This window comes from Somniosus microcephalus, chromosome 8 (assembly GCF_052327205.1).
Source record: "Somniosus microcephalus isolate GS21.2 chromosome 8, FLI_Smic_1.0, whole genome shotgun sequence".
NCBI classification, from domain to species: domain Eukaryota; kingdom Metazoa; phylum Chordata; class Chondrichthyes; order Squaliformes; family Somniosidae; genus Somniosus; species Somniosus microcephalus.
The window spans coordinates 68,982,670-69,054,758 of record NC_140994.1 but is presented as its reverse complement, the minus strand read 5'-3'; the positions used below and the strand labels follow the sequence as shown (position 1 = coordinate 69,054,758).

General features: G+C 48.1%; 2 pseudogenes; both read right to left on the bottom strand.

Moving 5' to 3' along the window:
- Positions 1-16,436: 16,436 nt before the first annotated feature.
- Positions 16,437-21,503, bottom strand: LOC147113613 (interferon-induced protein with tetratricopeptide repeats 5 pseudogene; annotated as a pseudogene).
- A 14,420-nt stretch (positions 21,504-35,923) lies between these two features.
- On the bottom strand, positions 35,924-63,312 carry LOC147113612 (interferon-induced protein with tetratricopeptide repeats 5-like; annotated as a pseudogene).
- Positions 63,313-72,089: the final 8,777 nt, after the last annotated feature.

Sequence of the window (72,089 nt, the reverse complement as noted above, 5' to 3'; positions counted from 1 at the left end):
AGCGGGGCGCGGGAAGCCTCGATTAGCGGCCCGCTTCCATTTGGGGCGCAGAAACTGAATATCCGGATGGCGCAAGTGGCTCCGCTCACAGCGGTAATTCCGGCGCCCAGGCGAGCTTGGCGCCCCAAACTGAATTTTTAGCCCTTACTCTTTTATGCACCTTATTCCTCTTTTCTGCTCCTATATGCTGGTGACCATCCCCCTGCCAAGCTCATTTATACCCTCCCCAACAGCACTCTAGAAACCGCCCCCCGCCCCCCCCGCCATGAGTATATTGGTCCCGGCTCTGTTGAGCTGCAACCCGTCCGGCTTGTACAGGTCCCACCTTCCTCAGAAATGGCGCCAGTGCCTCAGGAATCTGAAGCCCTCCCTCCTGCTTCATCTGTCCAGCAATGTATTCATCTGTTCTATCCTCCTATTCCTGTACTCACTAGTGCGTGGCACTGGGAGTAATCCGGAGATTACCACCTTTGAGGTCTTGCTTTTTAATCTCTTTCCTAGCTCCATATAGTCTGCCTGCAGGACTTCATTCCTCTTTCTGCCTATTTCGTTGGTACCGATATGGACAACATCTGACTGATCACCCTCCCACCTCAGAGTGTCCTGCAGCCGCTCAGTGACATCCTTGACCCTGGCACCAGGGAGGCAACATACCATCCTGGAGTCACATCTGCAGCCACAGAAACGCCTATCTTTTCCCCTAACTAATGAATCCCCTATCGCTATTGTTCTTTCAATCTTCTTCTTCCACCCCTCTGCAGCTGAGCCACCTGTGGTGCCATGAGAACCATTGCAGGTGGTTCTCTGACTATGACTGGATGGATAAGAATGGAAACAGGCGAGTGCAGTCCCTCCCAGCTGGATGACGGGAGAGAGGCGTTACACATGGATGTTATGGTCAACCGTGTCAAAGGCTGTAGACAGATCGAGATCAACGAATAGGGATAGTTTACCACAGTCACAGTCACATAGGATGTCATTTGTGACTTTGATAAGGGCCGTTTCAGTACTGTGGCGGAAAACTGATTGCAGGGATTCAAACATGGAATTGCAGGTAAGATCCACATGGATTTGGGAGGCGACAGCACATTCAAGGACTTTGGAGAGGAAAGGAGTTTGGAGATGGGGCTGTGGTTTGCAAGGACAGAGGTGTTAGGGATGTTTTTTTGAGGAGAGGGGTGATGACAGCAGATTTGAAGGGGAGGGGGACAGTACCTGAGGAGAGGGAACCGTTAATAATATCAGCTAATATGGGAGCCAGGAAGGGAAGTTGGGTGGTTATCAATTTGGTGGAAATAGGGTTCGAGTGAGCAGGAGGTGGATCTCATGGACAAGGTGAGCTTGGAGGGGGCATGAGGGGTGATTGGAGAGAAACTAGAGAAAGATGCAAGTTCAGGACTAGGACAGGGGGAAACCATAGGTGAAGTTTGTCCTGGTGGGCTAGGTGAAGGGACAGAAGCAGCAGACGCCGCTGAACGGATGGTCTCAATGTTCGTGACAAAGAAGTTCATGACCTCCTCATACTTGTTATTGGAGATGAGGGTGGAATGGACAGGGAGAGGGATTTAAGCACTGTTTGTAGTGGAGAATAGAAGCCAGAGGATATCATTGCAGGATGATCCTGGGATAGTGAGCAGTTTTGGGCGAGGAGAGCAGGGCCCGATAGTGCTTTATGTGGTCCAGTCAGATCTGGTGATGAATAGCTAAACCATTTGTCCGCCATAAAATTCAAGTCTGCATCCCTTGGGCTTAAAGGAGCACCGATGAGGGCCATACCAGGGAGAACAACAAGGGTAAAAGAGAGTAATGGTTTAAATGGGGACAAGGGCATCAAAGGTGGAGGTGAGGCTGTGATTGTGCAGATTAGTAGTTGCAGAAATGTCGTGGTGAATGGAGGACCAAAGACTAGACAGTTGAGAATTTGAAAATGCAGTTGTAAGCATTGGGCGGGGAGAGTGACAATTGGATATGATTGTTGCATCAGCCCAGTGGTGGCAACTAATCTGTAGCCTCTTCTTCTAGGAGAGAACTGAACCCGAGAGCTGTAAAGGAATTACTATCATCACGGGCAGCAATATGAACAGCTGGTGATGCTTTGGGGTTACCATCTTAACCCTCCTTCTCCTCTCTCGTCTTCCTCTTCCTCCTTCTCAGATTTATCTGCAGATGATATGTGCTGCGCCTTGTTCCTCCTGCACCTCCGCGATCATTCTGGAGATCCTGTTTGGTGAGTACTGAAAGACGCCTCCAGATCTGTCCAGGCACCTAAAGTGCACCTTGAGCATGCCGATCTAGCTCTCATATAGCATTTGTTATAGCGCTCTTGGGATTCTTTGATTGGGTTTCTCACGGGTGTCATCAGCCAAGTTTGATGGGTGTATCCTTTGTTTTCTATCAGCTACCCCCTAAATCTGCTGCAGGTCCAAAGAGGTCAGAGAGCTTAGACGGCTGCAGGATGAAAGCATTATAGCAGCTCCCCGGGAATCTGGCGCAAACGTACATAAACCTTTCCTTGTGGTACAACACCAGCTGCACATTGATGGAATGGAAGCCCTTGCAGTTTACAGTCACTCCTGGTTGCTCTGGGGGTGCGCAGATTGTCATGTGTGTGCAGTTGTTGATGCCTTGCACCTGTGGGAAGCCAGCCAGAGACACAAAGCTGAGCGCCCGCTAATACTGACTAACTTCATCAGAGGTGATGTTGATATAATTGCTGGCCCTGAAAAAAAAAACATTTATGTGCAGCCAACTGGGAGATCCTGGAAATGTCTCCGGCAGCGCTTTGAATGATCCGGAGACAAAAAGTTGAGGGCGGTGGTCACTTTCACAGCCACTGGTGACGCGTGGCCACCAGGTCCAGCAGGGAGCAGGCCTTTTAGGAGGCTGCAGATGTCTGCCACCACCTGAAATATGTGTCATGTTTCACTCCACAAACAAAGAGTTGTAAATTTAATTGCCAGTGTTAGAGGATGGTCTGAATCTTCCTTACAGAGCTGGTGCAGATCACCATCTCAAAGGCTGGAAAATGAAAGGCAATTAAGATGAGCAATTGGGCTCATTAGCACCAATTTGTTGGGCACTATGGGGGAAAAATTGGGGAGTAGCACCACCTATTAGCGCCTAAAGAGGCAGTCAGTGGCTGTAGCGCCACTGGCTGCGCCTCCCGTGATATTCAGCAGGGTCGCTAATGGTGGCGTTAGCCTTTTGCGCTGCGCCGCCACCGATGACGTCATCGGTGTGTGCAGCGCCCCATTCGCGCCCTAATCACGATATTTGGCAGCGAATGCCGCTGTAGCGCCGTTCGCTACCCGCGCCCGGTTCACGGGGCCTTGCTGCGCCGGCAGAGGCGCAAGTTAAGGTGGAGGTGCGGGGCGCCACTTTTTCGGCGGCCGCCTGCCAGCACCTCCGTCCCCAGCCATCCTGGTCCACCCCCCGCGGCAATGCCGGCTGTTTCCCAAGAGCCCGGCACTTCTCCTTGGTGCCGGGCTCTTTTGCCAGCACTCACGATCGGGGCTCACGCTGTTGCAGGCCCCTCCCCCTTAACAGAGGGAGGAAGGCCTGCAGTACCACAGCGTGCCGTGCCGCAGCGTGTGGCGCTGCGGCACATAGCGCTGCGAAATTCACTTTCAGCGCCCTAAGAGGGACGCGGAGTGCCTCGAGCCACGCCCCATCTCCCTCTAGGGGCACTTCAACTGAATTTGCGGCGATCGCTAATGCGGCGATCGCGGCGCAAATTTCAGCGCCCAGGCGAACTTTGCGCCGCTTGGGCACCTGAGGCCAATTTCTAGGCCTATAAGTTCCCTTATAGCTTTAAAATGGTGTCCGCGGCATGAGCGCACACTTGTGAGGCGAATCCCTCCTGTAGGGGGTTTGCACAGGCGTGTTTGGTCAGTCAGCTTTGCCTCTGACTACTTTCTTTGAGCGGTTCAAATCACTCGCCCCCTGGGTTCTGGACACCAGACTTAGATACAGGCAGCGATACAGAAAATCGAGTAGACAAGTGGTTTGGTGTAAAAGATCCAAGATTTTATTGAACTGAAAAATTATAACGATCTTGCACGAGAAAATTACTGGTACAGCACACTACAGACATAAAATGCTTATACTTAAAGGGAATGGAGAACACACGGCACAATCGAGGGAAAACAACTATATTAGCAATCCCCTTAATTCCCACCCCCTATACCTAACTAGATTAGACTATGAGGGGCCAGGACTTCATGCTCACCAATCCAAGAACTTGTTACATTTAAAAAAGCAGTTGAAGGTTCTGGGTTCACTCCTTGTGCACTCTGTGGCCTGCTGACGTCACGTGGTTCCAGCGCGCTGCAAGGGTGCCGTCCAGGTAAATTACCCCAATATTAAAGTCTCTGCCTGGGTATTTTACCTCGCAGGACGGGCTCTTCTTCAGTTGATGTTCTTCCTTGGTTGATCCTGTTGGGTTGAATGAGCTGGACTGAGGGCCCGTTTATTCGAAGCCTCACGCAGTCTTCTTCATACAACCCGTCCTGGTTGTAATCTGGCAGCGAGTTGAGAGGCAGGAGGCAGGAGAGAAGAGGCAAGAGAGAGAGTGGCTTCCTGATGGGCCCATAGTTATAACCCCATCGGGAGCCCTTATCTGTGCTCCAAATCAGTTGAGTCCTTTGTCTGATTTGGGTGAGCTCGTTTAAATGTTTAAAAACATTTATAAAAGTGACCTGTAGAATGATAGTTGTTATGTCTAAAGTAGCCTCGAAACCCTAGCCGTTGTTAAAGACAAGTTGTGAATTGCTCCCATTCAGGCTTAATGTCCCTGGTGAGCGGTTCCCGATTTAAAATGCAGAAAGCCCAATGGCTTGATGGACCTATTCCAACTTAATGACTGGAATGTAGTCTTTTGTTCATTTTATCTGTCCTTACAAAGTCTTTGATTAGTTTAAAACTTGAACTCCTTGACCTGCTTGTTTTGCAGAACCTTTGATTTAAAATCCCATTTGGCCTGGTCCCGAGGTTTACCGCAGCCATTTTGAATACCCTGGTTTTAAAATCAAGTCCATCCAGGGTCCCTTTTAATTAATAACTTTGGGGAATGTTGGAATTTTGAGAACCTTACAGTCCTCCCTGTGATCCTAAAACTTGCATGAAGTATCATACTTACTAGGTGAGCAAAGTTTCTAACCCTCCATAATCAACCTTCCCCTGTATTTACCTAGCTACGATCCCATGACACATGCATTTCCCATTCTAGAAAAAAAGTAGTGTACATTAAGCATCCATAGATAGAATACAGTCAGTTACACACATCCAAGTGTGGAGGGGGTCCAACACCCCTGCACCACTTGGTACACACATATCTTTATTTAAAACACCATACTTCAAACATCTTTATTAAAATTAATAAAAGGAACATGCAAAAACAACCTTTAAGCATTACAACATGGCAAAACAACAATGATGTTTTAATGATACAAAACAGAACTTAAACGGGTGTATCTCCTTACACCCGAATGTAATGGCCCAGAAATTTGGGTCAGGGGCTTCCCATGGGTGCAAACCCCCGACCTGCACTTACCTTGCGCGCCGGCAGTTGAGCTGTAGGGCCCCGTGGAATTCCGATCCGGGGCCTGGCCCAGCTGCCGGTGCGCAGTGCTTGCGTGTCCCAGGGGTGTAGTTAGTGCGATGCGTCCCCTGGGATCAGATGGGCCATGGGCAGCCAATCGGCGCAGGGAAAAGCCCATTCATAAGTAGTGACAGGAAGACCTGTCAAAACTTATAAATACTACGGCCCCAAAATAGTAGTAAACCTTCAAATAAATTTTGAAAAATTAGCACACTTTTTAAATAAACTATAAATTACATTAAATAACAATTTTAAACAATAATTTAAATTTTTGAAAAAAATAATTTTATATAGTTTTAATTTTAATTAATTGACCACTTACCTTTTAAAATGCAGGCCTTACACCTGGTTTTTATATTTCTAAAATCTAAAGACATACCCTCACGGAAAAACCTGTAAAAAAACGTAAGTTCAAAGCGCACGCGCAGACTCCCGCGCGCACGCGTTCGACCTCTGAACCCCTTCGTTCAGAGGATCGGAAGTGCCGGTTTCCCACGCATGCGCAGTGCATGCAAGAAACCGGCACTTCCATCGGGCCCACGCGTGAGTACCCCGTGCGCACTCACCCGTGGAGACCCGAATTTCATTGTTCCTTCCAAGTCTTTTGGTTTCTAAACTCTCGTATGCGACCCTTTCTCTTACACTGGAATCATACTAAGTACAGCACTATCCCTAACTGACAAACCACAAGAATGTGGGAGGCCAGCCTGATCCACGACGGGACCTCTATATTATTGAAAATATCCCACCAAGGTGGGATCACAATATCTAATATGTTAGCCCCTATTTCTACTGTTTTCTGCTCTAGAGTGTAAAAATGCATGGTCGGGTCTTGCGACCTCGACTCAAATGTACACACTCTCTGAGCAGATTACTTAAAACTAACCATCACCTTAATTAGAATTAAATGAAACACCCTAAACTTAACACTATATAAACTTAAAACTTAAACTACCTAAACTATATACATCCACCGCCCATCTCCGGGCGGCCAGCCTAATCCCTGTTTGGGCTGCGGCACAGCGCTTCCTGCGGCGTGGTCGCACTGACCTGCACTTCCGGTCCCTTGCAGCTTGTGGCTGCTGGCTGGGGACCTCTATCCTTTGACCTATCCCTAACTTGGGAGGCTGCCCTTTTAAACTGGGGAGCGGGTGACCATGGTTTCCTAGGCTGGGGTGTCCAAGGGGACCTTCTAGGAGGTGCTACGGGTGGGGTTTTCTTGGCGGGTGGGCCTTTGGCTCGGACCGCAGCCTTTGCTAGCGTGGTCCGTGGGTTTTAAATCAAGTCCATCCAGGGTCCCTTTTAATTAATAACTTCGGGGAATGTTGGAATTTTGAGAACCATACACGCCGGACACCTTACAGGTGCAGGCGTTAGTGCGCATGCAGTGACCGTCCGCCGGAGGTATGCAGAGCAGGCAGATTTGACTGCAAGCCCCTTTGCACACAGTAATCCACAGCCACGATGGCAGCAGTCTCAGTGGACTGACCTTCGGCTGCAGCACTCAGACGTTGGGTGGCTGCTGCTTGTGCTGCAATGTAAGCTGCGACATTGACCATCAGATGCTGCATCATGTTTGGGTCCACAAATGTGTGAACGGAGTTTGTCACCACTTCCATGCTGGAAAGGATGGGCTCCAAGCTCTGCTCAAAGCCCTGTGCCACGTTGATGAAAACTCCTCCATGCTCCTTGACATTGACCACAGGCTTTCTGGCAGGCCTGCGAATACACCAAGCCTTCATTGTGCACACCCATCAGTGTTCCTCTGTAGGCTGCCCATGGAATTCCTCATCTGAGTGCTCTGCAGCGGAAATTGTCTGCGACTCGCCCTCTGGCGAGTTGGCTCCTGCTCTATCCTTGCCACCTGCCCTGGCTGCAGCCAACTCATGCCCGGTGTCTCACCATGTGCAGATCCTGCCTCTAATCTATCATCTAACATACACGCAGTGTCAGTATCTGAGCTGGTGGCTGCGAGTGCGAAATCAAGTGACGGTCACTCTCTTCTTGGTGTTCCTCCACTGCCTGGGCAGGTTGCAACTCTTGGGTATCTGAAAGGAAAAAGGCACAAGGGTAGGTTGTGGAGTGGGGATGGGGGAAGTCAAGAGGTGCATGCTTACACCAGCCGCTGCTTGTAAATCAGAATGTGGGATGAGAGGAAAGTGGGATGTGAGAAGGAGGATTAGGTATGAGCATACTGTCATCTTGGATGGTTTCAGCCCCACCGCTGGCCACTGCCTCAGCATTGGCTGTTCCAATAAAGGCCAGCACCATCTCCTCCATGGGTGTGAGGACATGCAGGCACACCTGTCCACCTCCAGTTGGCTCCTGCTGCCTCTGGTTGTGCACCCCTTGTCCAGCAAGAGAGAGGGGAGTGTATCAGTGAGTCTCATGCAATCTGTTTGGTTGATGTGGCTGTCATGGTTGAATAGCTGGCAGTGCGTGCAAGCTGTGAGTGTGAGGCTTGCGGCAGTTTAAAGTGTGTGAGGGTGAGGTGAAGCTATGAATGTTAGGTATGCGGCCTGATTGATAGAGATTGTTGGTAGATGAGTGATGGGGGTGTGGTGACTTGAGCAACGTGTGAGGCTAGTGTTGCAGTTGCTAATATTTGGCATTTGAAGATGCATTTACTGACCTAGGCCATTCCTCACTCTTTCCCAGGGCAGATTCTCTTTAACCACAGCTTCCAGCATATGCTCCAGCCACAATGCCCCACCCCTTTAAGAGGTGCAGGTTAGCTTCAAGCAGTGCAGGCTAACTTTAAGTGGTGCTCACTGTATCGGCCCCCTGCTGATGCGCCCAGCCAATGAACAGCGCGGTTAGCGCTGGTTGGACGCAGGGATCATTCAAATGAGCAGGTAGCATAAAGTTGGCGTGCTGCTTGCATTGCAATCAACGGGCGCGGATTAATCGCATTTCGCGATCCCTGCGCTCATCTTCGGGGCTATCCAATCTAACCCCCCAGGTGTCTGTGTAGCACCTCCACTACCTTAAAATCAGTTTCCAGCATTGCACATACCCAAGACAATACCTCCACAGAAAGGCTGAACCCTTCCAGGTGCTGCTTTTCCAATTGGTGCAAGTGTGGCATGAGGCCTCTGCAGCCTCTCCCAATGTTAGGTTCTTCCATTGTCTGAATCCTCTGGACCTTCCAAACCATTCCTTCCTAAACTTTCTCTAATATCACTATGGCTACAGCGAGCAGTGCAAGGGCCTTGTTTCACTCCACAATCATCAGTTGTTAAGATTACTGCCTGTGTTAAAGGCTGGACTGAATGGTGGAAAAATTTGGTTGCTTAGCACCTCCCATTAGCACTTCTGGGGTGCGCTAATGGGGCACTAGGAAGGTAGCACCCAAGCGCGGTGATGTTAGCGCTGCTCACGAAATTGACCAGACATTTTGTGGCGGTGCTAAGCACTACCACCACAATCTCCTGTGCCCGCAAATCATGATGTCAGTTGAGCATACAATGCCCCAGTAGCACCCCAGACCGGATATTGAGTCGCGCCCCCTGCCTTTCCACCTGCCGCTAGCAACGACAGGTAGAGGGAACATTTGCAGTTGGGAAGAGGTTGGAGGAGCGCTATTTAATGGCGGGCACTTCCTGCCTCTTCTTGTCGGTGAAATTTTTGCACCACGCATTCTGAGAGGGAGAGAGACTTCTGGAGAGATTCAACACTGTGTGTAGGAGTTTTGGGTGCTGAAGCAGCACTCTGTAGGTTCATTTTGATTTGATCTTCATTCCAGCAATTTAGAGGAGACTATGGGGGCTGCACTGAATCGGGGCGTCATCCTGCACCTGCAGAATCGGAGGCAGCAGAGACACAGAGAGAGAGTGTCAAACATGGCCAGAGGGAGGAGGGCCAATAGGCCTCTCCACAGGAGACCCTACCCTCTGTAAGATTTTGCAATAATTTTGAAATTTTCTACAGTTCCGAAGATTGATTTTTGATTAAAGAATACCTGGGTAGAATGTACCGTTAAAAATCCAGGGATCAAAATGGCCGTCAGACCTCATGGCAGAAGACAAAAGACAGTCTCTGTTCAAAGCACGGGCTGACAAAAAGGACTTGAAAGGCAACCTGTGTGTGCCTGTGAAAAAGGATAATCAAAGATGGCTGTCCGACCTCGTGGCAGAAGACACCACACAGTCTGTGTGCATATGAAAAGGGAAAATCAAAGATGGCTGACAAAGGATTTAGAAAAAACCCCAGCCCTGAAGCAATGGAGTATTTAAACTGTCAATCAAAGGCAGTTCAGGGAGTTTCCCTGCAGGACAATCGATGTTTGTTTACAGAGAGTCTACAATGTTGACACAAAGGATTAACCACTTGAGACTGCCAACCAATTTTGGTTCCAGTGACCACAGGACAATCAGATTGTTTACACTAACACCCAAGGGCTGTTTACTCAGCAATTAAGGAAATAGACAGGTTTTTTTTCAAACCAAGACAGCTCTATCCAAACCCATCAGGATGAATGGGGATACATTCAAAAACCCATCATACATTCAATTACCCATCACAAGGGAAATGGGTAATTCATCCAAAACCCATCACAGTCAATGGGGACATCGGATCCCTTTTGTTCAGCCCAGATGTATCCGGATTTGGGTGGGTAGATTTCGGCCCCAAATGGGGTATAAGATAGCTTCTCAAGAAGCCATCTCTCTCTCTCTCTCTGCAGCCTCGCTTCCGTGCCCCATCTACTACTCAGGAGCCCGCCCAAAGGAGTGGAATACCAGCAGTTACTTTTAAACACTGGGGTATTTCCATTTTCGGGGTGGTGAAGAATCTAAGACTGCAAGGGCACGGAGCAGGCGTTTCACTGGTGAGCATACATTTTCTGGCCCATTACAAGGCAACTTAGAATAGGTATTAAGGGGTGGGAATTAAGGGGAATCTTGTTAAACAGTAATTTTAGTCAATTTTCCCTTGTTGTGTCCGTTTTCTCCTCCCCTATTAAGTAACAGTGTTGTACTAAGCAAAAGAGTGCTGTAGTAGACACTAAAGTGTACTGTGAGAAGTAAAGTGCTGTATTTAAGTAACAGTGTTGCACTAAGCAGAAGAGTGCTGTAGTGGACACTAAGTAGCTGTATTAAAAGTGCAGTATTTAAGTAACAGTGTTGCACTAAGCAGAAGAGTGCTGTAGTGGACACTAAGTAGCTGTATTAAAGGTGCAGTATTTAAGTAACAGTGTTGCACTAAGCAGAAGAGTGCTGTAGTGGACACTAAGTAGCTGTATTAAAGGTACAGTATTTAAGTAACAGTGTTGCACTAAGCAGAAGAGTGCTGTAGTAGACACTAAAGTATACTGTGAGAAGTAAAGTGCTGTATTTAAGTAACAGTGTTGCACTAAACAGAAGAGTGCTGTAGTGGACACTAAGTAGCTGTATTAAAAGTGCAGTATTTAAGTAACAGTGTTTTACTAAGCAAAAGAGTGCTGTAGTAAACGATAAGTGAACTGTGTTAAGCAGAAGTGCTGTACCAGGCATAGGTGTGTTGTATCGATTATTTTTAAGTTGTTTCTTTCTTTTTGTTTCAATAAATACTGGTCTGTTTTGCACCCAACCACGAGTCACGTTTTCTGTCTACATCGCTGCCGAATAAGTCCGGCGGTCAGAACCAGGAATAGGGGAGCGCTTCGAAACCACATGGAGCTCTGGAGCAGCTCAGAGGCTTCTGACTGGGTAGAGACAGTAACCCCATCCCCGCTAATAATTCCTACACCTCCCAGGGTATTCAGGGAGCAGTTCTCATACCTTCATTTGTCTGAGGAGCAGTATTTCCACAGGCTGCGCTTCTGCAAGGAGGTGGTCACTGAACTCTGACACCTGCAACCAGATCTGCAGCCTCAACTCAGGCCCAGGACATCTCTGTCGGTGACAGTGAAGGTGACATTGGCTCTGAATTTTTATGCCAGCAGCTCCTTTCAAGCTTCTACTGGGGACCTCGCCAATATCTCCCAGTTCACTGTCCATTGTTGTATCAGGGAGGTGATAAATGCCCTCTATAAAAGGAGACGCCAGTACATCTCTATCCCCATGACCCAGGCCAAACAGCATGAATGCGCATGTGGCTTTGCTAGGATAGCGGGCTTCCCCATGCACCATTTTCTGCATGCGTGTGGCAGTGCGGGCACCGCATGAAATTACAACGGTATTCCGAAACCTAAAGGGCTACCACTCCTTAAATGTGCAGTTGGTCTGTGACCACACACAGCTGATACTCGCCGTCAATGCCTGCTATCATGGCAGCAACCACGATGCTTTCATCCTGCGCCAGACTGGTGTGCCAGACCTTTTCCAGGCATCACATCACCCAAGTGGATGGCTTCTCGGGGACAAGGGTTATCCACTCTGCACCTGGCTGATGACAGCATTCCGTAACCCCAACACCCTTGCCGAGCTGCGGTATAATGAGAGCCATATTATCACCAGGAACATAATTGAGCAGATGATGGGCATGCTGAAGCAATGGTTCCGCTGTCTGGACCACTCAGGAGGAATCCTGCAGTACTCTCCTGAACGAGTCTCCCTCTTCATAGTTGTGTGCTGCATGCTTCACAACCTGGCAATCCTGAGGACCCAGCCAATGCCACCAGAGATTGGTGCACCACCTGAGGAGGAGGAGGAGGAGGAAGAGGAGGAGGAGGATGAGGAGGATGAGGAGGAGGCGCACAATGTTGCCAGTTCAACGGCTGTCCGTGAGCGGCTGTTTCTAGGCCCTTACTCAGAAGATGGCTTCTGGCAGGGAGAACATCATGGGAACCAACCCGCACCCACTATTGCTGACCAAAGCTGGAATGATTCCAAAGACCAAAAATGTAAATTAATCAATACAAAAGCTTTTTTATTTAACAAACTCTGTGTGTGTCATTTATTCAGGACAAACAATCAGAAACCAACACAACAAATCATGAACTAAAAGAACTCGTTCCCACAACATGGAGATAAACGGCAAAACAGTAAACAAATGTAATCACACAAACCTCGACCTTTACCACAAACATTCCCACCATTTCTTTAGACCTCCTACTGTTTGCCCTTCGAGGGTGATCTCCATCCCCTGTGCACTCCCCCCCTTCCCACCCTACTGATCCTCCATTATGGGGCCCCTACTGATCCTCCATTATGGGGCCCCAGTGGCTGCAGCAAGGCTGGTGGAAGGCTGCTGAGCCTGGGATCCAGAGACTGCAGATGCCCTCGACCAGCTCTGGGCCTGGAAGGCCTGGCTGCAGTCTGCACCAACTCTGCATGGGCGGCAACAGTCTGGGCTGGCTGTGTTGCAGGCCGTGGCAAGTGCAATGGGGAAGTGCCAGTGGTGGCAGCAGGATTGCTGTCATCCTGAGAGAGGACAGCACCTTCCTGCTCAACTGACACACTGGCACTCCCACGGGGCATTACCTCAGCATCCGGAGCAATTTACTCGAGCACAGATTGCTGGCCTGCTGTGGCACCGTGCGAGCCCCAGGGCAATGTGGCTGACCCAGCGAGGATGGCAGCAGTCAGTGCTTGCGTGACATCAATCTGAGACTGCATGAGAGCAGTCTGAGACTGGATGGCACCAGCCAATGACTGAATTGCAGCACGAAGCCATTGTGTTGCGTCGGCCTGTGCTGCAGCGGACTGCTCCACACTCCTAGCCATTCCATCCATGCTTTCGGGCACCCTTGCCATTGCACCCATGAGCTCAGTGTGCATGCTCAAGGCCTGGCTATTAATGGTCACTATGGCGAGGTCCTCATCTGAGTACCGTGCAGCAGGATTCACTTGCCTACTCACCCTCTGGGGAGCGGGCCCCCGAGCTTCCCTTCCCTCATGGTGTTGCTGCAGCTCATTGGGTCCAGGAGCTTCACCCTTATCAGACCCTGCCCCCCTGCTCCTCTCCAGATAAGGTGTCGTCCCAGTGTTGGAATGGGCTCCCTCAGGAGACGCAGATGGTGAGGCTCCGGCTTCCTTTTACTCCTCGCCTGGGGCGTCGCTGCCACTGGTAGTTTGAGGGACAGGCTGGTCAGCTGGTGGTTCACTATCTGAAAGCAGGGAGGTACAAGAGTGGCTTTAGCTCGACCTCTCCTGCGGCCACGGCACCTATGACTTGGCTGGCAATGCGCCTCCAAATCGGTGAGGGTGCGTAGGTCAGCCGGTCCTCCTCCCGTGCATTGCTGCTGCTGCCTGTTATGAGAGAGCTTGGCCTGCAAGAAAAAGGATGGCGTCTGAGTGAACATGCAGCCATGTGCTTCCCTGATGCGCCGCCCATAGTTGAGTAGCCCTTAATGAATGCAAGGTTAGGAATGTACGTGTGTGTTTTACGAGATGGCCATAGGTCTTGGATGTGTGTTGGGAATTTGGGGTTTATAAACCCTCTGGGCACAGAGTGAAGTTGAGATGGAGGGATGTAGAGGTATTGAAAAGCAGCCACTCACCCTCACCACCCGAGTGAGGTCGTTGAACTTCTTACGACTTTGGGTGTGGGTCCTCAGCACCAGGTTCCTCGAGGAGACGTGCTGAGTCAGCTCCCTCCAGACTCTTCTGTATTCATGGGGCAATGGCCTCCTGACACTCTGTGGGTAGAGCAGTGCCCGTCGCCGCTGCACAGCGCCAACAAGAGCCACCAATGCCTGGTCGCTGAAGCACTGAGCTCTTTCCCTGGGCCTATCCATTAGTGGTTCCAGCACAATTGCTTTTGAGGTCTCTCCAGGCCGAGATTCAAGGCTGCAATGAGTAGAGTATGGCTGGCCAGCAACATGGACCCTCCCCTTTAAGAACTGGCCGGCGCCAGTCTGTCTGTGTTCCTTTGCTAACTGACATCACCTGAGCTTCACCAGTGCTCTGAGGTAGCGCCTCGCTCCTCAACGATAGCACCTTAAGAGAGGTGTGTGGCGCCTGATTTAGCTCTCAAATCACCTCCAGGGGCAATAGAGGCCAATTTTGCAGTCGGAGGAAATAAATAGCGCCAAGCGCTAAACTTTGCACCCGGCCGATAATAACGCCCCAAACGGGGCGATACCGAATTTCTCCCCCAATGTTCCTTACAGAGCTGGTACAGTTCATCAACTCTAATTATGGACTATGAGCGACACTGTCAGCATTAGCACAGATCAATGACACAAATAAAATCATAGCTACAGTTTCTTTTATTGGTTATTTTAACACTCAGGGCTAAAAATTGGGTGTAGCCGCTTTTGGGGTGCTAGTCCTGGTGAAGTGCAAAGCTTAGCGCCAGGCGGGATTTAGCGCTACCTGGCGCGATATTGGGTCGTTGCGCCCCTGAGGGTGATTGCGGCGCTAAATCAGGCGCTGCACGAGACTCCTAAGGCGCTAACCCGGCGGCGTAACCCAATTTCACGGCAGCGGGGCACAGCGATGGTGCTGTCAATAATCACTTTCCCTGAGACACACTGGCGCCGGCCAGCTCTTAAAGGGGCAGGTCAATTGACATCACCAGACACACTCACTGCCTTGTAGGCCTTCAAAGCGATGGGAGCCTACCTGTGGGGCACCAGCCTAGCAAGACATGGAAAGGGTGAGGCAGAGGGCGGAATGCCTCACTGATGGGGCATTGGATGCTTGGGTTGGCGCAGTGGAATCAAGGCCAAGGAAGATGGTCAGAATGTGATTTATGTTTTGGACAGTCTCCCGGGTGTGAGAGTCAGTTATGTGTCAGTGTATTAGTTTTGCTTTCTGTTGCCATAGCTTTCTCATGTTTGAAGGAACCACATTTTGTGTAATGAAACACTTTCTTCATTTACAATGGCCATGCCTGCTATTTACATGCATCTTGCCCTTCACAGGCTTGGGGGTATCAGACCGGTTCCATTCCTGTTCTTGGAATGGCAGCAAGCATTCCGTGAGAGGGGCCTAGAAGCTACTTCTGATCAGCCACTGACGCGCAGCCTGAGAAGAGCCGCTCGCGTAGAAGTTCAGGCCAGCAGTCATCTTCTCAGCCACCGACAGAGATGTCCTGCAACTTATCTGAGGCTGCAGATCTGGCTGAAGCAGCTGGCACAGCTCAGTCACCACCTCCTTTCTAAATCGCAGCCTTCTGACACACTGCTCCTCCGGCATGTTCATGTAGGAAAACTGCTGTCAGAAAACCCTGCCAGCGTAAGGTCTGCTGTGGCGATGTCTGTTGGCCCTCCTCCGTTTGGCCATGCCCGCCCCCCTCTCCCAGCGTCTCAGTGCCCTTTCCAGATGATTCAGCAGCAGGACGTTCCCCTCCAATGCAGCCCCCATAATAAGTGCCCACAGGAAGGTTCCCCATTGTCAAGGCTCACCAACAGCAAGGTGATGGTCAGAAGGCTGAAGATCGTCTGCCTGCGCTAGCTCAGTGGTCAAATGGCTCTCAGTGTGCAGCTCAGCAACTCTTTGTAGCTCTCGAGGAAGTTGTGCTCCAAAAATGGCTGCCGCTTTTAAACCACACCAGTCCCCTTTAAATAATGCTCCTCCAGCCCGAGAGTGACTTGGTAAGGTCCAGGTAAGCTGTCACTATTAGCACCAGGCACTACGGAGGGTGGCGCCACTGAATTTCCAGTCCGGGGCGCCCAAAAGGCGTTGCACACTCAAATGACGTCATAATCAGCCTGCGCCCATAAGCGGGCGCTAAGATTTAGCGCCAGCCCTAAATGCATGCTCAATATGGGGCGAGGCGCTAGGCGCCTTGCGCTCGCCTGGAAATTGGCTAGCACCCCACTTCTCGGCCTCTTTAGGCGTTAATCAGTGACGCTAACAACCAAATTAATCCCCCTCAGCCTCTGATAGTACAGCAAATTAACATTTGTGAGACCTTAATGATCTCTCAGAGTTCTTGGACAAGACACCAATAGGCAGCAGTCAGTATGTTTGAGCAATAGATCAAGATTTATTAAGCTTACAGTGTAATATACTTAACAATAGGCGATAGTTTTAATGAATAGCTCGCAGCCCTTGGTCTCTGGAACCTCTCGGACACAGATGACGTCATCTTAAGTCTGTTCCTTTGATCTCGCAGTAAGTCTGTGTGAAGTTTTTTTCGAGTATCAAGGTTTTAACCCATTTCTTATCAAAAGTTGGTTTGGCCAGTGTCCATATATGGTCTTTAACAAAATCACCTTCTTTAATTGGTCAAAATACCACTGTCACTCAGACTAAGGCTAACATCTTGGCCACTCCCTTTTCCAGTACTTTTCCACAACCCTATCCTGCTGTCTTGTTATCTTGTTTGTCGTGTTTCACCCCATTGGAATTCACTTTATCTCTTTCATTTCTGCCTCTCCTGGTACAAGCGGTACAAGGCCTCTCTCTACCTAGGGCCCATATCAGCGCTGTCTCCCTAGGCTTGACGGTATCCAGACTGTCTTACTTTAATCTACCAGATAAATACCTTAACTCCCATGATCTCTCTCATTTTATGTCCTTATACTAATTATCTTTGCAATCAGTTTTGTTAAGCGAACTCTAATTTCTACTTAGTGTTAGGATATGTCATTTAACAATTTAACCTTCACTCGCAGCCTGTGGCTGTTTGTTATCAAAGCTTAGTCAAAACTGCTTTAGACTGTCTTTGCAGCTGCATTCTGAACGAGCTTTAGCATTTTAGTTACCCAGGAATAATTATGGGTAATATTAGTTGGTCAATGGCTACACTTGAATTTATACATTTATGATTTTCGTTTACTAAATATCTCTAAATATCAGCATTACGTACACATTTCTCATTGGAAAAGCTGTATCTGCAGCTACAAAGCTTTATTATTAAGCGGGTGGTTCATTACAGAGAGAAAGAGAAAATAATCTTTATTCAGGCATTATACTGGCCATCACGTATAGTGCGCAAATCGGTGGGGACTGTACTCACAAATATTTATGCGTTTACAAAGAAAAGGCTGCTTGGAATGAAAGTACTAACAGTCTATATTAAACAAGTTAAGTCAGATGTGTATCCTGCCAAACTTGTCCATAGATCAGCGAGCATCAGTGCATCTTTCAAACACTGGGGTAGAGTATTCGCTAATTTGCGTTAGTTTTATCCGTACAATCCGAGTGAAATCAGCCGAACCAGCGCAAAAGATCACGGAAATTCGGGCATGATTTACGTCAAGTGTAAATCGAGTTTTCTGTGATCTTTAACGCTGGTTTAAAAATCATTCCACCCGAAGCCGGCCCCGCCCCCAAAACTGGCCACGCCCCCAGATCAGAATCCCAAGGATGGCGAGTTTCCGCTGATTGCTCCTGTTTGTGGCCGTTCGAGGAAGGTTTTCAAATTGAGCTCGTTTTCTTAGGCACCCAGGCAGTAGTGGGCACGATTTAAAAGTTTTACATATTAAATATTTTAATTTACTTACAAACTGACAACTATGAAACTAATAAATGGTTCAGTATGGCTTTTTAAAGTGATTTTCAGTCATTTTACATCAGGTTTCTCACCGGTGAAATGCTGGACACTTCTATTAAAGAATGTTTATTTTTTTGTGGCAAATCTATTTTCAGCTGTATTAATAAAACGGCACCAGGTTATCACTCTTAAATACAACAATGAATATTTTTTAATTGAAATAAAAATAACTGGTTACATTTTATTACACTGATCGCTTGGACTGGTTCATTGAAGATTTTTTGTTTGTGATTATGCAAATACATTCTAGCGGAAGCTTGAACTGTAACCTATCTAGTGCAATTTCAAGCACAATTTGCGCCTATGTTCCCGATTGCGCCCGAAGCAGAAACTCTACCCCGCTGTGTGTAGTTTCAGCTGGGAAAGTCAGCGTTGACCTAGATAGAAAGGCGTAATTCACAAAGAGCACTTAGATATTCTTCATTGTCATGATCAAACTCCAAGGCCTTTTCAAAGCACTCAATAGCTTCACACTTCTCCCCGTCCAGCTGGTGCAGTAACCCAAGAACACCAAAGGCCTTGCTGTCTCTGGAATTCCTGTCAATTTGTTTTGTTGCAATCTTTCTCAAGTTTGAGTGACACAATTCCCAAGCTTTTGTGCCACGTTGGATTTTAAGTCCTTCCAGAAAATGGGTGATGGCCTTTGATTCAGATCTTTTGTGATACAGTTCAAATAACCCAGCCTGCAAATATACTGCCTGCTTATTATCAGGACGATTATCCTCTAATTGCAGTAGATTGCTGTAGATCTCCTCTGCTTTGAGATATTCTCCATTTACTGAACAGATTCGTGCAAAATCCAATTGTGCAAAAATAAATGATGGCTTCAGTTCAAATGCCTTTTCAAAATAGTACTTGCATAGTTTGATCAACTCCGCTTTCTGTTGAAAAGCAGGATTGCGAGGATTTTTGCTGCCAGGATATTTGATCAGTTGAAATAGTTTGTTTCTGTAACACAGACCTATTTGGTGGTGTAAGTAGGTAGAGTTTGGGCTAATTTCTAATGCTTTCTTCAACAGCTCCAAAGCTTCTTTCACATCTCCTTCTCTTCTCAAAAATTTTGCTGCATAACGAGTTACATATGGAAGATCAGGAGACTTCTGCAATGCTTGTTCAACTAATTTGAGAGCTTCCTCCTTTTGATTGAACTCTTGTAATTTTAGAGCCAACAGCACCATGGCTACAGAGTCATCTGGATCAAGCTCCAGCACACGTCGCCACTGCTTCATTGATTGACTGGGTTCACAGCTCTCTGGGGTACAAGAGTCTCCTTCCAGGCGAAACAGAGCAATCGCATAACCAGCATTCCATTCAGTGTCATCAGTTTCTTCCTCCAGAGCTTTCTCAAAACATTCCTTTGCCTCGTCATAATATTTCCTAGAAGATTTCAACAGTGACCAACCTTTCTCCCCGTATACTTCAGGTATCAGTGCTGTATACCGAGAGCCATTAGTAAATGGTTTACAGAACATCTCCAGCTTGTCGAGGTAGGACTGGGCCTCTGTCAGTTGTCCCATGTGATAATATACCCAGGCATAGTTTCCATAGGTGATGATGCTTCTTCTTTCAAATTCATGTTCATGATTCTCCCTCAGAAACTTTGCAGCTTCCTTTAAGTTTTGAATTGCCTCTTCACAGTTGCCTTGCAGACAGTTTACAAAAGCAAGATGGTTGTAAGACATGGCTTGATATTTCACACCAGCCTGTATTGAATCTTGCATTCTTTGCTTCATATTATCCAAGTCAATGTTTTCTTTCTGTGGGCCCCACGTGAAGTGACATTGAAGCTGATCGAGCTTCTCTTTCAACAAATCCTTCTGTACATTGCTGCAAGAGAACAAAATTCATCAAAATTCATCTCAGCCTAGTTGCGTCACGCCCTCCCCTCCATCTGGTTTCTTTAACTAAGGTCTGCTCCTGTCTCCTGGACCCATTGACCATGAAGACTCTGGTCACACAATGATGACGTCTGCAAACAGCACTGTAAAAGGAAAGGGTATGACTGCAAAATCTCAGCTGTACTTGCACTTATCTACTTCATGCTGGCTGATGTACTAGCTCCTGGCCATTTTGTCTTCTCACCCAATGCACAGCAACACCTCAACCACCCCACTCCCAATGATATGAACAGGAGCATTGGTTGAAGTACTCAGTCTGTCTGTTGGTTGGCCCATTACACCTCCTTCTCATTCTTGTATTCCATTCTGAAATGGGAGCCCCTCAATGCAATGCCTAGTGCTAATTCTAAAACACTCTCTCTCTCATGTTAACAGTCTCATTAACTCTCTACTAAACAGGATCATCAACCTGGTCTTCTACAGGTCCCCTGCTGGCTGTTAACCAGATCATTCCCCACTCCTACATGCAGAAGGAGAACCTATCCTTAAAGCAGAAAAGAAGGCCCATCACAAAGGTATCCTCAGCATTCTGAAAGACTGTGTTTCTTGAACTGACTCTTATCCTGCTAAAAACCTTCCACCGTGCCACCCTCCAGGTGAGGTGTTAAACCAAGGCAACATCTGCCTGTTCCAGTGGTTCAGGTGGATGCTAAAGATTCTATCGCACTATTTGAAGAAAAGCAGGGAGTTGTACTTTCCAACATCACCTGATCGGTCCCCGCTTCAGCACATCTGCTGCTGAAAACCTCATCCCTGCATTTTCACCGGACTTGATTACTCCAATGCTTTCCTGGCTGGATTCCCATCCTCTACCCTTCATAAACGTCAACTCATCTAAAACTCTGTTGGCTGCACCTAGACCTGCTCACCCATCCTTGTGTTCACTGACCTACATTGGGTCCCAGTCCACCAATATCACAAATTTAAAAGTCTCATCCTGGTGTACAAATTCCTTTCACCCCTCCCTATGTCCATAAACTCCTTCAGTTCTACAATCCTCCGCGAATTCTGCGTTCCTCTAACTCTGGCTCCTGTCCATCCTCCAGCTCATCCACCAATAGCGGCCATGCCATCAGCCCAGACAGCCTGAAACTGTGGAATTCCTTCGCTAAAACGCTCCAGTTCACTCTCCTCCTTTAAGACTCTCCTTAAAACCTACCTCTTTGACTAAGGTTTTTCTCACCCCTCTAAGTATCTCCTTCTTTGCCTCGGCATCAATTGTTGTCTGATTACGCTGCTGTGAAGTGCCCTGGGACGTTTTACTACATTAGAGGTGCTATGTATATGCAAGTTGTTGTTGTCATGCAAACTGAATTGTCACATTTCCCTACAAAACAGCAGCGACTGCACTTCAAAATAATTCACTGAATGTGAAGCACTTTGGGACATTTCTGAGTGGTGTGATAAGGTGTTCTATCAATGCAAATTCTCTCTTGCTTTCTTCCTGTTAAATTTGTGTCGATACACTTCATCTCCCAGCTATCCCAGCTCATTCTTGCACTCTACTCCACCTGCCTCTTGTTCATGTTGGCACTCGTCTCCCTTCCCCCCTCAATCCAAGCTGTCATTCTTACCCCTGCCCCAGTTCATGGTGACTTTCCCCCCTTTGCTGCTCAGTTCAAACTGGTACGCCTGTCCTTTTCCCCCAGTTCATGTGAGCACTCTTCTCTCCCGCCCCCCCCATTCTCAATTTAAGTAAGCACTTTTCCTGCTCCTACCCACTTTAAGCTGGCACTCTCCCCCTGCATTTCATGCCAGCTTCTTCCCCCATCCCAGTTCATGCTGTACTCTCCCTTTGCTTTATAGTTCAGCTTGCTTTAATTTGGATATATGAAAGTTCTGAAAATCACTGTTTTACATTAGTAGATCCCTTCTATGGAGGACAAAGTAAAACCTTCTCTCTTCAAAGTCTACACATGGCCTGAGGGCACTTACAGCATACGTGTTTCTAAGAACATAAGAAATAAGAGCAGGAGTCGGCCACACGGCCCCTCCAGCCTGCTCCGCCATTCAATAAGATCATGGCTGATCATCGACCTCAACTCCACTTTCCCACCCGATCTCCATATCCCTTGATTCCCCATGAGTCCAAAAATCTATCTATGTCAGATTTGAATATACTCAAAGACTCAGCATGCGCAGCCCTCTGGGGCAGAGAATTCCAAAGATTCACAACCCACTGAGTGAAGAAATTCCTCCTCATCTCAGTCTTAAATGGCCGACCCCTTATCCTGAGACTATGACCCCTAGTTCTAGACACTCCAGCCAGGGGAAACAACCTCTCAGCATCTACCCTGTCAATCTCCTTCAGAATCATGTGTTTCAATGAGATCAACTCTCATTCTTCTAAATTCCAGAGTATAGGCCCATTCTACACAATCTTTCATCACAGGACAGCCCTCTCATCCCAGGAATCAATCTAGTGAACCTTTGTTGCACCGTATCTAAGGCAAGTATATCCTTCCTTAGATAAGGAGACCAGAACTGTGCACAGTACTCCAGGTGTGGTCTCACCAAGGCCTTGTACAATTGTAGCAAGACTTCCTTACTCTTATACTCCAACCCCCTTGCAATAAAGGCCAAAAAGCCAGTTGCCTTCCTTATTGCTTGCTGCACCTGCATGCTAGCTTACTGTGTTTCTTGCATGGGGACACCAAAATCTCTCTGAACACCAACATTTGAAAGTTTCTCACCATTTAAAAAGTATTCTGATTTTTTATTCTTCCTACCGAAGTGAATAACCTCACATTTCCCTACATTATACACCATCTGCCACCTTACTGCCCACTCACATAGTCTATCTATATCCCTTTGCATAACCTTTGTGTTCTCCTCACAGCTTACTGTCCCACCTTGCTTTGTATCATCAGCAAACTTGGATACATTACACTCGGTCCCTTCATCTAGGTCATTAATATAGATTGTAAATAACTGAGGCCCCAACACTGATCCTTGCGGCACCCCACTAGTTACAGCTATGAACCTGAAAAAGCTCAGTTTATCCCTACTCTCTGTTTTCTGTCCGTTAACCAATCCTCTATCCATGCTATTATATTACCCCCAACCCTGTGAGCCCTAATCTTGTTTAATAACCTTTTATGCGGCACCTTATCGAATGCCTTTTGGAAATCCAAATATACTACATCCACTGATTCCCCTTTATCTACCCTGCTTGTTGCATCCTCAATAAACGCTAATAAATTTGTCAAACACGATTTCCCTTTCATAAAACCATGTTGACTCTGCCTAATCATGTTATGATTTTCTAAGTGCCCTGATACCACTTCCTTAACAATGGATTGCAGTATTTTCCCGACAACTGATGTCAGGCTAACTGGCCTGCAGTTCCCTTTTTTTTCTCTCCCTCCTTTCTTGGATAGCGGTGTTACATTTGCGACCTTCCGATCCGCTGGGACCATTCTAGAATCTAGGGAATCTATGACAGTGTAAAATTCAAGTTTAACTTTGTACCTGATACAAATTCTGAGTGGAAACTAATTTTAATTTTAATTTGAATTATTACCAAATATAATACTGTGAACAGAACAAACTTTTGCCTCCTATCCTCTGACTATCACCAGTCTTGGTGCAGCAGTATACCCTTATCGGTATGTCTCACTGTGAACAGATAATCCCAGCTCTCTGCATTTCAACTGCTTTGTAATGTATGCTACTTTATTGCTGAAAACAAGCTCGTTGTTCAATAGTCTACATGTAAATTTAAATACAGGAGGAATTCCAATGATCTTTACCTCATCATGCTGATCGGATGGAAAATGCGTTGAATTCCTTCTGCAGCTTCAACTGTACTTCCAAAGGTGAGTTGATCGAGAAGAGTGTTTGGTGTGTTGTTTTCCAGCTCATTTATACTGTCCAGTCTTCAATTGCTATGAATCATTTCCTGACTGTGATTAGAAACTAAACCTGGAAAATGAAACGAAGATCCAACGGGGATTATTTTGGCCAAAGGATGAAAACAGGTGCTAAATGGGTGCCGTGCTAGTAAGACACGCCTGTTTGAAAGTCCAGCTTTAGCACGCAATTTTGTTCCTAATTGGTGATAACGATAATTTGAACTTGCCTGGAGGTGCTAAGCAGACACCTGGGGCTAAAAATTCGATTGTGTAGCACCTGTTGTTTGGGCGCTACGGGTGCCTCTTTGGGTCAAAAATGGTGTCTGAGCCGCGCTCGCACAATTCTGGTGCGGGCCGCGCTGGATGCCATCTTTCTGAGGGCATTAGCGTCGGCGCTGGGAGCGGTGCCAGAGTATGTAGAATAGGCAGATCGTGAGTTCAATCAGTGGGCAATGCTGATTTGATGCCAATGCTGCCATTTTCATCCTCAATGATGCAGGTAATGCCCTGTGTTACCCTCGCACAGCTGAACAGGGTTCAGCAGCTGCATGGACCCCCTACCAGTGATACTTAAAGAGATCATCAACCACTCTCAGGTCAGTTATTGATTCATTTCTACTGGCTCTGTGTAAATTTGTGGAAGTGTTTGGAGCTTTTTAGAGATGTTTAAAGTTGGTGAGGTGACAGGGAGTGGTGCTGCAAGTGGAGAGGGCCTTGGTTCTGAATTCAAGGGTTCTAGTCAGACCACTTGCTCCCAGTCATGGCTGCTCTAGTTGTCATCTCCCTTGGGCTGCAACATGACAGGGAGATGGAGCAGAGGCAGCGAAGAAGAGGACAATCTGTTCGCAGAGGGAGGAGGAAGAGGCGCGGGAGAAGGTCTCTCAGCAGGAGGCATTAACCACCAAGGGTCTTCCGAGAACAATTCTGTTACCTGAACCTGAGCCAGGAGCAGTGTGTGAGGCACCTGCGCTTTATGAAGGAGGTGCTCACTGAACTCTGACACCTCTTGCAACCAGACCTGCAGCCTCACACCAGAGCAAGGACAACATTGACAGTGGCTGAGAAGGCAACTGTGGCCCTACGTTTTTCGCAGCAGGATCCTTCCAGCCTGGAGCAGGTGACATCTGTAACATCTCCCAGTTCGCTGTCCACTGCTGCATAAGAGAGGTGACAAACGCTCTTTATGCCAGGAGAGGCGACTTCATTGTCTTCTCTCTGATTAGAGAGAAGCAGGCAGAGCGTGCACGTGGCTTTGTCAGGATAACAGACTTCCCCATGGTGCAGGGTGTCATCGACTGCATGCACGTGGCTTTACGGGTGCCACACCAAAGGCTGAGATGTACCACAACTGTAAAGGTCACCACTTGCTGAATGTGCAGTTGGTGTGTGACCATGCTCAGCACATCATGATGCTGAATGCCCGGTATCCTTGCAGCAGTCATGATGCTTTCATTCTGCACCAGTCCACTGTTCACTCAGTTTTGGAAACTAATGGATATTAGTTTCATTTTCCAGGTTATGTTTCTAATCACATTCAGGAAATGATTTGCAGCAATCAATGACTGGACAGTGTAAGTGAGCTGCAAAACAACCCACCAAATCACAAACCAGAGGGTGGCTAATGGGCGACAAGGTCTATCCGCTGAACATTTGGCTCATGACTCCGCTCCGCAACCCAACTACACATGGGTAGCATGTGTACAATTAGAGCCATGCTGCGATACAGAATCGGATAGAGCAGACCATTTGTGTCCTTAAACAAGGCTTCTGCTGCCCTGCAGAGCCCACTCGAATGTGTCTCAAGATTCGTCGTGGTGTTGTATGTTCCACAACCTCGCCATCATGAGAGCACAGCCCTTGGCACCAGGTATAAGGCAACCAGCTGAGGAGGGGGAGGAGGACGAATCAGAAGAGGAGGAGGAGGAAGAGGAGGGGGAAGTGGAAGAGGAGGAAGCGGAAGGAAGGAGGCAACCCAGACATCCCCTTTCTGCCCACACTATCCATGATCGATTCATGTGTCTATGGTACCAGTGAACGCAACCCCAATTCCTCATTCAACAATAGTCCCACTCCTTACCTCCCTCTGTTACTGACCATCACAGCATTCACTTGGCCACAATGAGGAAATAAAAGCCCCCACAAAAGAAATATTCCAATCCAACTTTATCTATCAATCCGTCCAATATAACCAAATAAAGTCAACTAATCACCCTTGTGCATTCCCTTAGTCCCTGTCTTCCCTCTGCCTTAGCCTGTCCTAGTGCTCCTACGCAGTGCTACCCCAGTGGCTGCAGTATGACTGATGGAAGGCTGCTGACATTCAGTGGGGGAAACTGCAGAAGGCCTTGCATGACAAAGTGAAGGGTTAATTACAGTCCTAGCCCTTTTGGGCTATTCCAGATCAGGCGTATTCCCCAGACGTTCACTCTCAACTTAAGTTAGAGATAGCCGAATTCCATAAGACGCTTAAATGGGTCTAAAGGTTCAGGCTATCTCTCCCTAAAGGAAAGGAATGACTAAAGATGTTACCATCCTCCAGATAGTACTTTTAATAAGTTGAACTAGACTGTAACCTTCCGGATATTAAAAGGGTCTGGAATACCCCCCAGATTTCTGCAACTCCTTACAAAAGAGTGTACAGAATTTGTGGGTTCGCGAGTCTATACAGATTCACTCTTTGAGTCAATTCTAGAAATATATAGTTTTATTTAAGAGCCGACATTCAATTAACATCTGTTGAATCAGTCGCAACATTAACAATTCAAAGTACAATTAGCTTACATTTCTTATTTCTCAGAGATCCTTATTCTCAAATCTTTACTTTGTTATATTTCTTATTTCTTATTTCTAACTCCAGAACATCGTTACATTTCTTATTTCTTATTTCTAAATCCTTACATTTCTTATTTTTTATTTCTAAATCCAGAACATCGTTACATTTCTTATTTCTTATTTCTAAATCCAGAACATCCACCAAAAATCAATACTTTAACTTCCCGAGACTAATAGTTAAAAACTTACAGAGATGCCTCTGGAAAGTTGAGAAACGCCCTGCCCGTTCAGCGTGTTCTGACGTTCTGCTAAAAAGGTCTTATTTTTATACCCTTTTGGCATTGGTTTCTTCTATGATGTTCTCTGTTGATGTTAGTTAATTGTCTTAATCAATACCTCTGTTTGAATGCTTTCTATTTTACTATCAATTCAACTATTACATGCATAATTATTTCTCTAATTTTAGGTGTTCCAAAAACCATCATAAAAACAATGACAGCTATGGTTTCTGTTTGATATCATTCTTAGCGAAGATTCTTCATTCAATTCTTAATTTTGGCTTAACTGCTTTTTTGCAGACATGTGTCTTTCCTTATTCTCCATGTTCAATATAAACACACAACACCAGGTTATAGTCCAACAGCTTTATTTGAAATCACAAGCTTTCGGAGCGCTGCTCCTTCTTCAGGTGAAGTGGAGAAATGCATAAAGACACAATGCAGTTGCTTGGTGTCTCTATTGAAGTTATATCTTCAAAGTCTTGTTGGTATGGTTTTTACTATATCTAAATTAAAGACACTTCAACTGAATTTTTCATGCATTTCTAGCTATCTCAATTGGTTGCATATTTAATCTTATGGTTCCTGCTTTCTAAGTTTAACATAAAACTATTTGACCAGCAGATGTTTCTTTTCTTGATGTCATGTTTCAAATGCACATGCCTCTTTTAATGTTAGTATTTCTGTTTCAACGTGTTAGTTTGTAACACCTTAAACTGGGCCTTCTCATGGTGTTCGTTGCAAACCATAGACCTTTTGGAACCACCAATGGTTTGCTTCAATCTTTCATTGTTTTAGAATATTTAACTAATTCCCATTTCAAAGCTTGTTTACAGCTTTGTTATCAACTGATCTTTTCTCAGAAGCCTGAATTCTGTTTACAGCCTTATCTGCTGAGACTTGTGTCTTTTAAACCCAGTATGTCTTTTATTAATAATATCAGAATTCTGTTCATGGTATCGTGTATTTCTCTGAATCATGGCTATTCCTTCACAAAAGGCCCGACTGCGGAGGGCACCACTTCAGCATGGGCAGCAGCAGTCTGGGCTGGCTGGCTGACAGGCAGCAGCAAGGCCACTGGTGGAGTGGCAGGGGTGGGAGGATGAATGCTGTCACCCTGAGAGAGGACATCAGGTTCTTGCTCCACGGAGCCACTGCCACTCCCCCGGGACGGAGTCTCAGCATTCCTAGCCATCTGTTGGAGGACAGATTGCTGGACTGCTGTGACACTCTGCAAGCCCCTTTCAACACTGGTAAACCCAGCCACAATGGCAGCAGTCTGAGCTTGCATGACTTCAGTCTGAGCTTCCACTGTAGCACTCAGACGTTGGGTGGCTTGTGTTTGTGCTGCAAATGAAGCTGAGACATCGGTCATCAGATGCTGCATCATGGTTGGGTCCACAAGTGTGCTAATGTATCTGTCCACCCCTTCCATGCTGGAAAGGATGGGCTCCAAGCTGTGTGCAAAGCCCTGTGCAAGTTTGGTGCTGGACTCCTCCATGCTCCTTGACATTGCACTCAGGCTTTCTGGCAGGCCTACCACTGCACCAAGCATTTTGTTATGCATACCCATCAGTGTTCTTCTGTAGGCCGCCCCATCGAAGTCCTCATCTGAGTCCTGTGAAGCAGAACTCGTGTGTGACCTCGCCCTCCGAGGAGCTAGCACCTGAGCTACCCTTGTCCTCTGCCCTCACTGCAGCCCTCTTGTGCCCGGTGACTCACCACATGTAGATTCCGCCTCTAATCTACCATTTAAATGGCACGGAGTGTCAGAATCTGAGCTGGGGGCTGCGACTTTCAGTTCGAGTGATCGTGTGTCTTCTTCTTCATCACTCTCCTCTCCCTCTTCTTCTACAACCACTGGCTGAGCAGGCTGGATTACTTGGGTATCTGAAAAAGGCACAAAGGTAGGTTGTGGTAAGGGGAGGGGGGAATTCAAGAGGTGCATGTTTACACCATGTGCAGATTGTAAATCAGAGTAGATTGTAGGATGAGGGAGAAGTGAGATTTGAGATGGAGGATAACGTATGAGGATACCGGCATCTTGTGCTCTTTCCGCCACGCCCCTGTCCATGTGCTCAGCCAAGCCCCTCCAAAGAATGGCCAGCACCGTCTCCTCCAAGGGGGTGGGGTGATGCAGGTGAGCTTGTCACCACTGGCTAAGTTCTGCTTGCTCCGGTTATGTGCCACCTTTTCCTGCAAGAGAAAGGGAAGTGTGTGAGTGTGTGTAAGCTGCGAGATGTGGGCGTGAGGCTTGCAGGAGTGGTAAATGCGTGAGGGTAAGTTGAAGCTATGAATGTGAAGTATGAGTTGTGATTGATAGAGATAGTCGGTCGGTGATTGATGGGGGTTTGGTGATTTGTGCAGTGTTGGAGGCTACTGGTGCAGTTCGTGGGATATGGCATTTGATGATGAATTCACTGGCCTTGACTGCTCGTGTGAGGTCATTAAACTTCTTCCTGCACTGCGTCCATATCCTCGGGGCTACGCTACTGGCATTCACCACAGTGTCTAACTGCTCCCGCTGCACTTTGGTCTGTTGCCTGGAGGACCTCCTGGCCCCTGTGGAAAGAGGACCCCTCTCCTCCTATAGACCTCCTGCACCAAGGCCTCCAGTGCTGCATCAGAGAAACTTTGTGCATGCTCTCTTGCCTGTTGTGCCATTATTAATTATTTTTTCCCCCTGTCCTCAGCCAGTTGAATGAGCTAATGTAGGCAGAATGCGCCTTCCCTTTAAGACGTGTAGACTGCCTTTAAGTAGTGTGTCTGCGCTCACTCGGAGGTCAAACTCCAAACCATTGTCAACACCTTCACCGAAGCGTACGAGAGCATGGGCCTTACAATAAACACCCGTAAGTCAAAGGTCCTCTACCAACCTGCCCCCGCCACACAGTACTGCCCCCCGATTATCAAAATCCACGACAAGGCCTTGGAAACGTGGACCACGTTCCATACCTCGGGAGCCTACTGTCAACATGGTCAGACATCAACAACGAAGTCCATCACCGCCTTCAGTGTGCCAGTGCAGCCTTCGGTCGCCTGAGGAAGAGAGTGTTTAAAGGCCAGGACCGCAAACCCGGCAACAAGCTCATGGTCTACAGAGCAGCAGTGGTACCCGCCCTGCTGTATGCCTCAGAGACATGGACCATATACAGCAGGCACCTCAAAGCACTGGAGAGGTACCACCAACGCTGCCTCCGCAAGATCCTGCAAATCCATTGGCAGGATAGGCACACTAACGTCAGTGTTCTTGCTCAGGCCAACATCCCCAGCTTCAAAGCTTGGACCACGCTCAATCAGCTCCGATGGATGTCCGATACGAGACTCCCAAAACAAGCGCTCTACTCGGAGCTCCGGCATGGCATGAGAGCCCCAGGTGGGCAGAGGAAACACTTGTGTTTGGCCGCCTGCCCAGTCTGAAGCAAGTAGAAATACAGGACTATTGAGAGAACTCTGTGGTATGTAAGAAATAGAGCAAGAGTGTGTCAAGTGCAAATTTAATGTCAAGATTGCCGGAGAAGATTCCTTCTTGTTTTGATTCCCAGAGGAAGAATAAAGTCTACATTTACTATAAACCTATTGTTTATGTTCTAACTGTTCACATATTTGTTTGAATTTGTCCTGTGCTTTATAGGCTGAGCTGTGATCTGATAATATTATTCTTCCACTTACCGATGAGATCTCATGGCAGCACATGGTATATCCAGTAAGCCAGAGTCCTGTGTTTCACATTTATTGTTATAGTCCTTCTTGTTTTTACATCTTAAAATTAACTTTTAGTATTTGTTTCTACATTTGTTTGGGCAAAAGGGATGAAGGAACTTAAAACAATCACTATCACTCGAGAAAAAGTACTAGCCAAACTAATGTGACTAAAGGCTGACAAGTCCCCTGGACCTGATGGCCTGCATCCTAGGGTCTTAAAATAAGTGGCTGCAGAGATAGTGGGTACATTGGTTGGAATCTTCCAAAATCCCCTAGACTCTGGAAATTTCCCAGCGGATTGGAAAACCGCAAATGTAACGCTCATATTCAAGAATGGAGGGAGACAGAAAGCAGGAAACTATAGGCCAGTTAGCCTAACATCTGTCATTGGGAAAATGCTGGAATCCATTATTCAGGAAGTAGGAGCAGGACATTTAGAAAATCATAATACAATCAAACAGAGTCAACGTGATGTTATGAAAGGGAAATTGTGTTTGACAAATTTATTAGAGTTCTTTGAGGATGTAACGAACAGGGTGGATAAAGGGGAACCAGTAGATGCAGTGTATTTCGAGTTCCAAAAGGCATTCGATAAGGTGCCATGGAAAGGTTGCTGCACAAGATAAGAGCTCGTGGCATTGGGTTAATATATTAGCATGGATAGAGGATTGGCTAACTAACAGAAAAAAGAGAGTTGGGATAAATGGGTCATTTTAAGGTTGGCAAACTGTCACTACTGGTGTGCCACAGGGATCAGTGCAGGGGCCTCAACTATTTACAATCTATATTAATGACTTGGATGAAGGGACCGAGTGTACTGTTGCCAAATTTGCTGGTGGTATAAAGATAGGTGGGAAAGCAAGTTGTGAGGAGGACACAAAAAGTCTGCAAAGGGATATAGATAGGTTAAGTGAGTGGGCAAAAAATTGGGAGATGGAGTATAATGTGGGAAAATATGAGGTTATCCACTTTGGTAGGAAGAATAGAAAAGCAAAATATTATTTAAATGTAGAGAGACTACAGAATGCGGCGGTACAGAGGTATCTGGGTGTCCTCGTACATGAAACACAAAAAGTTAGCATGCAGGTACAGCAAGAAATTAGGAAGGCAAATGGAATGTTGGCCCTTATTGCACAGGGGATGGAGTATAAAAGTAGGGAAGTCTTGCTACAACTGTACACAGTGTTGGTGAGACCACAGCTAGAGTACTGTGTACAGTTTTGGTCTCCTTATTTAAGGAGGGATATACTTGCATTGGAGGCAGTTCAGAGAAGGTTCACTCGGTTGATTCCTGGGATGAAGGGGTTGTCTTATGAGGCAAGATTGAGCAGGTTGGGCCTATACTCATTGAAGTTTAGAAGAATGAGAGGTGAACTTATTGAAACATATAAGATTCTGAGGGTCTTGACAGGGTAAATGCTGAGAGGATGTTTCCCCTCGTGGGGTAATCTAGAACTAGGGGTCTTAGTTCCAGAATAAGGGGTCGCCCACTTAAGACGGAGATGAGGAGGAATTTCTTCTTTCAGATGGTCATGAATCTTTGGAATTCTCTACCACAGAGAGCTGTGGAGGTGGAGTCATTGAATATATTCAAGGCTGAAATATACAGATTTTTGAACTACAGGGGAGTCAAGGGTTATGGGGAACAGGCAGAAAAGTGGAGTTGAGGCCAAGATCAGGTCAGCCATGATTTTATTGAATGGCGGAGCAAGCTCGGGGGCCGAATGGCCTGCTCCTGCTCCTATTTCTTATGTTCTTATGTTTGAAAATCCAGTCCATGTGTTTCTCCACTAGGGGTCTCTCTGCCAGTGTAAATCATTTGGAATGTTGTTTCCAGTTTTCTGAGGGTGCATTTGTAATTCTAGCCTGCTCTGTAACTTTTTGCTTAAACTGCAGATTGAAACAGTTAATTTATGGACTTTTATACCAATATTTTCATTAAGCGAGTCACACAGATACCATATTGAGGTAGCTTTTCACAATAACGGATAACAGCTGGCATTTATTTAGTGCCTTTAATGTTACAGTAAATGTCCCAAGATGATCCATCGATGAGGAATGGATACTCAGCGATAGTTTTGATGGTGGATAATGTTATTTGCTTTGTTAGCCTATTTGGAACGGTCCTCAGGAAAAGAGCTTTCCTAAAAACTCGCTGCTCCTTTAACGACTCCTATTTCTTATGCTGACGCTTTGTTGAGGAAGAAGAGAAGGAATACAGGATGTCAGGTATGTGAAGTTACATCACAGGGACCTGTGCCCACTTGCTATTATCCTTCCACATGCAAACACAGGCAGAAGCTGACCTGCCTGGACTTGTCTGAGGAACTCGGTGTGTGTAGGCTCCGATTCACCAAGGAGGCAGTGCCAGAGTTGTGCCACGTGCTGCAATCTGCCCTGTAGGCAAACATGAGGGCAGACAGGGCACTGCCAGTAGCTGTGAAGATCACTTTGGCCCTTAAACTTTAGACCTCAGGCTAACTCGAGGCATATTGCACTGTTTTCCTAGGGGGTGGGTGCCCTCGCAAACAAGGCAACCCTCGTGCAACATAATATCCACCTTTGCAGTAGATCTTCAGGCACTGGAACCTATACAGACAGATCTGAGTATTAAGAGGCTTAGAATCATTCAAACATTTATTTACACTTTAAAGTAAATTCATAATTAATTAATGTAGAACACAATGATTAATTATAACTGCCCTTTACAGAGATCACAAGGGATTGGTTCATTTTCTCCAGTGCTTTTGCAACCATAGAATATAGTTATAGTGTGGCAAAGCCACTAAGAGACTCTCACAGTGACTTGTATAATTGCCTTTAATCATGTTTATTACCTTTTAATGTTGGCTCTGGTTAAACAGAGCTAGATTGACAAAATCGCGATCTGACGCGATGACATCATCATGTGGGTCATGTGGCGTCCCCAACGGCGGGAAACGTGATGACGTCATGACGTCAGAGGTAGAGGGCGTTTCCAGCCAGTCCTCGTGTGGAGTGATAGTGAATAGACCTCTTTAGAGCTTCTCCTGCATTTTCTTGTTTTGTAAAGTTTCAGTACATTAAACTCAGTTTGTTAACTACTAGTGAGTTTATAGATTCTTTGTTAGGAGTGCAGAGACTCCTACATTGGTGACCCCGAATCCTCGCGATCGTTTTTCGCGGCGAACGCGGAACACGGGCCAGTAATGGAGGCCAATGCAGTGGCCTTGAAGCTCCCCCAATTCTGGGAACAACAGGCGGCCTCTTGGTTTGTGCAAGCCGAGGCGCAATTTTAACTCCGCAACGTTGTACAGGACCAGACCAGATATCTCCACATGGTCTCCGCCCTCGATAGCTCGATGGCGTTGAGAATCATCAGCCTTCTGGAGAGTCCCCCGAATGCTGACAAGTATGTAGCCATCAAGACACGATTGCTGCAGGTATTTGGTCTTATCAAAGCGGAGCGCGCTCGCCGTTTACTGACGCTACCAGGGTTAGGTGACTCCAAACCCTCGGAGCTAATGAGCCACATGCTGACTCTCCTGGGGTCCGAGCCCCAGTGCTTTCTGTTTCGCGAGCTGTTCCTTACTCAGCTGCCCGAGCAAGTCCAGGCAGCCCTCGCCCAAGCAGAAACCGCAGACTGCGTCACGCTCGCCGAAGAGACGGATAAGACTTATGCAGTCCGGCAACAAAACTGCGCCATCGCGCAATGCCCCGCCACGAGGGGCCCGGATCTGGCTCCGACCTCGGTGCCTCCGACGACCGGTTACTGTTACTACTCCATGCTCGTTTCGGCCCGAAGGCCCGCTGCTGCCGCCCACCGTGCATTTTCGTTACCAGACCGTCGAATAGACCACCGCGAGTCAAGCACGACGGTTCCGGTACTTCCCCCGCGGCCACGATGGCGATCGGCGCTTCCGGGAATTTAGGTGTTGGTCCAACAGACTTGTCCGACCTCCTCAGTGATTGACTCTTCTCGTTAAAGACAATTCTGGGGGGGCGTATGTGGCAAAGCCACTAAGAGACTCTCACAGTGACTTGTATAATTGCCTTTAATCATGTTTATTACCTTTTAATGTTGGCTCTGGTTAAACAGAGCTAGATCGACAAAATCGCGATCTGATGCGATGACGTCATCACGTGGGTCATGTGACGTCCTCAACGGCAGGAAGCGTGATGACGTCATGATGTCAGTGGTAGAGGGCGTTTCCAGCCAGTTCTCGTGTGGAGTGATAGTGAATAGGCCTGTTTAGAGCTTCTCTTGCATTTTCTTGTTTTGTAAAGTTTCAGTACATTAAACTCAGTTTGTTAACTACTAGTGAGTTTATAGATTCTTTGCTAGGAGTGCAGAGATTCCTACAATAGTCCATTTAGCTTCAAAATTCTTCTTCCGTCAAATACTCCTCTTTCTGCTGCTTCCGATTGGTTAACGTTACCGGAGCTCCTCTTCTCAGTGAAAGGTCAGATGATCTCTCTCCCATCACAAGTTCAAGGGTCAGCTCTTAAACTCAAATTCTCTTTGACTTCAGGTATGCAGATTAAAGAAACCATTCTAGTTTTGATCAGTAACAAAGGTGTAACCCCTTCTAATAGTTCTCTACAATTAAATACAATGTTAGAGGAAATACTATTGAATGCTAATGAGGAATTTTCACAGAGTCAAGTGCCAGGCACACGTTTGGCTCCTCACAAATATTTACAAATTTCCATCCACAGCAAATCCTGACATATTATCAAACCTTCTAAAACAGGAAATGAAACACGATTATTCAAAGTACATTGAAACAACGTGACCAGCAGTGACGGCCCAAACAAGGTTCACCCTTCCACAGAAACACCCTTGATTACAAAAGGGCAATGGTGCTGATTAGTCACTAAACTGCTTTAACAATGGTTCAAAGACTTACTGTAACCGACACAAACTGACAAAGCAACTCAATCAATTAACCCTTGACTAACCACTGCTCTCTGGTCTTTTCTTCTATAAAAGTTGGAAGGCATACAAACTCACAATGGGTAATTTTAACTATGAGAGATGGGGTAAACCAGGCGATATTGAATTAGCCGCCCATTACACACCCCACCCGATTTTCTCTTCTATTGATTACAATGGAAAGGAAAATCAGGTGTGGAGTATAATGGGCGTCTAATTCGATAGTGCCCGTTCACACCATCGACCAAAGATCCAACCATGTCCATTTCAGTTTTAGTCATTGGAATCAGTATAAAATAATATGTTCAAACCTTGTCATAAATTCAGAAATTTGAGGTTACCATTACTGTGGCCACAGCAAGTGGAAACGTGAATGCAGAATGACAGGGTAAATGAATAGCAACATAACCCAGTGTCAAATGGTAAGTCTGTCAACTAATCTTAAGATTATTTTTAACTATTTACTACAAAACAACACATTGAAAATGGGACTCAGTTTCACAGGTAAATCGGAGACACATTTTAACATTGCTCTATGTAGCTTGACGCAGCTCACGTAGAGCACTTTGAAATTCTTCATTATCGCGATCACACTCCAGGGCTTTCTCAAAGAATTCAATGGCTTCTGATTTCTTGTCATCAACCTGGTGTATTAGCCCCAATATACCAAAGGCTACACTGTCTCTTGAATATTTATTCATTCGATCTTCAGCAATTTGTTTCAATTTTGCACGGCATTTCTCGTTCTTCCAGGTGTTAACTTTGAGTTTTAAGTATTCCTTGAAATGATGAATGGCATTCAGCTGGGATCCCTTCTCATACAGGTGGTACTGTCGATAGTTCCAAAGTATTAATTGTTTATTCAAAAGGTTGTAATCTTTATTTCTAAGCAGGTTGGCGTAGATATCATTGACTTTGGAATATTTTCCACATTTTGCATGGAGTTCCGCCAAATCAAGTATTGCAAAAGTAAGCGAGGGTTTCTGATCAAACGCTGTTTGCAAATGGTACTTGCAAAGTTTAATCAATTTTCTGCTATCTTCACGAGCAAACTATTGAGAAGATTTTCTCTGCAGTGCAATCAGCTTAGTTTGGTAACATAAGCCAATCTGGTGGTGAAGGAGTGCAGAAGATGATTTAACCTTCAGTGCCTTTTTCAATAGCTGTAAGGAATATTCAACAGATCCTTGTTTTCTTAAAGCTTTGGCTGCCTATTGAATTATATATGGATCATCAGGAGACTTCAGCATTACTTCTTCAAGTAATCCGTAACATTCGTCTGTTTGATTGAATTCCTGTAGTCTTAGAGTCAACATGATCTTGACAAAAGAGTCATTTGGGTTCAGTGCTAACGCGCGGTGTAACTGCTTCACTACCTTGCAGTGTTCAGGACGCTGTGGGTATCCAAAGGTTTCTTTAATTCGAAACAGAGAAGTTGCATAAGCTGCATTCCATTCAATGTCATCAGGATCCCCCTCCAGACCCTTCTCAATACTGTTGAGATACCGCGGCAAACGTGGGAGTCGAGACCAGAGCTATCGAAAACACAACTGCTTTATTCCAACCACATGACAAACAGGAACTAGAAAAGCCCGCGCATCCACTTAAATACTTCCCAGACAGGAAGTGCTCCCGGCAGCCTGTCCCTGCGGGAAACAAGTTGCTGGAGGAAAGGGCCCCCGGCTGGGGGCTTCTGCTTAGACTGTCTGTGCTGCCGTGAGCGGATTATGTCCAGTGGTGGCGTGTCGCCACAGAGCTCCCCCCAGAATCCGCTTAGGAGGAGTGGACGAGTCGTGACGGTGGTCTAATGGTTCTGCCGCAGCGGCTCTGAGTGGTCGCCGGTCTGGTTGGTTGGGTCGGGCGGTTCGCCGCCGGCTGTGCTGGCTTGCCGGGGGGACGGCCTCTAGTTGGAGGCTGGGCCACGGGGACCTGTTCCCCTGGTTCTGTGTGTGCTGGTTTGAGCCGGTCGATGGAGACTGTCTCGACCCTGTCGCCGAGTCGCAGCTTGAAGACCTTGTCCCCGGTTTGTAGTACCTCGTACGGACCGTCATACGGGGGTCGCAGGGGCCCGCGGTGTGCGTCGTGTCGCACGAAGACGAAGCGCGCCTGCTGTAAATTTGGCGGGACGTGAGGTGCGAGTTCGCCGTGTCGGTTGACCGGAAGTGGGGCGAACTGCTGAGCAGAAGAGAAAGAGTCGAGCCACTGCTGTTCGGCCGACCAAGGCTTGGTAGGCTCCGGAAGGAATTCGCCTGGGACGCGCAGCGGTTGTCCGTAGACTAACTCCGCTGCCGAGGACTGGAGGTCTTCCTTGACCGCGGTGCGTAGGCCGAGTAGCACCCACGGTAGGCGGTCAGTCCAGGTACTGTCCTGCAGGCCGGCGCAGAGTGAGGCCTTGAGTGACCTGTGGAAGCGTTCACAAAGTCCGTTGGCCTGCGGGTGGTACGCCGTGGTGCGGTGGAGCGTCACCCCGCGGTTGCGTGCTGTGGCCGTCCAGAGTTCGGAGGTGAACTGGGCGCCTCTGTCGGAGGTTATGTCGGCCGGTACGCCGAACCTCGCAACCCAGGTGTTAACGAACGCCCTGGCGATGTCGGCTGTGGTGGTGGAGGTCAGCGGCACTGCCTCAGGCCAGCGTGTGTAGCGGTCGACCATCGTGAGGAGATAAGTTTGGCCTTGCGATGGCGGCAGGGGACCGACGATGTCGACGTGTACGTGGTCGAAGCGGCGGCTGGGTACCTCGAAGTCTCCCAGGGGTGCTTTGGTGTGCAGCTGTACCTTAGCCCGTTGGCAGGCGAGGCAGGAGGTGGCCCAAGTCCGAACATCTCTGCTGAGGCCGCGCCAGACGAAGCGCTTGGAGAGGAGTTTGACGGATGCGCGGGAACCCGGGTGAGCGAGCCCGTGGAGTGCATCGAAGACGCGGCGGCGCCAGGTCTCAGGGACGACCGGCCTGGGTTGGCCGAGTGAGACGTTGCACGTGACTGCCGTGGCTTCGTGCCCGTGCGCGACCTTGGCTAGGCATAGCCCTGGCAGGCTGGTAGCCGCCGAGAGGAGGTCTGGGTCCGTGAGCTGGCCCGCTGCTAGTTGTGCGTATTCGACCGCGAGGTGATTCGCACAGACGGCGGGACGGGAAAGGCAGTCGGCGACCACGTTGTCTCTACCGGAGACGTGCTGAATGTCCGTAGTAAACTCGGAGACGGCCGCGAGCTGGCGTTGCTGCCTAGCGGACCAGGGTTCAGTGTGCTTGGCCATCGCGTATGTGAGTGGCTTGTGGTCCACATACGCGGTGAAGGGGCGGCCTTCCAGGAGGAACCTGAAATGGCGGACCGACAGGTGGAGTGCGAGAAGCTCGCGGTCGAAAGTGGAGTATTTGACCTCCGGGGGGCGCAGTTGGTGGCTGTAGCAGGCAAGTGGCTGCCACGCGCCATTGACCCACTGCTCGAACACGGCCCCGACCGCGTGGTCGGAGGCGTCGGTGGTGAGCGCGACCCGGGCATCGGCCCTCGGGTGCGCGAGCAGTGTGGCGTCAGCGAGCGCGTTTTTGGTGGCGTCGAAGGCGGCTGCCGTGTCAGTGGTCCAGGCTACGTCCATCTTGCCGGATTTTCCTCGGAGGGAGTCGTATAGGGGCTTCATGAGGGCTGCGGCTCTGGGGGTGAACCTGTTGTAGAAGTTCACCATCCCGAGGAACTCCTGGAGGCCCTTGATGGTTGTGGGGCGGGGGAATTGCTGGACGGCCTGCACCTTGTTGGGCAGGGGGACGGCCCCAGCAGGGGTGATGTGGTGACCGAGAAAATCGATCTCGGTTAGGCCGAATTGGCACTTCGCTGGGCTGAGGATGAGCCCGTGGTGGGCTAGGCGCCCGAACAGGATGCGAAGGTGTTCGAGGTGTTCCTGTTTGGAGGAGCTGGCCACGAAAATGTCGTCTAGATAGACGAATAGGAAGTTCAGGTCCCGGAGGACTGAGTCCATAAGGTGCTGGAAAGCCTGTGCTGCATTCTTGAGGCCGAAGGGCATCCTCAGGAACTCGAACAGGCCGAATGGGGTGATGACGGCCGTTTTGGGGATGTCCGCGGGGTGTACTGGGATTTGGTGGTAACCGCGCACCAGGTCGACTTTGGAAAAGACGGTTCGTCCGGCCAGTCGGGCCGAGAAGTCCTGGACGTGTGGCACCGGGTATCGATCGGGGGTGGTGGCGTCGTTGAGGCGGCGGTAGTCCCCGCAAGGGCGCCAGCCTCCGCCGGGCTTGGGGGCGATGTGGAGGGGCGAGGCCCAAGGGCTGCTGGAGCGGCGGATGATGCCGAGTTGTTCCATGTTGGTGAACTCGGCCCGCGCGATTTCCAGCTTGGCCGGGTTGAGTCTGCGGGCGTGGGCAGAAACTGGGGGGCCGGTGGTGGGGATATAGTGTTCCACACCGTGCTTGGCGGCTTTGGCCGAAAAGGTCGGGTTAGTGAGGGCGGGAAACTCAGCTAGGAGTGCCGAGTAGTCGTCCGTGGCTCTGGCGAGGCAATAGGTCGTCAGGCCGGCCGAACGGGCCGGGGTAAAGGCGCCGGGGATGGGGGCCATAGTGTTGATGTCGACGAGGCGGTGCCTCGGAATGTCGACAAGGAGGCCGTGGGCATGTAGGAAGTCAGCGCCGATGAGTGGGCAGAGGACCTTGGCTGTGAGGAACTCCCAGCGGTAGTGGCGGCCCGCGAGGTCAAGCGTGACCATGCGGGTGCCATATGTGCGGATTTCAGAGCCGTTGGCTGCAGCCAGTGTGATACCCCGTGTGCCGCGTTGGATCTCGAGGGCGGAGGCGGGGGTGATGCTGTGCTGGGCCCCTGTGTCGCACAGAAATCGGCGGTTGGTTCTGTCGTCAGTGACGTACAGTAGGGGCTCCTTCTGCCCCGCGGCCATCGCGGGGGCCGGTGCGGGGGGGGATTTGAAGGAACACGGTGGCGTGCAGCGTTGAGCCCTAGCGTCAAAACGGGTGTGGTAGTAGCAGTGACCCGGAGTGGTAGGGCGGTCGGGCCTAGCGGCCCGGGAAGACCGCGTGGTCGTTGCTGTGAGGTCGGGCGCGACGTCGCGAGCGGCCTGTCCAGAGAGCAGCCGGTCGGCCTTTTCGGCTATATCATTCAGGTCCGTGGATTCAGACTCCACAATGACCGGGCGTATGCTGGCGGGGAGCTGCCGAATGAAAAGCGTGCGAAAAAGGGCGCCGGGATTTTTGTCGTCTGAGAGGGACAGCATGTGGGAAAGCAGGTCTGATGGTGAAGTGTCACCAAGGCCGGGGAGGTCCAGGAGTTGGCAGTGGCGCTGGTAAGAGGACGTTTGAAATTTTTTAAGTAGCGCAGCCTTCAGATGTTCGTACTTGCCCTCCGTTGGTGGGTTCTGCAGCGCTGCCCAAACCTTGGGGACTGTAGCGTAGGTGAGCGAGGCGACGAGGTAGTCGTACTTCGTGGCGTCGACTGTAATGCCTTTCAGCCGGAATCTGGACTCAGCTTGAATGAACCAGGCTTCGGCGAGGTTCTCCCAAAAGTCTGGTAATTTAACCGTGACTGCGTTTGTATCCGCCATGCTAGCTTAGGATTCGTCCTGAGCGTCGGGGTCACCAGTGTTGAGATACCGCGGCAAACGTGGGAGTCGAGACCAGAGCTATCGAAAACACAACTGCTTTATTTCAACCACATGACAAACAGGAACTAGAAAAGCCCGCGCATCCACTTAAATACTTCCCAGACAGGAAGTGCTCCCGGCAGCCTGTCCCTGCGGGAAACAAGTTGCTGGAGGAAAGGGCCCCCGGCTGGGGGCTTCTGCTTAGACTGTCTGTGCCGCCGTGAGCGGATTATGTCCAGTGGTGGCGTGTCGCCACAATACATTCATTTGCCTCTTCATAATATTTCCTGCCAAATTTCAACAGTGACCAACCCTTCTCCCCGTATACTTCAGGTATCAGTGCTGTATACTGAGAGCCATCAGTAAATTGTTGACAGATCCTCTCCAGCTTGTCGAGGTAGGATTGGGCCTCTGCCAGTTCTCCCATGTGATAATATACCCAGGCATAGTTTCCATAGGTGATGATGATCCATTTTTCAATTTCAAATTTGTGATTCTTCCTCAGAATCTCTTCAGCTTCCCATAAATTATTGAACGACTCCTCACAGTTGCCTCGCATACAGTTTACAAAAGCAAGTAGATTGTAAGCCATGGCTTGATATTTCACAATATCAGACTTTATTGTATAATTTAGTCGTTCCTGCAAATCATCCCACTCAACCTTTTCCACCTGCAGATTCCACGTGAAGTGACATTGTAGCTGAAGTAATTTCGCTTTCAGTGAGTTCCTCTCAATATCACTGTAAGAAATATGTTTAAATATTTATCAGTTTTTGACGTAATAAAACTCACTACGCACTTGGTTTGAGTATAAAGCAAGGCTTTAATCAACTTGTTTCAGAACATGGAGGTCTAGTTGTACTTCACCAGTTCCTGTCTTACAAAATGTCCCTGAAAAGCTGGGCCCATGCCCGAGTACTTATACTCCTTGGACGGCGCCACCAGCTGGCCGTCCAGCTTTATTTCATGAGTAGTTTCTTTATGACGATGAGATTTATAACAGTTTTGTTACACATTCAGATAGGAATAGTGATGGGGAAATGATTACACTCTGGCCAACCTAGGAACAAAGGAATAAGCAGCTCCAAAAAAGCTGACAACTCAAATTACAACCAGAAGCTCAAACACATGAACAAGTGAAAACAACAGACAGGAAAAGACCAGCTGGACCATAGAGCCTGTCCCATACCATCATGTTGCACTTTAACAACACAACCCCATTGCCCCTCCCCACCAGCCAGCCTCGCAGCCCCCCTGAAAATAGGCACAAGAGGGTCCCAGCAAAGATTGTCAAAGGCTCAGGCCGCTGATACTAGGGAACTTGCAGCCAGCAGGAATCCAGAGTCTGATCCTGGGATCTTTCTGATTACATGGCTGAGCTACTCACTGCTTTAACCAGATGAGCCATTGGGAAAACCAAACTCATTCAATTGAACAAGGACCTGTGTCAGCTGTGGCTCAGTGGTAGCTCTGTCACTTCTGAGTCCGACAGTTGTGGACTTAAGTCCCACTCCAGAAACTTGGGGCTTGATTTTGTCAATGGGGAGCTTTTGGAGGCGGGACTCCCACTTTTTGAGTTGTATTCCCGCTTCAATCGACTTGTGGCCAACCCATGCTATTTTCCCTTGATTGACCTTGTTAAGCCCGCCCAGCGGGCTTAGCAGGCCAAATAAGGGACACCTGGTTACTGGTGACATCCGCGATTGACATTTCATCTGTCAAGAGCTTTTGACAGATGAAAAATCAGCATTTGACAGCTCTGTGAAGCTGTCAAACACTGACAATCTGTCTTCTAACTTGAGTCCTTCTACTGAGACTCAGTTAGAGATCTCTCCAGACCAGAAAGCAGAGGCTGCAGCTTTTGACAGTTCAGCGGCCATTCTGCTTTCTGTGCCGGTGAGCTGAGGGACTCCCGAGAACTGAAGGAAGGAAGCCTGCAGGAGAAAGTTAAGGCAAGTAAAACTTATTTAAAAACTTTACACTCACCTCACACACTTACCTCTGCACACAGGCACCCATCACTCACCTGCACAACGGACATCTTGACCCCTCCAACCCCTGCAGACCGACGGTCCGCCTCGATAACTTGGCATGGTTCGGAGCCGTCGGACAGCCTACACTTCAGGGCTAAAAATAGGGATTAGGCAAAAAGCTGCCTATTAACTACCTGTTAACAGGCAATTAATTGGCACTAATCCCCTTCCCACCTCGGGGAGGCGGCTCCCAGCACAGGTCGGGTACCCGCCTCCTGGGACATTGGCACGCAGGCGGGTTGGGGGCGGGATGGGTTCCTGCCCCCCCGATTCTGCAATTTTCCCACCACTCCCGCCCCCAAATCCACCTCCTCAGGGCTTGGAAAATCGAGCCCTTGAGCTCAAAATCCAAGCTGCCTCTTCAGCACTGTACTGAGGCAGTCCTGCACTGGCAGAGGTGAATTCTTTTGGATGATATTTTAAACTCTCAGGTGAACATGAAAGATCCCATCACAATATTTCACAGAATCATAGAAGTATAGAATGACACAGCGCAGAAGAAGGCCACTCAGCCCAATGTGCTTGTGCCGGCTCTTTGAAAGAGCTGTCCGACTCGTCCCACTCTTCTGCTCCTTCCCCACAGACCCTGGAAATTTTTCCCCTTCAAGTATTTATCCAATTCCCTTTTGAAAGTTATTATTGAATTCACTTCCACCACCCTTTCAGGCAGTGCATTCCAACTCACGGTTTAATTTTTTTCCCCCTCATATCACCTCTGGTTCTTTTGCCAATTTTGCTTTATTTGTTCCTGGGATGTGGGTGTCGCTGGCAAGGCCAGCCTTTATTGCTGATCACTAGTTGCCCTTGAGAAGGTGGTGGTGAGCTGCCTTCTTGAACTGCTGCAGTCCGTGTGGTGAAGATACTCCCACAGTGCTGCTAGGGAGGGAGTTCCAGGATTTTGACCCAGCGACGATGAAGGATCAGTGATATACTTCCAAGTCAGGATGATGTGTGACTTGGAGGGGAACTTGGAGGTGGTGGTGTTCCCATGCGCCTGCTGTCTTTGTCCTTTTAGATGGTAGAGGTCGCGGGTTTGGGAGGTGCTGCTGAAGAAGCCTTGGCGAATTGCTGCAGTGCATCTTGTAGATGGTACACACTGCAACCACGGTATGCTGGTGGTGGAGGAAGTGAATATTTAAGGTTTTTGATGGGATGCTAATCAAGCGGGCTGCTTTGTCCTGATGGTGTTGAGCTTCTTCAGTGTTGTTGGAGCTGCACTCATCCAGGCAAGTGAAGGGTATTCCATCACACTCCTTACTTGTGCCTTGTAGATGGTGGAACGGCTTTGGGGAGTCAGGAGGTGAGACACTCACTGCAGAATACTTAGCCTCTGACCTGCTCTTGTTGCCATAGTATTTATGTGGCTGGTCCAGTTAAGTTTCTGGTCAATGGTGACCCTCAGGATGTTGATGGTGGGGGATTCGGCGATGGTAATGCCATTGAATGTCAAGGGGTGGTGGTTAGACTCTCGCTTGTTTGAGATAGTCATTGCCTGGCACTTGTGTGTGACGCGAATGTTATCTGCCACTTATCAGCCCAAGCCTGAATGTCGTCTAGGTCTTGTTGCATGTGGGCATAGACTGCTTCATTATCTGAGGTGTCGTGAATAGCACTGAACACTATGCAGTCATCAGCGAACATTCCCATTTCTGACCTTATGTTGGAGGGAAGGTCATTGATGAAGCAGCTGAAGGTAATTGGGCCTAGGGCACTGCCCTGAGGAACTCCTGTAGCGATGTCCTGGGGCTGAGATGACTGACCTCCAACCACCACAACCATATTCTTTTGTGCTAGGTATGACTCCAGCCAGTGGAGAGTTCTCCCCCCGATTCCTATTGACTTCAGTTTTACTAGGACTCCTTGATGCCACACTTGGCCAAATGCGGCCTTGATTTCAAGGGCAGTCACTCTCACCTCACCTCTGGAATTCAGCTCCTTTGTTCATGTTTGGACCAAGGCTGTAATGAGATCTGGAGCCCAGTGGTCCAGAACCCAAACTGGGCATCAGTGAGCAGATTATTGATGAGTAAGTGTCGCTTGATAGCACTCTCGACGACACCTTCCATCACTTTGCTGATGATTGGGAGTAGACTGATGGGGCATTAATTGGCTGGATTGGAGTTGTCCTGTTTTTTGTGCACAGGACATATCTGGGCAGTTTTCCACATTGTCGGATATATACCAGTGTTGTAGCTGTACTAGAACAGCATGGCTAGAGGCACGGCTAGTTGTAGAGCACAAGTCTTCAGCATGATAGCTGGGATGTTGTCGGGACCCATAGCCTTTGCTGTATCCAGTGTGCTCAGCCATTTCTTGATATCACGTGAAGTGAATCGAATTGGCTGAAGACTGGCTTCTATGATGGTTGGGACCTCAGGAGGAGGCCGATATGGATCATCCACTCTGCACTTCTGGCTGAAGATGGTTGCAAACGCTTCAGCCTTGTCTTTTACACTCACATGCTGGGCTCCATCATTGTGTATGGGGATATTTGTAAAAGTAACATCAAATGAAACACGGTGACATGAGTCTGTGTTACAACCAGTTGAGGTAACTAAGAAGATAATGGTGCCCCTGATTGAGCTGTTTTTAATTTACACTTTGGAAAGAGACACAAACAGAAGGCTTTGGTAAGAATGACATCAGTAGATGCATCTGCTCCACACCGTTTTTTATGATAAGCTTTGAACACCTAAAGGTAGAGACACGAGTCTGTAATGGTACCAGCTGATCTGACTGTAAGAATAGCAAGGGTCAACAGAAAAATGACTAGAGATAATTAGCTTACATCAGCAGAAAACTTCAAAGGAAATACCACTGAGAAAGGGTATAAAAATTAGACTTTCAAATAGGAAGACAGATCCGCTTAAAGGGGCAAAGCGATTCTCGGCTTCAGAAGCAAGCTTTGTAAGTCTACAACTCTTTGAGTCTCGGGGATCAAAAAGGTACCGTATTTGATTTTGGTGGTATCCTGGAATAAGACTAAGAAATGTAACGAAGTTAAGATTTGAGAATAAGGATCTCTGATAATAAGATTGTAAAAGCTTGTTGTATTTGGAACTGTTAATTCTGTGATTGAATCACCAACTGTAAATTACATGTCGGTTCTTTATTAAACCTATATATTTTTAGAATTGTCTCACATAGTACTTCTGTATCAAACTCACGAACTCAATCTCTGTACACTCTTTGGTGAGGAGTTGCAGAATTCTGCGGGAGTTTTCTGGACCCTCATAATATCCGGAAGGTTACAGTATAGCTAAACTTATTAAAAATGCTTTCTGGAGGACTGTAACATCTTCAGGTTGTTCCTTTCCTTTAGGGAGAGGTAGTCCGGACCTTTAGACCCAATTAAGCGTCTTTAGGATTCGGCTACCTCTAACTTTAGTTGAAGGTGAACGTCTGGGGAATACGCCTGATCCGGGGTAGCCCTAAAAGGGTTAGGACTAGTAATTATCCCTTCAAGATGTTAAACCGAGGCACTGTCTGCTCTCACAGATGGACGTAAAAGATCCCATGGCACTATTTTGATGAAGAGCAGGGTTGTTATCCCGAGTCTCCTGGCCAATATTTCTCCCTCAACCAACATAACCAAAAAAACAGATCATCTGGTCATTATCACATTGCTGTTAGTGGGAGCTTGCAGTGTGCAAATTGGCTACTGCATTTCCCACATTACAACAGTGACTCCACTTCAAAAGTACTTAATTGGCTGTAAAGCGCTTTGAGACATTCGTGAAAGGGGCTATATAAATGCAAGTCTTTCTTTCTTTCATGGGTCCAGAGTCAATGTTGAGGATTCCCAGGGCCACTCCTTCCCGACTGTATACCACTGTGCCGCTACCCCTGGTGGGTCTCTCCTGCCGGTGGGACAGGACATATCCAGGGATGGTGATGGAGGAGTTTGGGACATTGGCTGAAAGGTATTATTCTATGAGTATGATTATGTTGCTTGACTAGTCTGTGGGACAGGTCCTTAAAACCTTTAAACTGTTTCCTCTGGTTACCGACCCTTCTCTAAGCTCTCTCTGTTCCTGCACCCCATTTAAAATTGTACCATTTAGTTTATATTGCCTCTCCTCATTTTTCGTACCAAAATTAATCACACTTCTCTGTGTTAAATTTCATTTGCCATGTGCCTGCCCATTTCAACAATCTGTCTGTGTCCTCTTCAAGTCTGTTACTATCCTCCTGACTCTTGACTACATTTCTGAGTTTCGTGTCATCTGTAAACTTTGAAATTATGCCCTGTATTCCCAAATCCAGGTCATATATATATATCAAAAAGAGCAGTGGTCCTAATACCGACCCCTGGGCAACACCACTGTACACTTCACACCAGTCTGAAAAATAACCGTTCACTACAACTCTCTACTTTCTGTCCCTTAGCTAATGTCGTATCCATGCAGCCCTTTAATCACATGGGCTTCAATTTTGCTAACAAGTCTATTATGTGGTACTCTATCAAATGCCTGTACTTGCCAGGTTTATCCATCTTCCCTTTTTTAAACATGGGTGTAACATTTGCAATGCTTCAGTCCTCTGGCACCACTCCCATATCTAAGAAGGATTGCACCTGCTTTTTAAAAGTGTAAGGGGGAGAAATTCGGTTGTTAGCGCCACCGATTAACGCCTAAAGAGGCCGACAAGTGGGGCGCTAGCCAATTTCCGGGTGGGCGCAAGGCACCTAGCGCCTCGCCCCATATTGAGCATGCATTTAGCGCCGGCGCTAAATCTTAGTGCCCGCTCATGGGCGCAGGCTGAGTGTGACGTCATTTGAGTGTGCAACGCCTTTTGGATGCCCCGGACCGGAAATTCGGTGGCGCCGCTCCCCTCCGTAGCGCCTGGCGCTAATAGTGACAGCTTACCTGGACCTTACCAAGTCGCTCTCGGGCTGGAGGAGCGTTATTTAAAGGGGACTGGTGTGGTTTAAAAGCGGCAGCCATTTTTGGAGCACAACTTCCTCGAGAGCTACAAACAGTTGCTGAGCTGCACACTGAGAGCCATTTGACCACCGAGCCAGCGCAGGCAGATGATCTTCAGCCTTCTGACCATCACCTTGCTGTTGGTGAGCCTTGACAATGGGGAACCTTCCTGTGGGCAATTATTATGGGGGCTGCATTGGAGGGGAACGTCCTGCTGCTAAATCATCTGGAAAGGGCACTGAGACGCTGGGAGAGGGGGGCAGGCATTGCCAGACGGAGGAGGGCCAACAGACATCGCCACAGCAGACCTTACGCTGGCAGGGTTTTCCGACAGCAGTTTTCCTACATGAACATGCCGGAGGAGCAGTGTGTCAGAAGGCTGCGATTTAGAAAGGAGGTAGTGACTGAGCTGTGCCAGCTGCTTCAGCCAGATCTGCAGCCTCAGATAAGGTGCAGGACATCTCTGTCGGTGGCTGAGAAGATGTCTGCTGGCCTGAACTTCTACGCGAGCGGCTCTTCTCAGGCTGCGCGTCAGAGGCTGATCAGATGTAGCTTCTAGGCCCCTCTCATGGAATGCTTGCTGCCATTCCAAGAAGAGGAATGGAGCCGGTCTGATACCCCCAAGCCTGTGAAGGGCAAAATGCATGTAAATAGCAGGCATGGCCATTGTAAATGAAGAAAGTGTTTCATTACACAAAATGTGGTTCCTTCAAACATGAGAAAGCTATGGCAACAGAAAGCAAAAGTAATACACTGACACATAACTGACTCTCACACCCGGGAGACTGTCCAAAACATAAATCACAATACGACCATCTTCCTTGGCCTTGATTGCACTGCGCCAACCAAAGCATCCAATGCCCCATCAGTGAGGCGTTCCGCCCTCTGCCTCACCCTTTCCATGTCTTGCTAGGCTGGTGCACCACAGGTAGGCTCCCACCGCTTTGAAGGCCTACAAGGCAGTGAGTGTGTCTGGTGATGCCAATTGCCCTGCCCCTTTAAGAGCTGGCCGGCGCCACTGTGTCTCAGGGAAAGTGATTATTGAAAGCATCTTTGCTGCGCCCCGCCGCCGCGAAATTGGGTTGCGCCGCCAGGTTAGCGCCTTAAGAGTAGCGTGCAGCACCTGATTTAGCGCCGCAATCACCTTTAGGGGCGCTGCAACCCAATATCGCGCTAGGTGGTGCTAAATTGCGCCTGGCACTAAACTTTGCGCATCGCCGGGACTAGCGCCCCAAACGCGGCTATACCGAATTTCTAGGCCTAACTGTTAGAGACTTACCCTCCTGGAGAAACTTGGAAAAAAACGTAAGTTCCAGGCGCACGCCCTGCCTCTCCGGCATACGCGTTTGACCCCTGAACCCCTTCCTTTAAGGGAACGGAATTTCCAGCTTCCGGTGCATGCACGAAACCGACACTTTCGTTGGGCCTACGGGTGAGTACCCAGTGCGTACTCACCCGTGGAGACCTGAATTTCTGGGCCAATAAGTTGGCCTCAACTGCCTTCTGTGGTAGAGAATTCCACTGGTTCACCACTCTCTGGGTGTAGAAATTCCTCCTCATCTCAGTCCTAAATGGCTTACCCCTTATTCTTAGACTGTGACCACTGGTTCTGGACTCCCCGGCCATCGGGAACATCCTTCCTGCATCTAGTCTGTCTAGTCCTGTTAGAATTTTATAAGTTTCAATGAGTTTGAGGGCAGAGCCTCCGCAATTTCCAATATTACTTCTCTCAGCAACTTAGGAGGCATCCCATCTGGGCCGGGTGACTTTTCTACTTTGAGTGCTGCCTACCTTTTAAGTACCTCCTCTTTATCTGTTTTTATCCTATCCAATTTCTCTATTACCTCCTTCTTTACTGTCACATTGGCAGCATCCTCTTCTTTAATGAAGACAAATGCAAAGTACTCGTTCAATACCTCATCCTCCACATGAAGATCTCATTTTTGATCCTTAATGGGCCCACCCTTCGTTTGACTCCCCTTTTAATATTTATACATTATTAAAAGACCAATGAACACTAGAACCCTCCATTCCCCGTTACCCCACCTACATTATTACCCCTATTCCCCATTACCCCCCCTTCATTACCCCCATTCCCTGTTACCTCTCCCTACATTGTCCCCCATTCCCCGCTGCCAAACCCCTGCATTTGCTCCCTTCACTTTCCTGTCAGAGCTGCTGTTGTAGAGAAAGTGGGAAATGGTGAGAGAAAAAGTGAGAGGGAAGGGGGAGGAATAGATTGGCATTATCGTGCTTTATTGCCAATGAGTATTGCAGGGCGATTCAGCGCAGGTTCCTTGATCTCGCTGGGAGACCCTCTCCTTCTCAGCTGCTGTCCTTCTCCAGGCTGCTCTCGGGTCTCTAGTCATCTCTACGCTGCTCTCTTGAGTTTCTCCCTTGAACTCGTCTCCTCTCCAAACAGCTTTCGGGGCTTTCTTGCCTCTCTTTACCTTCCTGCATGCACTGCCACCTCCCCCAGTCTCCCCATGTTCCGTGTGACTGTGATAATGTTCAGATTATCTGTTTAAGTGATGTTGGTTAATAGATACAAAGAATTACATTGAGTCTACAGCACAGAAACAGGCCATTCAGCCCAACTGGCCTGTGCTGCTGTTTATGCTCCACACGAGCCTCCTCCCATTCCATTTCATCAAACCCTATCAGCCTATCCTTCTATTCCTTTCTCCCTCATCTGTTTATTTCACTTCCCCTTAAATGTATCTATGGTACTCACCTCAACTACTCCTTGTGGTAGAGACTTCTACATTCTACAGGTTTCTCCTGAATCCCCTATTGGATTTACTGGTCGCTATCTTATATTGATGGCCCTAGTTTTGGTCTCCCCAACAAGTGGATACATATTCTCCTGTTTACCCTGTCAAACTCTTTCATAATCTTAAAGACCTCGAGCAGGTCACCCAACAGCTTTCTTGTTTCTAGAGAAAAGAGATCTACAGGTAAAACTTGGGTAGCGCCCCCTTTGGAGATTAAAGGGGAGGGGCCTGGCGCATCGCGTCCCAGCGCCCAGCTGTGCCACCAGGGTTCGGGAGTGCCAGCAAACAGCACACAAGAGTACTGCCGGGCTCACAGAGAGCAGCCGAAACCCCGTGTGGGGGCTTCACAGGGGCCGGGGACAGCAATGGGGGCAGGTGTTGGAAGGCGGCCAGCAACAAAAATGGCCGCTCGCCACCTCCCCTTTAACTAACGCTGCCCTGGCCGCAGGTAGGCCCCACTGACCCTGGTGGACATAGCGTCCGGCGGTAAGTCAGGGGGCGCCACCCAATATTACAGCTGGGGCGTGAGCGGGGCGCTGCGCACGGCGATGACATCATCGGCGGTGGTGCAGCGCTAACGGTTAGTGCCGCCGCTAACCTCCTGCTAAATTTCGCTTGGTTGAATTTCAAAATTGGTGACATGTATGAACAGAAATGGGGTAATCTTTAATCCCCCAACAAAATATGAGCCAGTTCTGTGGATCAAAGTGTTTGGGTTGACCCAAATAATAAATAAGTCGCCAATGTTTCTGCTGAGTGTAAAACCAGCTCATGAGGCTTAAAAATTAACAATAACATTCTCAAAATGAAGGACAAATTAAGACAGGCTGAAGCAAACTTGGCTCAGTGGGTAGCACTGTCGCCTCTGAGTCAGAAGGTTGTGGATTCAAATCCCACTCCAGAGACTTGAGCACTTAATCTAGACTGACAGTTTAGTGCAGTACTGAGGGAGTGCTGCACTGTCGGAGGTGCCATCTTTCAGATGAGACATTAAACCGAGGCCCCACCTGCCCTCTCAGGTGGGCAACTCAAAACAGCTGGAAAAGAATCTGGAAAGGGAGGGGGCGGATGCTGTTGTTGTCCTCCATCTCAGGATTATTAACCAAACCATGTGCAAATTGGCATCAAGACAAACAGATTAGGAAAGTCAACACGTGGCTAAAGGAGTGGTGTGGGAAGTAGGGCTTCCATTTCTTGTGACACTGGCACCAGTACTGGGACAGGCAGACGCTGTACCATTGGGACGGGCTGCACCTGAACTGGGCTGGGACCATGGTCCTTGCGGAAAGGATAACGAGGGCTTTAAATAAGACTTTAAGCTAATAACATGGAGGAAGAGGTGGGGGGTGCGGGGAGGGAACTGCTAGAAATTACAGAAATCTAACAATAAAAGAACCAGGGAAAGAAAGTAAAGGACAAACTAATGGAAGGAACAAAGTTAACACGAATGGCCAGTGATCAGATCAAGACATAGAGCATAAAGGTAAAATAACTACTAAAAACAAAGAGAGAGGAATAATAAATGAAAACAATTTAAATTGTTTGTACAGCAATGTACGTAGTATTCAAAACAAAATGGATGAACTGGAGGCAATAATTGTAGAGAGGACCCGGATATAGTCGGGATGACTGAAACATGGCTACATAGAGAACAGGATTGGCAACTAAATATTCCAGGATACAACACATTCATGAAGGAAAGGGAAGGAATGAGGGGAGGTGGAGTAGCTGTAGTAGTTAATGAAAACATAATGGCAGTAGAAATAAAGGATGGAACTAGTTTAGGGCCTAGGATGTGACTAGCATGATAGATACAGAATGCAAATGGATTGAGTTAAAAGCTAAGTAGGGATCCATCACTCTAATAGGGGAATATTATAGACCACCAAATAGTGGAAGGGAATTTCAGATATAAATATGTAAGCAAATCTACAAGTTGAGTAGCAGGCATAGAATAATAATCATGGGAGATTTCAACTACCCCCAACAAAACTGGCAGGAAGAAGTAGCAAAAGGAGAAAAGGGAATTGAGTTTTTACCGTGTATACAGGACGTCTTTCTCACTCAGTACGTAAGAAGTCCAACAAGAAAAGAATCGCTGCTGTAATGGGTAATGAACCAAACCAGATAGGATTGAGAGTGACATAAGTAGGTCAAAGACTAAGGTAACTGATTGGAAAAGAGCAAATTATGAGGATATGAGGGTGGAACTAAAGAAGATAAATTGGGAGAAAATCTTGCAAAACAAAGAGACCGAAAAACAGTGGGAAATCGTTAAAGGGTAATCGATAGAGTTCAAGAGAAACATATTCCACTAAAAGTTAAAAACAAAAAAGCTAATTATGGGGCACCGTGGATGAATAACGAAAATTGATATTAAAGGAGAGGAGGACAAAAGGGAATATGAAGAACTTAGGAGAGAAGTTAAAATAACAATCAGTAAGGCAAAGAGGAATGGCAAAACAAACAGAAATATAAAAAGAGCTAATAAAGTGTTCTATAGAAACATATATAACAAAAGGGAAATTGAAGTAGTGATAGGTCCACTGAAGGATGAGCAAGATAAACTCACAGGTAATGACAGAAAAAGGCAGAAGTATTGAATAACTACTTCGCCTCAGTTTTACAAAAGAAGCTAACAAAATCGATACTTCACTAGAGGATGAGCTTAAAAAGAATATTAATACAGTTGGGATAGAATGGGAGAAAATAATTGACAAACTAGCTGAACTAAAAAATGATAAACCCCAGGTCCAGAAGTTATGCGACCACACAGACTCAAGGAAACTAGGGAGGAGATAGCAGAGGCACTAGTTTATATATTTCAAAGTTCCATAGACCAGGGGATAGTGCCAGAGGGCTGGCAGTTATGGTGTTCCAAAATACAAAAAGGGAAATAGAACAAAACCTTGGAACTTTCGACCAGTCAGCTTAATGTCAGTGGTAGGAAAGATACTGGAATCTATACTAAAAGAAGTGATAGTAGAGCATCTAGAGACAGAAAATGTAATAAAAATAGTCAGCATGGATTCCAAAAGGCTAAGTCATGCCTAACTAACCTGATAGAATTCTGTGAAGAGGTAACAGAAAGAGTAGACAAGGGTAATGCAGCCGATGTCATATACCTGGATTTTCAAAAGGCCTTCATTAAGGTACCACACGGTAGGCTCATGATAAAGGTTAGGGCATGTGGAGTCAGAGGACAAATAGATGAATTAGTAGCAAATTGGTGAAAAAATAGAAAGCAAAGTGTAGGGGTAAAGGACAATTATTCAAATTGGAGGAAGGTAAAAGTGGTAAAGTGGCAGAGAGGTTTAGGGAGGGAATTACTGAACTTTGGACCAAGGCAGCTGAAAGCACGGCCACCAATTGTGGAGCAATTAAAGTCGGGGTTATAAAAGAGGCCAGAATTGGAGGAGCGCAGAGATCTCAGAGGGTTGTAGGGCTGGAGGAGTGTACAGAGATAGGGAGGGGCGAGGCCATGGAGGGATTTGAAAACAAGGATGAGAATTTTAAAATTGTGGTGTTGCCGGACTGGGAGCCAGAGTAGGTCAGAGAGCACAGGGGTGATGGGTGAACGGGACTTAGTGTGAGTTAGGATACGGGCAGCAGAGATTCGGATGAGCGCAAGTTTATGGAGGGTGAAGATGGAAGCCCGACCAGGACAGCACTGGATTACACAATTCTAGAGGTAACAAAGGCATGGATGAGGGTTCCAGCAGCAGATGAGCTGAGTCAGAGGCAGAGTCGGGTAATGTCACCAAGGTGGAAGTAAGCGGCCTTGGTGATGGAGCAGATATGTGGTGGGGAGCTCATCTCAGGGTCAAGTACAACACCAATGTTTGAATGCTCTGGTTCAGCCTCAGATAGTTGCTAGTGCGAAGGATAGCATCGGTGGCTAGGGAATGGAGTTTGTGGCGGAGACCGATGGTCTTCCCAATATTTAGTTGATGGAAATTTGTGCTTATCCAGTGCTGGATGTTGGACAAGCAGTGTGACCAATTAGAGACCGTGGAGGGGCCAAGTGAGGGTGGTGGTGAGGTAGAGCTGGGTGTCATCAGCGTACATGTGGAACCTTGGGCTATAAATTCGGTGACGCCCCACCAGCACGTTTGCGCCGGAAATTTAGCGCCCGCCGCCGAGCCAGTTGTGCCCGCCCCAATTCACTTTCAGCGCCCCAAAGCGGAAGCGGGCGCTGGTACAGGGTGTGCCCGCCCCGCTTGGGGCGCTGAAAGTGAATTTCAGCGCTGCCGGTCCCGCTGCGCCACCCGATGCAGAGCGGCAGGCTGCTGTACTGCAGGCCTCCCCCTTCTCTTAAGGGGGAGGTGCCTGCAACGGCCGGAGCCCCGTTGAAAGTGCCGGCAAAAGAGCCCGGCACAACGGCGAAGTGCCGGGCTCCACGGAAACCAGCCGGCAATGCCGCGGGGGGCGGGTGGAGGAGGCCGGGGAAGGAGGTGCGGGCAGGCGGCCGCCGAAAAAGCGGCCGGCCGCACCTCCGCTTTAAATAGCGCCTCTAAGGCTGCAGCACGGCCAGGTTTTCAAAACGTTGTTAGCGGCCGCCAGGGAAGAGGCGGCCGCTACTGAAGATGGGGATCGGCGTGGTTTCGGGCGGTACCGGGGCGCTGCGCACACCGATGACGTCATCGGTGCCGGCGCAGCGCTACCGGCTTACGCCGATTTAAAGGCCCACCTAATTTCAGCGGCGACGCAACTTCCGGTGCAACCCACTCTTGCGCCCCTAAATGGGCGCAAACCCAAGGGAATTTCTAGGCCCTTATGTTTTATTTTGGGATGATGTTGCCGAGGGGCAGCATGTAGATGTGAAATAGGAGGGGGCCAAGGATAGATCGTTGGGGTACTCCAGAGGCAATGGTGCGAGAGTGGGAAGAGAAGCCACTGCAGGTGATTCTCTGGCTATGACTGGATAGATAAGAATGGAATGAGGCGAGTGCAGTCCCACATAGCTGGACTGCGGAGGAGAGGTGTTGGAGGAGGATGGAGTGTTCAACTGTGTCAAAGGCTGCAGACGGGTCGAGAAGGATGAGGAGGGGTAGTTTATCATGGTCACAGCCACATACGATGCAATTTGTGAATTTGATAAGGGCCATTTCAGTATTGTGGCCGTGGAGGAAATCTGATGGAAGCGGTCCAAACATGGAGTTGTGGGAAAGATGGGCATGGATTTGGGAGGTGACAGCTGTTCAAGGACTTTGGAGAGGAAAAGGAGGCTGGTATGCAAAGAGGGGACAAGGATTGGTTTTCTGAGGAGAGAGCTGATGACGGGAGAGTTGAAGGGGAGGGGGAAGTACCAGAGAGGGAACCGTTAACAATATCAGCTAATATGGGGGCCAGGAATGGAAGTTGGGAGATCATCAGTTTGGTGGGAATAGGGTGGAGAGAGCATGAGGTGGGTCTCATGGACAAGTTGAGCTCGATGGGAGCATGAGGGGAAAAAGGAGAGAAACTAGAGAAAGATCTAGGGGGTGATTTTATCAATGGGGACGTGATGGAGGCGGGAAAGCTGCTTGTCGGGTATTAGTCCCGCCTCTATTGATGTCCGGCCAACCCACGTTATTTTCCCTTGAGTGACCTTGTTTTGCCCACCCAGCGGACTTAGCAGGCCAATTAAGGGAAAGCTGGTGACAGAGAATGTCAGCCTATGATGTTTCATCTGTCAAAATTTTTTGACAGATGAATTGTCATCGTTTGACAGCTCTGTGAAGCTGTCAAACACTGACAATCTGTCTTCTAAGTTGAGTCCTTTACTCAAGGCTCACTTAGAAAGCTTTCCTGAGCAGAAAGCAGAAGGCGGCTGCATTTAAGAATGCAGCGGTCATTCTTCTTTCTCTGCCGTGGAGATGAGGCAACTCCACAGCCGAAAGGGATGAAGCCTGGAGGAAGAAGCAAAGGTAAGTAATCTTATTAAAACACTTTAGACTCACTTCACACACTTACCTCTCCACACTTGCACTCATCACTCACCTGCACAGTGTACTTTTCGGCCCCTCCAACCCCTGCAGACCCACGGCTCGCCTTGCTGACCCTGGTGAGGTTCGAAGCCATTGGGAAGCCCACACTTTAGGGCTCAAAATAGGGATTAGTAAAAAAAACTGCCTGTTAACTACCTGTTAAGAAACAATTAATTGGCACTAATCCCCTTCCCGCTTTGAGGAGACAGGACCCGGCACGGGTCGGGTACCCACCTCATGGGAATATGGCACGGAGGCGGGTTGGGGGCAGGATGGGTACCCACACCCAGATTCTGCCATTTTCCCAGCAGTCGGGCCTCCATACCCACCTCCCCAGGACTGGGAAAATTGCCCCTGTGAGTTCAGGGCTAGGGCAAGGGGGAACCTTAGCGGAAATTTAGCCTGGTGGTCTGGGTGAAGAGAGGGAAGTGAGAGAGGCAGCTAAAAGGATGGTCTAAATCTTACTGATAAAGATGTCCATGAGCTCTTCATAGTTTTGTTGGAGGTGAGGGTAGAGGAGGCAGGGAATTGGGGTTTAAGAAGACTGTTTGTATTGGAGAATAGAAGGCAGGGGTTATCATTGCAGGATGATCCTGGGATAGTGAATAGTTTTGGCAGAGGAGAGCAGGGCCCAATAGTGCTTTATGTGGTCCAGTCAGATCAGGTGATGAATAGCTAAGCCAGTTGTTCGCTATAAATGCCTGGATGCTTTGGACTTAAGGGAGTGGCGATGAGGGCCATACCAGGGGGAATGACCAGGGTGAAAGAGAGCAATGATTTAAATGGGGACAAGGGCCTCAAAGGTGGAGGTGAGGGTGTGTTTGAGCAGATCAGTAGCTGCAGAAATGTCGTGGTGAATGTAGGGCCAAAGGCTAGACAGTTGGGAATTTGAAAGTGCAATTGTAAGTGACTTGGGGAGAATTAATTCCGGGGGGTTTGAGGGTTTGGGGGATGTGGGTGGAGAGTAATACAAGGAAGTGATCATAGATGGCCTTATCTTTGATTGACACGATGGAAGCAGTGAGGCCAAGCGAGATGACAAGGTTGAGGGGGTGGCCGTGAATATGGGTAGGGGAGTTTATATGGAGGGAGAGATTAAGGGAGGATAGGAGGACAGTGAAGAGAGCCTGATGGAGTTGAGATGAACTTGAAATCACCGTGAATGAGTTGTCGCTTGGTGTAGAGGCTGAGGGAGGAAAGCAGTGAAGATATCTCAGTGAAAAATTTGGCATGGTACTTGGGTGGGTGATAGAGAACGAAGATTTTAAATAATAGGCGAAAGGGTGGAACAAGGGGGGATGCTTGAGGGAGGAGAAGGTGCTGGAGGAGCAGGGTGAAAAAACCAAGGTGTAATTTGGTGATAAGAACCACACTGTCACCACTGCGGTTTGGGCGTGTTAAGTGGTGGAATGTATAGCCAGGCGCGGAGGCTTCAGTTAAGGGGAAACTGTCATCACCCCTCAGCCGGTTTCTGTCAAGGCCATGATGTCGATGCAATCATCCACAATAATTTCGTGGATGGCAACGGCCTTGTTCACAATTGAACAGACATTCTCGAGGGAAATGCAAAGAGGGGCGGTGATAGCTGATCCGCTGGCAGAGTCCACAGGTTCAGCCTTGGGAGGGGTGAGCGGGACGGGAAGGAGTTGGAAAGATGACCCCCCAGTGGTTGCACTGGGTGGGTAGGTTGGCGAGAGAGCAGGATGAGGCAGTTGGGTTTGCTGCTCCTAAGAAGGGGGTAATGAGTGCCTTGAAAATGCCACAAGAGGCACAAAGAGAGCAATAGGCTTATCTAAGAGGGAGTCGAGCCTGGGACGGTGGCAGGAGAGTAGGAAGGTGGAAGAGTGCTGAAGGGTTGGGGTAGGGATTTGGGAGCACAGAGTATCCGAGAGGGGAAAAATGACAGGAGGGAGGGGTCTAGGAGGGGTCTTCTTCTTCTTATGTCCACGGACAGTCTATACATAGCCCAGCCAGAACTGGACACATTTTTGCGGCTTGCTGTTGGATTCGGCAAGATCTGCAACAGTGCAGGGTTCCTCTAACGATGGGCACTGCAGGAGATGTTGCATAGTCTGTGCCTCAGTTCCACATTCACAAGTTGTCGGCTGGTTGAATATCCCCATTTGCTTAGTGACAACTTTGAGCAACCTACACTGGTCCTAAGTCTGTTAAGGCACTTCCAGGTTGCCCAGTTGCAATTAGAAAAAAAAAGGGGGAGAAAAAAGGAGAAATAGAAGTGATGGGCTCGGGTCTGGAGCGGCAGCCAAAATGCGCACGTGAATGGACACAGGGAAACTCATTTACAGAGCCTTGGTTACATAGCAAGGTTAGGATTGATCTGTCCTGGTAATAAATGGGGAATAAAAAGGAGACAATAGGAGGGAGTCCAGAGTTAAATTCAGAGGTCCCGTGGTGGGATAAATTTGAGGTAGTTGGGTGGAGTCAGCTTGGAGCATCGACGAACTGATGTCCAGGTTTGGAGACAGGTGTGGAGGGTGAGTGAGTCTAGAAACTATTTGAAGGGTGGAGTGTCGGAGGATGCACTGCTGGAGGTATTTCCGTGGGAATGAAGAGCCAAGAGGTGTGTAGAATCGATCGCGGGCCAGAAATCAGTGGCGAGGCTGGAGCTCACCATAAGATCCAGAAGCTGTGGAAAAATGGACTACGGCCCGGGAGAGTGAATTATTGGCCAGGAACCACGCTGTAGTTGAAGCTGAAAAACCAGTAGGACAGCCAAGTAAGTGGTGAGGGGGGAGTCCTGGGGCAAGGGAGATTCAAGATTTCATTGTGGGGCCCTGAGGAGCAGTTCTGCCCCTCCTGTCCTGGTCCACAAGGAAACCAAATCATTTTTTTTGGCAAACTTACCTTTTGTGACTCTTCTGGCCCACGAATCAGGACAGGAAAGGAGTGGTAAGTACCACACTCCATTTTAATTGCCCCCCTGCCCGGTTTCCGCTAGGCGGCGGGGGAGGGATTTAAAATTGGGACCACAAAGTCAGTTAGAAAGGGAGAGCCGAGCTGGCAACTGACTTGCTGTGTATGTTATTTTATTTCTGGAAACAAACTCCTTGCTCAGTAGTCCAAATGCAAATTTAAATACAGAATAAATTTAAATGATCTTTACCTCATAATTCTGATTGGATGGAAAATTCAACAAATTCATTCTTCAACTTTCGCTCCAATGGTGTGTTGATCGAGCACAGTGCTCGGTGTGTTATCATTTCCAGATTATTTGTTTCCTGAATGTGAAACTAGAAACTGAACCTGTTAAATGCAACTAACCACCACTGTTTTACAATCTGCCTTCTCACCAGATGAGAATTTTAAAATTGAGGCGTTGCTGGACCAGGAGCCAATGTAGGTCAGTGAGCAAAGGGGTGATGGGTGAAGGGGACTTGGTGTGAGTTAGGGTACGGGCAGCAGAGTTTTGGATGAATTCAAGTTTCTGGAGGGTGACAGATGAGAGTCCGGCCAGGAGAGTGTTGGAATAGTCAAGGCGAGAGGTAACAAAGGCCTGGATGAGGGTTTCAGCAGCAGCTGAGCTGAGGCAGGAGTGGATTGGTGTGACGTTACCGAGGTGGAAGTAAGCAGACTTACAGATGGAGCGGGTATGTGGTCGGAAGCTCAGCTCAGTGCCAAATATGACAGCAAGGTTGCGAATGGACTGGTTCAGCCTCAGGGAGAGGGATGGAGTCGCTGGCTAGGGAACGGAATTTGTGTTGGAAACTCCCAATATTTAGTTGGAGGAAATTTCTGCTTATCCAGTACCGGATGTTGAACAAGCAGTGTGACCAATTGAAAACTGTGAAGGGGTCGAGAGAGGTGGTGGTGAGGTAGAGCTGGGTGTCATCAGCGTACATATGGAATCTGATGCTGTGCTTTGGGATGATGTCGGTGAGGGGCAGCATGTCAATGAGAAACGGAGAGGGCCAAGGATAGATCCTTGGGGGACTCCAGGGGTAACGCTGTGGGAGCGGGAAGAGAAATCATTGCAGGTGATTCTCTGACTATGACTGGATGGATAAGAATGGAAACAGGTGAGTGCAGTCCCTCCCAGCTGGATGACGGGGGAGAGGCGTTACAGGTGGATGTTGTGGTCAACCGTGTCAAAGGCTGTAGACAGATCGAGATCAACGAATAGGGATAGTTTACCACAGTCACAGTTACATAGGATGTCATTTGTGACTTTGATAAGGGCCGTTTCAATACTGTGGCTGGGGCGGAAAACTGATTGCAGGGATTCAAACATGGAGTGGCGGGAAAGATCGGCATGGATTTGGGAGGCGACAGCACATTCAAGGACTTTGGAGAGGAAAGGATTTTGGAGATGGGGCTGTGGTTTGCAAGGACAGAGGTGTTAGGGATCATTTTTTGAGGAGAGGGGTGATGACAACAGATTTGAAGGGGATGGGGACAGTACCTGAGGAGAGGGAACTTTTAACAATATCAGCTAATATGGGAGACAGGAAGGGAAGTTGGGTGGTCATCAATTTGGTGGAAATAGGGGTCGAGTGAGCAGGAGGTGCGCCTCATGGACAAGGTGAGCTTAGAGGTGGCATGAGGGGAGATTGGAGAGAAACTAGAGAAAGATACAAGTTCAGGGCTAGGACAGGGGGAAACCAAAGGTGAAGTTTGTCCCGGTGGGCTAGGTGAAGGGACGGAAGCGGCAGATGCCGCTGAACGGATGGTCTCAATGTTCGTGACAAAGAAGTTCATGACCTTCTTATACTTGTTATTGGAGATGAGGGTGGAATGGGCAGGGAGAAGGATTTAAGAAGACTGTTTGTCATGGAGAATAGAAGCCAGGGGTTATCATTGCAGGATGATCCTGGGATAGTGAGCAGCTTTGACCGAGGAGAGCAGGGCCCGATAGTGCTTTATGTGGTCCAGTCAGATCTGGTGATGAATAGCTAAACCATTTGTCCACCATAAAATTCAAGTCTGCATCCCTTGGACTTAAAGTAACGGCGATGAGGGCCGTTCCAGGGAGATTAATTAGGGTGAAAGAGAGTAATGGTTTAAATGGGGACAAGGGCATCAAAGGTGGAGGTGAGGGTGTGATTGTGCAGATCAGTAGCTGCAGAAATGTCGTGGTGAATGGAGGCTAGGCAGTTGGGAATTTGAAAATGCAGTTGTAAGTGAGTTGAAGAGAGTTTTTTCCAGGGCTGGACACAGAAGGAAGTGGAGTTGGGAGGGGAAAGGGGGAAGTGGGTGGTGAGCAATTCAAGGAAGAGATCACAGTTGGCCTTATCTGCGATTGACATGGTGGGAGTAGCGAGGCCAGGTGAAGTGGCAAGGTCGAGGGGGTGGCCGTGAATATGGGTCAGGGAGTTTAAATGGAGGGAGAGATTAAGGGAGGATAGGGGGTCAGTGAACTCAGAGGAGAGAGAATGCTGAGTTGAGATGGAGGTTGAAATCACCGAGGATGAGAAGCCAGTCGGTGTAGTGACTAAGGCAGGAAAGCAATGCAGAAATCTTGCTGGGAAATTTGGCTTGATATTTGGCTGGGCATTAACGAACGAGGATTTTAAATGAGGTGCGAGAGTGTTAGAACAAGGTGAGATGTTCAAAGGAGGAGAAGGTGCCAGAGGAGCATGGAGGCAGACTATGGTGTAATTTGGTGATAAGCCACACCACCACAGCCGTTTGGGTGAAGCCAGTGGTGAAAGGTATAGCCTGGCGGGGAAGATTCATTTAGGGGGAAGAGGCCTTCATCCCTCAGTCTGGTTTCCATCAAGGCCATGATGTCGACATCTAAATGCTGAGATGTACCACAACCGCAAAGGTTATCACTCGCTGAATGTGCAGTTGGTGTGTGACCTTGCTCAGCACATCATGATGCTGAATGCCCGGTATCCTGGCAACAGTCATGATGCTTTTATTCTGCAGCAGTTCGCTGTTCCCTCAGTCTTTGAGCCACAGAGGTGCCTATCGGGTGACAAGGGCTATCCACTGACCACCTGGCTCATGAGTGCACTTCGCAACCCAACCAGAGCATGCATACAATGAGAGCCAAGCTGCCACATGGAATCTGATAGAGCAGACCATTAGCATCCTTAAACAATGCACATGGATGTTGACAAAATGGTATGTTGTTAAGTTTCCGTTGTTTAGCAGAATTACATAAAAATTATTACTTTGAACCACTTTCCTGTGTTGCTCATTCTTGGTTGCTAGGTGGCAACTCCCCTATTCAGTTGCTTGTTGATGAATGGGAAGACATGAATTGACAGAGAGCAATGCAGGGTGTGCAATGGGTGCAGGGTTGGTCATAGGACTGTTTTGTCTCAGTGGCATTGGGCGGGGAGAGTGGCAATTGGATATGATTGTTGCATCAGTCCAGTGGTGGCAACTAATCTGTAGCCTCTTCTTCTAGGAGAGAACTGAACCCTAGAGCTGTAAGGGAATCCCTATCATCATGGGCAGCAATGTGAACAGCTGGTGATGCTTTGGGGTTGCCATCTTAACCCTCCTTCTCCTCTCTCGCCTTCCTCTTCCTCCTCCTCAGATTTATCTGCAGATGATATGTGCTCAGCACTTTGTTTCTCCTGCACCTCCACGATCATTCTGGAGACCCTGTTTGGTGAGTACTGAAAGCCGCCTCCAGATCTGTCCAGGCACCTGAAGCGCATCTTGAGCATGCTGATCTAGCTGTCATATGGCTTTTATTATAGTGCTCTTGGATTTCTCACGGGTGTCATCAGCCAAGTTTGATGGGTGTATCCTTTGTCTTCTAATAGTCACCCCTTAAATCTGCTGCAGGTCCAAAGAGGTCAGAGAGCTTAGACGGCTCAAGGATGAAAGCATTATGGCAGCTCCCCGGGAATCTGGCGCAAACCTGCATAAACCTTTTCTTGTGGTACGACACCAGCTGCACATTGATGGAATGGATCCCCTTGCGGTTTAAAAGTACTCCTGGTGGGGGTGCGCAGATTGTCATGCGTGTGCAGTTGATGATGCCTTGCACCTGTGGGAAGCCAGCCAGAGACACAAACCTGAGTGGCCGCCAATACTGACTAACTTTATCAGAGGCGAAATTGATATAATTGCTGGCCCTGAAAAACAACCCATTGATGTGCAGCCAACTGGGAGATCCTGGAAATGTCTCCGGCAGCACTTTGAAATGACTCGGAAGCAAAAAATTGAGGGCGGTGGTCACTTTCACAGCCACTGGTGACGTGTGGCCACCAGGTCCAGCAGGGAGCAGGTCTTCTTCTAGGATGCTGCAGATGTCTGCCACCTCCTGACACATGTGCCATGTTTCACTCCACAAACAAAGAGCTGTAAATTGAATTGCCAGTGTTAGAGGATGGTCTGAATGTTCCTTACAGGGCTGGTGCAGGTCACCATCTCAAAGGCTGGAAAATGAAAGGCAATTAAGATGAGAAATTGGGCTCGTTAGCGCCCATTTGTTGGGCACTACAACTGCCCTTAGAGCTTTAAAATGGCATCCGTGGCATGCGCGCACACTTGTGAGGTGAATCCCGCCGGACGCCATATAGGTGCAGGCGTTAGTGCGCACGCAGTGAACGTCCACCGGAAGTATGCAGAGCAGGCAGATAATGACACCAGATTTGCCGTTTTGGAACTCCACGGTCCAACCAACGCTCTCTCTTAACCTCGCACAGCTGAACACGCATTCAGCAGCAGGAAGGAGTCCCCACCAGTGCTATTTAAAGGGATCATCAACTACTTACAGGTTATTTACTGGTTGATTTCTTTTGACTGTCGCTACGATTCTACAAGTGTTTAATGCTTTCTAGAGTTGTTTTAAATTGAAAAAGTCTACAGAGAGTGGTGTGGCAGGTGCTGAAGGAATGACTTCAAGGCTTCTGCACAAACCAGTCGCTCCCAGATATGGGTACTAGTAGGCATTCCCCATGGAATGCAGCATAACTTGGGGAACGAACAGAGGCCACGCAGAGCAGGACAATCTGCTGGAAGAGGGAGGAGGAGGAGGGGAAGAAGGGCCCTCAGCAGGAGACAAGATCCACCCAATGTGTTCGGGGAGCAATTCTCCTACCTGAACCTCAGCGAGAAACAATGTGTGAGACGTCTGCGCTTCAGTAAATACGTCCTCACTGAAACCTGCCACCTGCTGCAGCCACAACTGCAACCTCAGAGCAGGGCAAGGATCGCATTACCATTGGATGTGAAGGTGACTGTGGTGATGAACATTTATGTGTTTGGCTCCTTCCAGGCTGGAGCTGGAGATACTTGCAACATCTCACAGTTTTCCACCTATTGTTGCATAGGGGAGATCACTGAGGTTCTCTATTCAAAGAGAGCTGATTACATTTCATTCTCTCTTGCCAGAGACAAGCAGGCAGAGCGGGCACGTGGCTTCGCTAGTATTGCAGGCTTCCCCATGGTGCAGGGTGCCATTGATTGCACGTACATTGCTTTGTGGGCTCCACATGTCAACTCGGCCCCATACCAGAACCAAAAGGGATTCCACTCCCTCAGCGTTCAGCTGGTGTAGGACCACAGGCAGCGAATCATGCACGTTAATGCCCGGTAGCCTGGCAGCAGTCCTGAAGCCTTCATTCTGCAGCAGTCCGCTGTGCCAGCTGCATTTGAGCCCAAATGGCAAACCAAAGGGTGGCTACTGGGCGCCAAGGGCAATCCACTGATGACATCGTTGGTGACTCCGGTGTGTAACATGCTTACAACGAAAGCCATGCTGCCACATGAAATGTGCTGGAGCAGACCGCTAGCATGCTGAAATTACACTTCCGCTGCCTGGACCGTTCTGGAGGAGCCCTGCAGTACTCAGCAGAGCGGGTCTCAAGAATCATGGTGGCCTGCGGCATGCTGCACAACCTCATCATCATGAGGGCACAGCGCCTGCCACCAGCTATAAGCGAGCAGCTGAGGAGCAGGAGGAGGAGGAGGATGAGAAAGAAGAGGAAAAGGAGGAAGAGGAAGGGAGGAGGCACCTAGACAGTCACTTTCTGCCCAGGCTGTCCGTGAAGAACTCATCTGAGTGCGAGACCAGTAACCACAACCCCAATTCTCAATTCCACCAACAGTCCCACACTTTACCTTCCCTCTGTCACTGACCATCACAGCATCTGCTTGGCCACAATGCAAAAATAATAGCCACCACAAAATAAACATTCCAAACCAAATTTATGAATCAAATCATGCCATATTCCATACAAACGTGAACTAATCATCCTTGTACATTCCCTAATTGCCGGTCTTCTATGTGCCTTTTCCTGTCCTAGTGCTTCTACGAAGTTCTACCAGTTGCTGCAACATGACTGCTGAAAGGCTGCTGACTTTCAGTGGGGAAGACTCCAGTTGGCGTTGGAGGACAACCTCAAGCTGCTCTGGGCATAGAAGGCCCGGCTGCAGACTGTACCATCTCGGTATAGGCGGCAGCAGTCTGGGCTGGCTGGCTGACGGGCAACACCTAGGGCACTGGTGGAGTGGCAGGGGTGGGAGAATGCTTTCTTCCTGAGAGAGGACAGCAGGTTTGTGCTCCATGGAGCCACTGCCACTCCCCTGGGGTGGTGCCTCAGCATTCACAGCCATCTGTTGGAGGACAGCTTGCTCGACTGCTGTAACCCCCTGCAAGCCCCTTTGCACACAGTAATCCACAGCCACGATGGCAGCAGTCTCAGCTGACTGACCTTCGGCTGCAGCACTCAGACGTTGGGTGGCTGCTGCTTGTGCTGCAATGTAAGCTATGACATTGACCATCAGGTGCTGCATCATGGTTGTGTCCACAAATGTGTGAACTGAGTTTGCCACCATCTTGGATGGTTTCAGCCCCTGGCCACTGCCTCAGCATTGGTCATTCCAATAAAGACTAGCACCATCTCCTCCATGGGTGTGAGGACATGCAGGCATACCTGTCCACCTCCAGTTGGCTCCTGCAGCCTCTGGTTGTGCACCACCTTGTCCAGCAAGAGAGAGGGGAGTGTATCAGTGAGTCTCGTGCAATCTGTTTGGTTGATGTGACTGTTGGTTGAATAGCTGGCAGCGTGTGCAAGGTGTGAGATGTGGGTGTGAGGATTGCGGCAGTGTTAAGTGTGTGAGGGTGAGATGAAGCTATAAATGTTAGGTATGCGGCCTGATTGATAGAGATTGTTGGTAGGTGAGTGACGGGGGTGTGGTGAATTGAGCAGTGTGTGACTCATAGGAGACCTCCTAGGAAGATCGACCTACTGCTCACCTCTTGGCTGCAGCACAGTAGACTATATGATTACAGACTTGGACCCATCCTCTTTCAGAGCATTCACAGTCAAACCACAAACAACACTGTCAGATCACAGCCAAATTACTATGTTTCTCAAAAAGACAGAAACAAACAACATAGAAACACAACCCAGTAAACTGTACAACACCAAAAAATCGTACAGATGGGCCAAAAACGACACGGAAAAATACCAGAAAACAATTAGCAATGCATCAACTCAAGCTCTCTTAGATACCTTTCTGGATAACATATACACTCACAATAAAGAAGGCGTAAACCGGGCAGTTAGTAAACTAAACAATATTTTTGATAATTTGGCAACAAATGCAAACTTGAAAGCTCGCAAGAACAAACCCAAAACAAAAAACTATGAAAAATGGTTTGACCATGATTGCCATAACATGAGGAAAAAACTTAGAAAACTATCAAACCAAAAACACAGACATCCAGAAAACGAGGAATTACGCCTTACTTATTGTCAGACGCTAACACAATACAGAAACACACTCAGGACCAAAAAAGAGCAATTTATTAAGAATACACTCAGCTCCATGGAGGAATCCATTGAGTCGAATTGTTTCTAGGACAACTTGAAAACACTACACAAAAAACAACACGACGATTTGTCCATTCAAAATGGGGACACATGGGTAAACCACTTTGAAAAATTATACCAGAAAAACACACTAAGACCAGAGCAACACCAAATACGCAAAAAACTGGAAAAGCTTGAAATGGCCATAAAAGATAACCAAAACCCGCTAGATGCCATAATAACAGAAAAAGAACTTCTTGAAAAACTCACGGACCTGCGACCAGGAAAAGCTTGCGGGACAGACGGCATACTAAACGAGATGATTAAACACGCAGACGACAAACTGAAACTGGCTATCCTAAAACTCTTCAACTTGGTTCTGAGTGTCGGTTATTTCCCTGACATCTGGAACAAAGGACTCATAACACCCATATACAAAAGTGGGGACAAAATCGACCCAAACAACTATCGAGGCATCTGTGTAAACAGTAACCTGGGGAAGGTATTCTGTAGCATCATAAACAAAAGACTTATAAACTTCCTTGAGGAGCACAATGTCTTGAGTAAAAGCCAAATTGGATTCCTGCCAAACTATAGAACATCCGATCATATCTTCACCCTACAGACCCTAATTGACAAACACGTTCACCATAACAAAAGCAAAATCTACGCATGCTTTGTAGATTTCCAGAAGGCTTTCGACTCCATCTGGCATGACGGTTTATTCCTGAAACTTATCGAAAGCGGGGTAGGAGGTAAAACATATGATGTAATTAAATCAATGTATACAAACAATAAATGTGCAGTTAAAATTGGAGATAAACAAACAAAATACTTCCCACAGGGGCGGGGGGTGACGCAGGGCTCGCCAATCTCACCGACACTCTTTAATATTTACATTAATGGATTGGCAAAACTACTTGAACAATCTACAGCACCCGGCCTCACCCTATATGAATCCAAGGTTAAATTCCTCCTCTATGCCGACGACCTGGTTCTGCTGTCACCAACTAAGGAGGGTCTACAGCAGAACCTGGACCTGCTGGAGTCGTACTGCCAGACTTGGGCCCTGACAATAAATCCCCAAAAAACCAAAGTCCTTGTGTTCCAGCAAAGATCCAAACAACATGGACCCACAATAAATTTCACAGTAGGAACAACCAAAATTGAACAAACCACTCACTACACATACTTGGGCTTAAAAATCAGTTCTACGGGAAACTTCAAACTGGCTGTGAATGAACTGAAAGAGAAAGCAAGAAGGGCTTTCTATGCCATCAAAAAATCAATCCAAATAGAAATCCCAATTAGCATTTGGCTCAAAATTTTCAAATCAGTAATTGAACCAATTGCACTCTATGGCAGTGAGGTCTGGGGACCACTAACACAACAAGATTTTGCAAAATGGGACAAACACCCAATTGAGATCCTACATGCGGAATTCTGTAAAAGTATCCTCCGGACTCAAAGGAAAACAGTAAACAACGCATGCAGGGCGGAACTAGGCCAATACCCATTAATAATCACTATCCAAAAAAGAGCCACCAAATTTTGGAATCACCTACAAATGAGCAACCCCCAATGCTATCACTACGACGCCCTGAAATGCCAAGAGCTGACCATAAAGAAGAATACCCTCAGTCAACTAGTCCTGGGACTCAATAAAGTAACTAATAACAATACTAACAATAACCAGTCCCAGGACAGTGACAGGGTAACACAAAGAATTCGACCCAACACAATCGTCGCTAAGCAAAAGGAAAAATATCTGTCATATTGGGCAGAAACAACAAAAACCCAAAGCAAACTCAATTGCTACTTGGCCCTAAACAGACAATACAACATAGCTGATTACCTGACCATGGTAAAGGATAACAAACTGAGAAGAACCTTGACAAGGTACAGACTTAGCGAACATAGCCTAGCGATCGAAAAAGGCAGACACAGGCAGACCAGGCTGCCAAGAGAAGACAGGATATGCTCTCACTGCAGTCAGGGAGTAGTTGAGACAGAGATGCACTTCCTCACAGCCTGTGGAAAATATCAGGGCATCAGAGAGAATTTCTATCAAAAATTCTCACAAATATGCCCTGAATTCAGAAATCTGACTGACAACCAAAAACTCCCATTCCTACTGGGGGAGGAGAGAAGCTGTGTAACACTGGCGGCACACTATATTACAGCTTGCCATGAACAGAGGGACAACCAGTAAACTAAGACAAGAGTATATATAAACAAGGCGAAAATATATTTATAAACTCAGGGATATACCTGTTTATACACTGTATGAATGGAACCGCGTTTATGTGTTCAACCATAAATGTATTTTGATGCTTTGGCAACATAAGATGTACCTTATCATGCCAATAAAGCGATTTGTATTGTATTGTATTATTATTGTGAGGCTAGTGTTGCAGTTGCTAAGATATGGCATTTGAAGATGCATTCACTGACCTTGGCCACTTCTCACTCTTTCCCAGGGCAGATTCACTTTAACCACAGCTCCCAGCACCTGCTCCAGCCACAATGCCTCACCGCTTTAAGAGGTGCAGGTTAGCTTAAAGCAGTGCAGGCTAACTTTAAGTGGTGCTCACTCTATTGCCCCCTGCTGATGCGCCCAGCCAATGAACAGCGCAGTTAGCGCTGGTTGGACGCAGAGATCATTCAAATGAGCAGGCAGCACGAAGTTGGCTTGCAATCAACGGGCGTGGGTTAATCGCACTTCGCGATCCCTGCGCCCGTCTTCGGGGCTTTCCAATTTAACCCCCCAGGTGTCTGTGTAGCACCTCAACTACCTTAAAAGCAATTTCCAGCATTGCACATACCCAAGGCAATACCTCCACAGAAAGGCTGAACCCTTCCAGGTGCTGTTTTTCCAATAGGTCTAAGGGTGGTGTGAGGCCTCTGCAGCCTCTCCCAATGTTAGGTTCTTCCATTGTCTGAATCCTCTGGACCTTCCCAACCATTCCTTCCTAAACTTTCTCTAATATCACTATGGCTACAGCGACCAGTGCAAGGGCCTTGTTTCACTTCACAATCAACAGCTGTTAAGTTTGCTGCCTGTGTTAAAGGCTGGACTGAATGGGGAAAAAATGTGGTTGCTTAGCGCCTCCCATTAGCGCATCCAGGGTGCGCTAATGGGGCGCTAGGAAGGTAGCACCCAAGCGCAGCAATGTTAGCGCTGCTCGCGAAATTGACCAGACATTTTGTGGCGGCGCTAAACACTACCGCCACAATCTCCTCCACCCACAGATCTTGACATCAGTCGAGCGTGCAACGCCCCGGTAGCGCCCTGGACCGGATATTGAGTTGTACCCCCTGCCTTTCCACCTGCCACTAGCAACAACAGGTAGACGGAACGTTTTGCAGTTGGGAAGGGGCTGGGGGAGCGCTATTTAAAGGCGGACGCTTCCTGCCTTTTCTTGTCGGTGAAGTTTTTGCACCACGCATTCTGAGAGAGAGAGAGGCTTCTGGAGAGATTCAACGCTGTGTGAAGGAGTTTTGGGTGCTGAGCAGCACTTTGTAGGTTCATTTTGATTTGACCTTCATTCCAGTGATTTAGAAGAGACTATGGGGGCTGCACTGAATCGGGGCGTCGTCCTGCACCTGCAGAATCGGAGGCAACAGAGACACAGAGAGAGAGTGGCAAACATGGCCTGAGGGAGGAGGGCCAACGGGTCTCTACACAGGAGACCTTACTCTCCCAGGGTATTCAGGGAGCAGTTCTCATACCTTCATTTGTCTGAGGAGCAGTACTTGTGCAGGCTGCGCTTCAGCATGTAGGTGGTCACCGATCTCCGCCACCTGCTGCAACCAGATCTGCAGCCTCAACTCAGGACCAGGATGACTCTGTCAGTGGCAGTGAAGGTGACATTGGCTCTGAATTTTTATGCCAGCGGCTCCTTTCAAGCAGCTACTGGGGACAATGCCAATATCTCCCAGTTAGCTGTCCATTGTTGTATCCGGGTGGTGACAAATGCCCTGTATAAAAGGAGACACCAGTACATCTCTTTCCCCATGACCCAGGACAAATAGCATGAATGCACATGTGTCTTTGCTAGGATAGCAGGCTTTTTCATGGTGCAGGGCGCCATTGACTGCATGCATGTGGCATTGCGGGCACCGCATGAAAATGCAGAGGTATTCCAAAACCGCAAGGGCTACCACTCCTTAAATGTACAGTTGGTCTGTGACCACACACAGCTCATATTCGCCATCAATTCCCGCTATCCTGGCAGCAGCCATGATGCTTTCATCCTGCACCAGACTGGTGTGCCACACGTTTTCAAGGCACTGCATCACCCAAGTGGATGGCTCGTCAGGGACAAGGGTTATCCACTCTGCGCCTGGCTGATGACACCACTCCGTAACCCCAAAACCCCTGCCAAGCTGTGGTATAATGAGAGCCATATCGCCACGAGAAACATAACTGAGCAGACGATCGGCGTGCTGAAGCAATGGTTCTGCTGTCTGGACCACTCAGGAGGAGCCCTGCAGTACTCTCCTGAGCGAGTCTCGCTGTTCATAGTTGTGTGCTGCATGCTTCACAACCTGGCAATCCTGAGGACCCAGCCAATGCCACCAGGGATTGGTGCACCACCTGAGGAGGATGAGGAGGAGGAAGAGGAGGAGGAGGATGAGGAGGAGGGGGAGGAGGATGAGGAGGA